At 41.9% G+C, this 69,759-nt stretch overlaps 7 protein-coding genes and 2 pseudogenes across 10 annotated transcripts in view; all 9 read right to left on the bottom strand.

Moving 5' to 3' along the window:
* The window catches only part of LOC115730230, a 7,228-nt pseudogene extending 1,771 nt beyond the window's left edge, over positions 1–5,457 (bottom strand).
* The window catches only part of LOC115725952 (cysteine-rich receptor-like protein kinase 25), a 22,484-nt gene extending 3,461 nt beyond the window's left edge, over positions 1–19,023 (bottom strand). Inside the window, exons 1-7 of one of the 4 annotated variants that reach the window (XM_048276958.1) lie at positions 18,094–19,023; positions 17,088–17,228; positions 16,850–16,971; positions 16,486–16,696; positions 16,129–16,366; positions 15,902–16,052; positions 15,534–15,805 (exon numbers count right to left, since the gene is read on the bottom strand). In XM_048276958.1, the coding sequence (XP_048132915.1) occupies positions 15,534–15,805; positions 15,902–16,052; positions 16,129–16,366; positions 16,486–16,696; positions 16,850–16,971; positions 17,088–17,228; positions 18,094–18,916 (1,958 nt within the window). In that variant the 5' untranslated portion in view covers positions 18,917–19,023. Of the gene's footprint in view, positions 1–7,316; positions 7,817–7,907; positions 8,059–8,182; positions 8,421–8,597; positions 8,809–8,889; positions 9,012–9,130; positions 9,269–11,013; positions 11,916–15,533; positions 15,806–15,901; positions 16,053–16,128; positions 16,367–16,485; positions 16,697–16,849; positions 16,972–17,087; positions 17,229–18,093 lie in introns of those variants that run through there. The other 3 variants (XM_030655627.2, XM_030655626.2, XM_048276957.1) reach the window with 3 other exon arrangements.
* Positions 19,024–23,803: 4,780 nt separating this feature from the next.
* On the bottom strand, positions 23,804–25,607 carry LOC115731109 (putative cysteine-rich receptor-like protein kinase 9). The gene is made up of 2 exons (XM_030661734.2): positions 24,726–25,607; positions 23,804–24,055 (listed from the first exon to the last, which is right to left on the bottom strand). Exons 1-2 carry the CDS (start codon positions 25,561–25,563, stop codon positions 23,835–23,837), a joined length of 1,059 nt encoding a protein of 352 aa, XP_030517594.2. The 5' UTR covers positions 25,564–25,607; the 3' UTR covers positions 23,804–23,834.
* An 8,406-nt stretch (positions 25,608–34,013) lies between these two features.
* LOC115731251 lies at positions 34,014–40,417 on the bottom strand (annotated as a pseudogene).
* A 532-nt stretch (positions 40,418–40,949) lies between these two features.
* LOC125314300 (cysteine-rich repeat secretory protein 38-like) lies at positions 40,950–41,686 on the bottom strand. Its single transcript, XM_048276258.1, has 2 exons — positions 41,052–41,686; positions 40,950–40,998 (listed from the first exon to the last, which is right to left on the bottom strand). The coding sequence occupies exons 1-2, from the start codon at positions 41,684–41,686 to the stop codon at positions 40,950–40,952; spliced, it is 684 nt and encodes a 227-aa protein (XP_048132215.1).
* Positions 41,687–45,106: 3,420 nt separating this feature from the next.
* On the bottom strand, positions 45,107–48,494 carry LOC115731249 (cysteine-rich receptor-like protein kinase 10). The gene is made up of 7 exons (XM_048276963.1): positions 47,594–48,494; positions 46,859–46,972; positions 46,565–46,752; positions 46,264–46,474; positions 45,930–46,167; positions 45,686–45,836; positions 45,107–45,575 (listed from the first exon to the last, which is right to left on the bottom strand). Exons 1-7 carry the CDS (start codon positions 48,339–48,341, stop codon positions 45,273–45,275), a joined length of 1,953 nt encoding a protein of 650 aa, XP_048132920.1. The 5' UTR covers positions 48,342–48,494; the 3' UTR covers positions 45,107–45,272.
* Positions 48,495–49,854: 1,360 nt separating this feature from the next.
* LOC115732549 (cysteine-rich receptor-like protein kinase 15) lies at positions 49,855–52,760 on the bottom strand. Its single transcript, XM_048276257.1, has 7 exons — positions 51,964–52,760; positions 51,788–51,844; positions 51,463–51,671; positions 51,149–51,359; positions 50,825–51,062; positions 50,524–50,674; positions 49,855–50,166 (listed from the first exon to the last, which is right to left on the bottom strand). Exons 1-7 carry the CDS (start codon positions 52,757–52,759, stop codon positions 49,861–49,863), a joined length of 1,968 nt encoding a protein of 655 aa, XP_048132214.1. The 5' UTR covers position 52,760; the 3' UTR covers positions 49,855–49,860.
* Positions 52,761–53,868: 1,108 nt separating this feature from the next.
* LOC115757324 (cysteine-rich receptor-like protein kinase 15) lies at positions 53,869–56,864 on the bottom strand. The gene is made up of 7 exons (XM_048276967.1): positions 55,828–56,864; positions 55,551–55,664; positions 55,290–55,480; positions 54,997–55,207; positions 54,644–54,881; positions 54,383–54,533; positions 53,869–54,267 (listed from the first exon to the last, which is right to left on the bottom strand). The coding sequence occupies exons 1-7, from the start codon at positions 56,624–56,626 to the stop codon at positions 53,965–53,967; spliced, it is 2,007 nt and encodes a 668-aa protein (XP_048132924.1). The 5' UTR covers positions 56,627–56,864; the 3' UTR covers positions 53,869–53,964.
* Positions 56,865–65,601: 8,737 nt separating this feature from the next.
* On the bottom strand, positions 65,602–66,027 carry LOC125314299 (cysteine-rich repeat secretory protein 38-like). Its single transcript, XM_048276256.1, has one exon. It carries the CDS (start codon positions 66,025–66,027, stop codon positions 65,602–65,604), a length of 426 nt encoding a protein of 141 aa, XP_048132213.1.
* Between the last annotated feature and the right edge of the window lie 3,732 nt (positions 66,028–69,759).

Below are 69,759 nucleotides of genomic sequence, written 5' to 3'. Positions count from 1 at the left end.
ATTATGTTCAATTCAATTCATATGTAATCTGGATTATTTGTAGCTCATACGCAATAGGTACCTGGAAAACTTCACCAAATCCACCTTCACCCAACTTTTTTTCATGAGAGAAATCATTCGTCGCGGCTTGTATTGTAGCCAATTCAAATTGCAAGGACTCCACAGTGGTAAGTTCGTTTGCACCTACATGACCAAACAAACTCAATTTGATCGTCAAATTACATCGACAGGGTCTCCTAGTGGCATTTGTAGGGTTGCCAGTGCAATCGCTTGGTCATGAAGGAAAACGAAACAAAATCATCAATAGTATGGTAAACAAAGTTATGAGAATGAGCCCTGTCTCGTCATCTCTTCTTCATGCTGAGGGTAGTGTTAAGTCTATTAATTGCGGTGCAAATTCTACCAAGCCTTCTTTGGAAGACCGAGATTCTTGCACTGCTGCTTCTAATGACATTCTTACCAATGCTTCAGCTTGAAAATTGTCAGGAGTAGACGCACAAGAGTTGAATGACATGGGGCTGATTTGGTTTTCACCTGATGTGCTGAGGTTTGGATTCATATTTCGGTTGGCAATAAAAGATAAGGGCACGCATGATAACAATACTAGAAATGAATTTCTGTCCCATAAGTGCTTCGGAGGAGAAATCCGTTTGGTAAGGCAACTTCTAAAGAAGAAATCAATTTGTTTACATAGCATGAAATATCTACTTCTAAAGTAAATTTCTACTTTGAAGTTATTTTTCAACTAATTCCAAAAGTTAACAAAAATTACTTCTCTTTCAGAAGTATAAATCTCTCAATATCAATATCTCTTTCACTTCAGCCGCTTTTCATTTTCAGCATCTCTCTCTTCCAACCACGCCTTCACCGTTGCCACCCACCGTCATCCACCGCAGGCCACCACCGCGAGCCACCGCCATGACCACCGTCGACCACATCCAACCGCCGCAACCACTGCCGCAACCACTGCCGCCACCCGCCGCCACTAACCGCCCGCCACTATTGAGTTGCTGTCTCCGACCGTCGGAGTAAAAAAAAAATAATAATTTTTTATCTTTAAAAAAATAATAAAAATTATTTTTTACAGAAATTTGAAGTATTACAAATTAAGTAGAAATTTTTCGGCCATCGATAATAATTTTTCGTAGAAGATTTGTGTTGATAATGTTCTAGAAGTGGAAATTTTCAACCGTTACTAAACGAATTTCTATTCTAGAAGGAGAAATGTTATCTTGTTATCAAACGGTTTTCTCTAATCAGAAATCAACTTCCCTAAGCTACCTACTTTTAGAGAAATTGAAAAATAGTCTGCAAACATTGGCCAAACTCTCTATTTCTTTTGACATGAAAGCATTGAAATTAGTTCCCATTTGTTCTTTGGATGCGGTTTCACGAAGCAAGTCGGGAAGAGTGCCCTTTGTTGGGAAAGGGTAGTAGAAGTCTGATACCTTCACCGAAAAGATTACCAATAAAGAGCCTAAGTCCGAACCTATCAATATATTCAATTGGACTCACATTTACTTAAAAGGCTAAGCCAGTGAGTTATGGTCTAACTATGATTTATTAACTGCTCTCCACCGCATTAATTATTTGATGTGGGACTTCTCTAACAGAATTCATGCATGCATCTTAAGAATCTCCTCCTCATGTGTGAGATCGGTGTTAGGTTTTTTTTTTTTTTTTTTTTGGTAAAATAAGTATATGTAGACTTTTCAATGCGCTAGGTACAAGGATGAGGCCAAACACAAAAACCTCGAACCCGGAGGGATGCCCGGGCGTGTCCAACGGGGTATGAAGGTGTAAGGCCAATACAAAATACACAATGAGATCGGTGTTAAGTTTATCCTCCTAAATTTAGGTATTATTCTGCATCCACTTATCTCAGCTTGAATCATCAACATCCACTTCATCCCTGGTTTCTTTCTCCAAACCAAATCAAACCGCATTGGCTACCAGATTCCTTCATTGAAATATCGGCTCTGATACGATTTGTTGGGAATACGCAGCAGAAGTCTAATACCTTCACTCGGAGAAATCGTCAAGAGGGAGCCTAAGTCCATGTCCATCTATATATCCAATTGGACCCGCATTTACTCAAAAGCGCCAATGAATTTTAGAACAACTAGGACATATTAATTGCTCTAAACCATGCTCCACAAGATCAATTATTCAATGTGGGACTTATTTAATACAATTCACACATGTATCTAAGCTTTGTTTTCTAGATAGCGATATTGGTGATTGGGAGTTTGAATTGTCCTTAGGCAGCAGGCTATGAAAGGGAGAGATCTCCACAGGTGTTTGGGGAAATTTTTGTGGAATTGCTGCAACTATTTCATCTAGAAGGCCAAAAATGAGCCGTTACATTCCCAAACTATTCCTTTTGTTGATGGCATTATATATGGTTGTACATAGCTTTGACGGTCGAAAGAGCATGAAGAATTGGATCTTTCCAATATCGAATTTTGTCTTTGACTCTTGATTGTTGTTGAGTTTTTTTTTTTTTTTTAATGGTGGGGGTTATTGTATACAGAGGTGATTAGTTCTAGGGTGAGTCGGTTCCCAATCTAGCATCGAGAACCAAATCGGTCATTTCTGAACCGGCTTGTTTCACTAGCTCATTTTTAAATTTTGGTTGAAATTATATTTGGCATAATAAAATGTAAAAGTTGCATTGTTTTATTACAAAATTGTACTTGGTCAAGTGGGTTATGTGATTCTTTTTCCATAGATTTGACATTTCTACAAAGTTCTTAAATATTTCTACCAACGTAAGTAAGATTTTCTCGCAAATATATTTAATGGAAAATCATGACAGCAACATTTTAGGATTCTATAATAACGACACGACTTTTTTGAGGTACATATAAGGAAACGGTAATATGTACCCGTGCATATCCCGAAGCTCATCATTTTTGTTTCGTATAGAGAAATCCTTAACTAATAGCCAACCGCTACTATTGCAAGTAACGGTGACATGTAGACCACAAGATGTAATATAAAAAGAGGCAACAAGTAGCCTACATATCACCACTGGTGTTATGCTAGCAGTCCAACTGGTGGCTCACATACCATCGTTACTCACGGTGACCGCTCATCTAGCAATGCCATTTCGTATATTACTAACAAAAATTGATATTGGTTATTCAATTAATTGTCAATGATATAAAATGTACGTTGGCTTTTAGTATAATTTTAAGGGTAGCATCTACAATTGAGTCCTTATGAACAATAAAGAAGTTTCGTGACACGTTCAATTATATGACATTAAGTAGTTTACGAAAAATAAGGGCAAAATAGTCAATTTACCGCTTTTATCGTTGACGACTTCGCACGTCTTCTTTCCTTTTCTTCGGAGCAAACCAAAAGTGAGAAGGAGAAGTGCCATAACACCTCCGACAGGAACGACGATGGCGATGGTTATCACGGCTGATTTGTTGCTTTTTCCTGCACACGCACCATTACGTGAATTGAGGCCTGAATTTTGATTTATTTGTTTGCTCCTCATCAAAGAAGTGGGATGGGATAATGAAAGGTTAATTTAGTTTCCATACGGTATTTCAATTTACCAAACTGTGACTCATGGCAAAATAATATTAAAAAAATCGTAAATGCCTCTTCCGGTCGCCTCTCTCACGTCCTTGCCGCCGGTTTCTGTCCACCCGTCACGGTCCACCGGCTGCCTCTCTCCAGTCCACCGATCGTCGTCCGAGGCCCAGTGGCCGGCAACCATAAAAGTTGTTATCTAACGAATTTTTGTTCGGGGAGCATAAATTTTGTGTCATTATCAAACACATATATTTGCTCAGAGCTCGTCCAGGAAACTTTCTATTTTTAGCTAGAAACAGAGCCCGGGAAGGGAATAGTTGTCATCCGCGTCCTAAATCCATCATATTTTCACTAAAGAGACATAATTGCTCTTAATCCTCAAATAGAAATTTAATAGGTGGATCCCGAGTTTATTTTCATTCCGTCTTTTTTTTTTTTTTGGTTCTTTCTTTTTTCTATTTCTATGTACGAACAAGGAAGTGAATCTATCCTTGCATTACCAAGTGAATTTTTAGTCTCATATCACATGTTTCCATCGTTTAGTTTCCAATAAGTGGGTATTACCATGAAAAAATCCGAGAAGAATTGGACATCATTAACTTTTCAATGACACAGGCAAAATGCTTATAAATATCTAGTTTTGTTGTGCATATCACCATTAAACTCTTTTATATTGGTTGTCCATTATACACATATAACGAGTTGACCGGATGAAACAATAGAAGTCCTAATTAAAGATTTGCCAAAAAAGAATTACAATTATATCACCGTATATACGAAATCTAAACGGTGAAATTTAATTAAATCGACCCATTGCATAAAATAAGAAGAGATTTTAATATGAAAGTTCAATTCTTTGTCATTGTATATTGACAAAAGTCAATAATATTCATGGAAAATTACATAATAATAATAATAATAATAATAATAATAATAATAATAATAATAAAGTATCCCAGCATGGAATAAAAACGGGAGGAGGAAGAGGGCCTTCAGATGTCCGTAACCGGAGGAGGAGGTGGGGCCAGCAGGGCGGAGACATTATAAAAGGGGTACAACTCGAACCTCACGGTGCAGCTTGGAGTGAATATCCTCCCTCCTTGCTTCCCCTCAGCAAGACCCGAAATCACCGACCGGAGGCACGTGTTACAGTCCCACTCCATCAAGTCCGGCGTGCACTGCGCGAGCGTGTACAGCTTCTGCAAGCTCGTGAAATTGGCCTCCCCGACCGCGAATTTCTTCCCGGAGTCGCCGACCGAAGCCCTCCAGGCGACGTCTTTGATGGCATCGCCGAGTACTTGCACGAACTTGGCCGGGTCAGTGATGTTCCCGGTGTTCCACATCATTAAAGAAGGCGATTCTTCCACGACCGAGAAGATGGACTGGTTCGAGTACCGCAACATGCACTCGTCGTACCAGATCGCGGAGACTCGCTGGTCGGGGCATCTCTGGAGGATGTCCTGTTTTGCGGTGGCGACGCAGTCGCTGCACGTGGAGGCGCTGACGTCGCCGCGGCAGAGGAAGAGCCCGTAGGCCTCGTCAGGAGGGTTTTGGCCGGCAGTGGTGTTGGCGAATCCGTCGGTGTTGTTGGCAGCAGCGGCGGCAGAGGAGAGGGAAGAGAGGAGGGCGTTGAGGTTGGATTGGTAGGTGGAGTTGGGAGCGAAGAGGGTGGCGTTGGGGCAGTTGTGCCATAGATAAGTTGGTGCTGATGATTCAGAACTCGGAGGATAAACGCTGAGAAGAATGAGGAGGAGGAAGGAAAGAGAGATGGAGAAGGCGAAGCAAGACTTCATGGTTGGATTCACGATTGTATTATCGGCTAAAAGCTTAGATCTGCAAGGAGTTAAAAGGAAACAACAATGTTTGAATTGTCGTCCCACAAAAGTTTTTTTTTTTTTCATTCTACAATTTCCACGCACTTGCACGCCATGACTCTCTCGTCGAAAAGTCTTGTGTAACTTTTTGACGGATGTGTAGTTTGTATTTTTTCACTTAATTAATTAAATAAATTCGAAAGCAAATATCTAAGACCACTTGTGGTGCGGAGGATCGGTCCCACCCGCTCCTGACTGAAATCTCCCCTCTGCGAACAAAATTTATCAAAAATAAATATTTCCTATTTCTATTCCTTGAACGACTTTCTAAGATAAGACACGCGTTTGACAACAGCATGAAATTCATGTTTCTGGAACATAAGTTCGTTCGATAACATCTTAGAGTTTCTACAGTTGGGTGACCGGTGGACGGCGGCCGGCGGCCGGAGATCGGTGATGGAGGGACATAGACCGACGGCCTGGCGAACGGTAATCGAGAACCAGTGAATGGCGATCAACCATTGTAATTTCTGTTCTAAATCTATTTTTGGACAAAAAATGTGTCCCAAAAAGGAAAAATAAAATTGTTTTACCAAACAGATTTATGTCCCAAAATTGTTACCCGAAACAGAAAAATAGAAAAACAGGGCAATAAAACTGTTGTCATGTGCGCCCTTTGCTCAATTGTGACGGAACCAACTAAGATGATATTAATTGCTCCACGCTCTCGTGGACGGAAACAATGTTAGAATAGGCTTAGAAATAATTCTTTACTCCGCTGAATTTAGGACACAAATATTTGAAATTTCAAAGATCGAGACAGGGGACCCTTGCCATGAGCGACAACCAACCAAACCAAACCCAACCAATTTTCAATTTCCCCAGTTTGTTTTTGCTTTTTTGCAGGGCGGACTCAACTGCACTGCGGTCCACAGACCTCAACCGTCTTGCCGTCGACCACACCTCGCTCGGCAAAACGAGGAAAATTAGATGAGCCGAGAGTCGTCGGTCGTCGATTGTTTTGAACTTTAGGTGGGGAAAAGAAACGAGCTTCGAAAATCCTTATTTGAAATAGGCACGACCACTTTATATCTTTATTTGAAAAAATAAAGGCTTTACACCCTTTATCTTAAATTTTTTACTAAATTTTTGCAGCTTTTATTTTGCCATTACAAATTTTAATTTTGTACAATATCATAATTTTAGTGAAAATTATGAAAAAATCATAAACCTATTACAATTGTACCAATTCGATCCTAAACTTTTTTTTTTTTGGGTTAGTTGAGTCTTAAACCTTTTTGCAATTATACCAATTCGAGTCATTTTGCCTGCCAACGTTGACGTGGAACTTTTAGTGATTTTTTTTTATTTTTTTTCCTCCTTTTTTTCTATTCTTTCATCCCTATTGCTATTGTGTGCCAGAGCTCACCGGCCATTGGGCAAGTAATAGGAAACCCTCACCAACTACCAGCGAGGGCTTCGCGGCTCCCCATAGGCCTCGATGGGCAGCTTCGCCCATCGCTGGCAAGGCCATGGGCGCCTTCACTTGCTATTGAATTGACCCCAGCAAGGCGGCCTTGCCAGTGGCCGCGCTTCACGGCGATTTCGTGAGGCATGGTCGCAGGGGAGGCCATGGCGAGGGGGCCTCGTCTAGCCTAGGCAAGGTTAGTCGGGGGTTGCGAAGCCCTCGGCAACCAAAGTAACAATGGGGATTGAAAAAAAAATGAAATAAAACAAAGTAAAAAAAATAAAAATACTATTAAAATTGTTCACATTAGTGTCAGCCGGCAATGTTGACTGAATTGACATAATTGTAAAACGTATAGGACTCAATTGGCAAAAAAAATGTTAGAATTATATTAGCACAATTACAATAATTTTAGGACTTTTTTGGTAATTTTCCCTAGAATTTTATCCAAATTAATGCTAGCGGACCCCAAAGTCACGCTGATCTAGAAATATGATCGTGCGAAGTGGAGATGACGGCTTTGTGCCCATGGAAAATCATGATTTTATATGAATAATCTTGTCTTTCGTAGGTGCTTGTTGATTGTTCATTAATGATCCTTGTGGAAGGCCAAGGATCTCAAGGTCTCTGTATGAAGGACTTCCCCTCGAGTCACAATTCACCGAGGGGACACCTCGGTGACCGACATTTCATTAATCGACCACGGCATAGACCCGCCGGTGGATTCGCCCGACTTGAGCTCCTTCAACTGTCTCTCCATGCTCTTCTGGAGGAAGAAGGCCGGTCGTCGGGGCTGTGGAAGCTTGACAGAGTGGCTGCTCAACATAAGGACTATGCTTGCCATGGTGGGTCTATCAGCTGGATCTTCCTGAACACCTAGTAAACCAATGTGGAGGCATCGAATCACTTCATCCATCGAACATGAGTCGCCAATGGATGGATCTAACACTTCGAGCGGTGTTCCAGCTCTCCAATGCTTCCACGCCTGAAAAAAAAAATTGTATCAGTGGAGGAATTTCAACTTAGTTAGATCAGTGCAGCGTAATATATGTCGTAATAGCACAGGTGGAACTCACATAACCGGTGAGATTTTCGCCCCCGTCTGATTGGAAAGAGCAGCTGTTCTTCTTGCCAGTAATGATCTCGAGGATTAGGACACCGAAGCTATAGACATCGGACTTCACTGAGATTTGCCCACGCATTGCATACTCAGGAGACAAGTAACCACTGCAAACGAAAATACACAGATGGCAGAGCATCCATTATGTAATTCTAATCTGCTAAAATGATCAACTTGCAAATGAACCGCATTCTAATGAATGAGTCATCCAAGAAAGAATTTGAGACTTACAAGGTCCCCACGATTTTATTAGTTTTTGCCCGAGTTTGATCAACTCCGAAAATCCTAGCCATGCCGAAATCTGAAATCTTCGGGTTCATTTCACTGTCCAACAGGATGTTGCTCGGTTTTAGATCACGATGAATGATCCGGAGCCTAGAATCTTCGTGCAGATAGAGCATTCCTCGAGCGATTCCAGATATTATCTTGTAACGCCTTGACCAATCCAACTGCCTTCTCTTATCAGGATCTGCATAGTTACACGATTATAAACCAAATATTCTGAGTTGATGAATCCTCAAAGAACTTTCATCAGGTTCCCCAGAAGCCAGGGAGAGTTTCAACTCTATGATCATGCTAATCGGGCATACAGTTTCTTCCACATAGAAAATGACATCTGAAGAGTCTATTGTAGTGTGCGACGTACCAAATAGAAAGTAGTCGAGACTTTTGTTCGGCACAAACTCGTAGACAAGTATCTTCTCTTCTCCCTCCAAGCAAAACCCAAGCAGCCGCACGAGGTTTCGATGTTGAAGCTTCGCGAGCAGGACAACCTCGTTCTTGAATTCTCCTACTCCCTGTCCTGAGCCTTCAGATAGCCTCTTCACAGCTATTTCTTGTCCATTCAGAAGCTGACCCTGAAAAGTTTTTCATTCGCTTGTTTGAGTACAAACGAATTGCTTCCGACCACAACTTCACACAACCAACATTAACAATACCCGGAAAACTTCACCAAATCCGCCCTGACCCAACTTGTTTTGATGAGAGAAATTGTTTGTGGCAGCTTGTATGGTAGCTAAATGGAATTGCAAGGACTCTGCAGTTGTAATTTCACTTCCGCCTACACGTCGAAACAGCAGGAGATAGTCAGTCACCAAAAGCATAGAACTGTGTATCACGCGCGCACTGTTTTGAAATCTTCTCAGACTACAACGCATAAACATGTGCGTAGTTATGTACCGCCTTCTGCTTCGACTACTTCATATGTCTTTGTTGTTATACTCCATGGTGAACAGCAAGCGACAAAGAGAAGTATGACAGCAATGCCAACCGGAACAGCCACGGCAACGATTATAGTGGTAGATTTATTGCTTTTGCCTGCATATGTGCAACCATATCACAGGGGAGCATGATATTTTAGTAATCTGAATTGCTAATTAGCTACCAAAGCTAGAAGCTAATTTGAAAAAACAGATATTACAGACGCATTCAAGTAAGTGATTCTACTATCTTTTTCCACTCAAATCATGCTCTTTAAGCTCTTCAGGCATGAGATTTCATTTTCTCACTATATCTTTTTCCCTTTTATAATTCTTATATTGTAGGAGTGCAACCATTATTAATTTCGTATTAGTGATTAATTAGACCAAACGCGAGCTTCAAAGGCTAAGGGCAAGCATGGCAACACTTCTATTCCGGACATCAACTCCTGGCCAAAATTTGATTTTTCTACTTCTGGAGTGAAGTGGCTCCAAAACTACTTTCGGAGCAAAAAAAAAAAAATTCAAAAGTAGAAAAATTGATATTTGCTCCAGAAGTTGCGTTACCAAACAAATTTCTACACCAGAAGTGTTTTCATGCGCGCCCTAAACATCTGAATCCAAGAGCCTACTATCAATGGTTTTCTTGTGAAAGTTCTCTAGATAATCTTAATCTCAGAAGTGATGTTAGAATCTTCCATGTGTAACTGGTTTGAGATTGAGACAACTGGCTGATCCACTTAGGAAAGTCTGCACCTAAAATTGCACCTCATCTTGACTTTCTGGGACGGAAGACTTTAACGAAGCATTAAAGGTCAAAAAAGCATAAATGAGAAATCACCACTCTTTGAAAAGAAAAAGAATGAGAGAATGTGAAATATGTACGAAACCATTTGAGACATCATTTGCTACTTGCTAGGCAAAAGCAACAAACCAACAAAAAGGAAAAATCTAGAAATCAACTATACAACACAAAAAGAACAGTGGCCCATACCTATGACTGGATATTCATAAAGATCTTAGTTGTTAAGTATACTTTATAAACAAAAATATTTTGACTTCCGAAACACTTATCACATAAAAGGGAATTTGCCACCATAAGAATTTTGGGGTCATTGTGAGAGTAATAGCATGTTACGAGCTACAAATTCTTGAAGAGTGGATCTCACTATAATGTATAATTATTCATTTTTTTATTTTTTTTATGGCCCATAATAGAGGGTTATTCTCATAGTAGATTAAGGACTGTCACTTAATCATTTCCCTACATAAAATATGGAAAAAAAAAAGTGCATTTAAAATTAAGAACTTTATGTGTTATTTGATTACTTAGAAAGTGCTTAGGGACATTTTTTTATTAAATGTTATACATGCTTCAATAAAGAAAACTCCCTCAAAGTTCATAACCACCAGATACACCCTTATTCGCCCCAAAAATATGGGATGTGATTATATAACAATTTTTTGGGTGACTGTTATGTTAACATCTATTTTGAGCCACAGAAAATAAATAATAATTATTTATAAATTATTGTGGGGCCCATTTTTTAAGAATTTGTGGTTCACAATATATTGTTATTTTCACAACCATACATATATTGTTATGCTAATAAAGTCCCGAAAAAATATTATAGAAAGCATACCCGGATAGATATTTATAGGCTAGGACATAAAAAAAAATAAAAAAGCCTAGATGGACATAATTCATCACCAGAATCAATGAGCAAAGATCAACAGATCAATTCCCAGAAGTTGCAAAAGGGAAAAACCAGTAATCCACAATCCTAAACTATCAAGGGGCAAACGTATCCAGGTTGAGCATTCATGGCTAAATCCATTTCCTTGATTCAATCAAGTGCGTACCTTTGGGTCTGTTCAACGGAGCAGGAGGAGGAGAAGGAAGCTGGGGCGCCGGAAGCACCACTGCCGCCACGGCCGAGGCATTATAAAAAGGGTAAAGCTCGAACCTCACCCCGCAGCTCGGAGTGAATGACCAGCCGCCTCCCTCCCCCTGAGGTAGACTCGCGATCGCCGCCCGGAGGCATGTGTTGCAGTCCGACCCCGTCAAGTCCGGCGTGCACTGCGCGAGCGTGTACAGCTTCTGCGAGCTCGTGAAGTTTGCCTCCACGACCGCAAACTTCTTCCCCGACTCGCTCCCCGAAGCCCTCTCCGCCGCGTAGTTCATGGTCTCACCTAGCAGCTGCACGAACCGATTTGGGTCGGCGACGTTCCCGGCGTCCGGCATCGCTTCGCCAGGTACGATCTCCAGCACCGAGAAAATAGACTGGTCCGAGTACTTCAACATGCACTCGTCGTACCAGATCTTGGAGACCCCCCTGCCGGGGCATCGCTTGACGACGTCTTTTATTCCGCTGGCCACGCACTCGCTGCACGAGGCGGTGCTGATGTCGCCGCGGCAGAGGAAGAGCCCGTAGACATGGCCAGGAGCGTCCTTTCCGGCGGTGGCGTCGGCGAAGCCGTCGGCGTTGTTGGCTGCGGCGTAGGAGAGGTTATAGAGGAGGGTGTTGAGGTTGGATTGGTAGGTGGAGTTGGGAGCGAAGAGCGTGGTGTTTGGGCAGTCGTGCCATAGATAATTAGGTGCGGCTTCTACAGTACGACTGTGATTGCTGAGAAGATTGAGAAAGAAGAAGAGGGCGAGGGAGAAGATGAAGCGAAAATTCATGATAGTCTGATGATCTTATTTTGCTTGCGGAACTGAGCACAGAATTATAAAAAGAAGATTATTATGTTCAGTTGTCTCGGGAAAGAGTTGGAAAAATGTTACAGGTAAGTAATAGTATTACCACCCCGACCCAAAAAATAAATAAAGTATTAGTGACGGGACCGTAAGGATGCGTTCATTTCGAAAAAATTAGCAATTTAAAAAATACTTTTCAAAAAATAATTACTTATATCGTTGAGAAAAATTAGTCAACAAAAAATATTTTCAGCATAGATAACAATCTATAAGTGCAAATGATAATCATTCTGTTTTTAGAATCAATTACGGGATAGAAATGAATTTTTATATTCCAAGTTTATGGACAAGTTTCTGAGCTACTAAATATGTATGATAACAATATAAAATTTATGTTCCCGAAATAGAACTTTGTTTGATAACAGCATCAAATTTCTAGGGTTGTCGGGGATCGTCGGATTGATGACTGGCAAATAGCGGACTAACAAACTAGTGATGGGTGACCGGCGGACAAGTGGAATGGTGAACGGCGGATGGGTAGGCAGACGGGACGGCGGATGGCGGATTGGCGGACAACGGACTAGTGGACGGGTGGATGGCCACCGGCGAACCAGAGATCGGTGGGTCGGCAAACAGGTCTACGACGATTGAGACGCAAGAGAGAAGGAGTGAGCAATGAGAAAGATTCTTATTTATCACATTTGTTCCAGAAACCCGAAAAGCTTAACTTATCATTTATGTTCCAAATTTATTTCTAGAACAAATTTATGTTCTAGAAATAGAAAAATAAAATTGCATTATGAAACAAATTTATATTCCAAACATGTTCTAGAAATAGATTTGGAACAGAAATAGAGAAATGGAATGGTTATCATTCACGCCCTAGCCAAGAAGTATAAGCATGCCTACCATCCACACCAGAATAAATGAAGTTTTCCGCAAAAACCTGCTAATTGAGGAAGACCTCCTAGGGATAAAAGACATAGGGCTAGGGAAAAAGCCAAAAAAGGATCTTTCATATATAATCATAGATAATCTCGAATGTTATCTATTTTGATACGTAGACCAAATAATACAATTCAAGAAAAAGTTCCTAAATTCATGGAGATATAGAACAACATACAAGTTATCATGCTCACACATCCATCATTTGAGTCTCTAATAATTATTCCAATAATTTCATACCCAATTTGACCTATGGACTAATATGCAAGCATAAGTAAAAGAATTTCATTCATCTATTTTTGTAATAAGTATAAGCGGCAATTTTTCTTATTTTTAGTGAAACGAACGCACCTAACATACTTGAAATCGTACTAAAGCTTTGTAGCTCGGTGAGATGACGAATTTGTGGCCCAAAAAATTCGTGAGATAAGGGTTTTAATTGCGAAGGGAAAGAAGTGACACTTGTATATTGAATAATTGACTTTTTTTAATTACTTAAATAGAAAATTATCTGAAAAATGTAAAAAGAAAATTTTAAACCTGTTGCTCTTTTTCCAATTCAGTTCTAAATATTTTAATTTTATCAATTCAGTAATAAGTTTTTAGTAATTGTATATTTAGTTCTAAATATTTTGCATTTGTGCGAATTCAATCCATTCGTCCAATTTTGATAGGCTAGCACTGTCATGGATAACTTTTAATAATATTTTAAAATTTATTTCAAATTAATTTGTTTTTTATTTTTTTTTTTTCTTTTTTTTCCTTTCTTCTGCCCCGAGCTTGTCGCTGGCAACTTGCCTACCTTAGACCAGGGTCGGCCCCACCGATCACTGACGGTCACGCCTCGCCCAATCGCTGAGATCAAACGTAGTTGGTTTGAATTAGTCCTAAGCTCCAATCACTGTCTGTCTGTTGATTCATCAACTTTAAAGCAAATACCTCAGCATTAATGGCCTACACGGAAAACTTTTGCCCTGGAAAACCTTTGAGTGAACAAGCCAAGAAATTTCCTGGCCTAAATCTGGCTCGGGTGAGGCTCAACCCCGCTGGCCACCAACAAAAGCGAGCCTTGCTGTTGCCGGACAATGACATTTGAGGAGGCCGACTCTCGCCAGTCGCTGCCCGCTGCTCTTCGATAATCGTAGAAATTTTATTCAAAAATATAAATTTTATATTATTATCAAATACGTTTCTTCATTCGTAAACTTGTCTAGAATACATATATATTTTTTTAAAAAGAATAATTATTATTCGCATCCTAAGACATATGGTCGCGTCTTTATCCTCGTACATGGGTCATTGACAAGGTCCATTGCGTGAGCTGCATTCTCTTGTTGAGTGGAGACGGAGACTTGACCCCGAACGGTGGAGATGCATGGGCCGCCGGGTTTGACCATTCGAACTCTGAACTTTCCGAGGCCGACACCCACCAATGACAAAGGTTGATGGACAGGCGTCGTGTATTTGCTGCCTGTAAGACGTTTTTTCAAACTTCCGTTGATTTGACACGAGAAAATTTGTCGAGTTGAATTGCACGATGTAAAAGCGAATTCCACTTGTGAGACTCGTATGATCTAATTATATATATAATGAAATAGTTTTCCATACGCTGAGTTTATGGAATCATACCTTACTTTGTACGTCAACCCCTTTATGGGCTATTAAAACATTAGGGCATGTTCATTCACTTTACACTTGTTCGAGTCATCGGCTTAATATCTCGCCCTCTCCCTCCCTCCCTCATAGTCCCATCTCGGTGCTCACTACTAGAATCGTTTCAGCACTTACCCCGTCCATAGAGGAGCTCGCCGGCTAGCCCAACTCCTTGGAGGCCATAGTTTTCCATACGCCGAGTTTATGGAGAGAGACATATGAGAGGATGGCGACGGAACGAGTTAATGATCCATGGAGTTTGGCTGAAGAGGGGCCGACATCGGTGGACTTGCGGCCATGCATAGATCGATCGATCAAGAGCGAGAGGTGTTTATTCTTTGATTTGAGAATACTGATTCGGAATATCACAATTAAGGAATTTTCTATGTGTTGCTCTATTTATAATAAAGAGTACGTCAGCCTCTTTGTAGGCTTTATGAGGTGACTATTGAAGATAACATACATCGATCAAGATATGAACAATCAAAGGAAGATGCATGCACAATCTTAAGACATGAATAGAATGAACAGAATTATCAAACGAAGCTCCTAATTACTTCTAACATATTGTGTAGATATATGAATGGAAGGATCCGTGCTAAGTTGCTTGCCTTTCCTTCATAATCTAACTTCCAGCCATTATAATCGAGTAAATAGGCAGGTGATGCAAAGGAACATATCTGGAGGTGAGATTTATGACTTCGACATGTAATAAATGTTGCGGAATTAAAGCGGTGCGAATTACATATAAACGGATGTATCTCCTCACACAAACAACCATCGTTGAAACCCTAGTCATTTCAGCTAATTATTTCTTTGGACAAGGAAGAACCTACATTTCTTAAACAGCCTACCATGCCTAGTGGATCAAAACATGATTGGCCTCAAAGGGCAGACGCTTTGTACCTTTACATGTACAGGACAAAGGTGTTTGCTCATTGTTCATTATCGATCTCAGTGGAATCCCAAGGACCTTATGATCGAGGTCTCTGTGAGACTATCCTGAAGAAAGATTTCCGATCACTTCACGGTTCACCGGGGGTAAACTTCGCTGACCGACATCTCATTGGTCGACAACGGCATAGACCTGGTGGCGGATTGGTCCGATTCGAGGTCTTTCATGGGTCCGTCGGTCCTGCTCCGGAGGAAGAAGGCCGGCTGCTGGGGCAGCGCGAGAGAAACGGAGTAGCTGTTTAACATAAGGACTATGTTTGCCATTGTGGGTCTATCCATTGGATCTTCCTGAACACATAGTAAACCAATGTGGAGGCATCTAAGAACTTCATTCCTCGAATACGAGTCGCTAATGGCTGGATCCAACACCTCCAACGGTGTGCCGTCTCTCCAATTTTTCCAGGCCCGAAAGACAGTTCATTCGGAGAAAATTTCTCAATATGTCGAATCTGCTTTGTTCAACAGTTTTCTCATCAATTATAGTCAACTTCTGCAACTTACATGGCTAGCGAGATCTTCGCCCCCATCTGTTTCGTAGAAGAAACTGTTCTTCTTACCACTAATGAGCTCAAGAAGTAGGACGCCAAAACTATAGACATCGGACTTCACAGAGAACTGCCCGTGCATCGCATACTCAGGTGACATGTAACCACTGCAAACCAAAGTAGATCAGCAATACAAGTATACATAAGCATAAGAAGTAGAGAACAAAGCATATCAATACTTACAAAGTCCCCACAATTTTGTTAGTGTTCGCCTGTGTTTGATCGACTCCAAAAATCCTTGCCATGCCGAAATCTGAAATCTTCGGGTTCATTTCACCATCCAACAAGATGTTGCTTGCTTTCAGATCGCGGTGAATAATCCGAAGCCGAGAGTCCTCATGTAGGTAGAGCATTCCTCGAGCAATCCCGTATATTATTTTGTAACGTATCGGCCAATCCAATTGCCTGCTCTTCTCAGGATCTGCATGTATGCACAATTCCAATGCCGGTACCTTTGCTTAACAAATCCTCTTCAATAGAATTTATGCAAGGAACTAGCTTTAGGTTCCAAAAGCTAGGATATATTGAAACACAATGTACCAAATAAAAAGGAGTCGAGGCTTTTGTTCGGCACAAACTCGTAGACAAGCAGTTTTTCTTCACCCTCCAAGCAGAACCCGAGCAGCCGGGCGAGGTTTCGATGCTGAAGCTTCGCCACCAGTGTGACTTCGTTCTTGAATTCTCTGGCACCTTGTCCCGAGCCTTGAGATAGTCTCTTCACGGCGATCTGTTGTCCATTAGGGAGCCTACCCTGGAAAGGTTAACATTTTGATGTCTAAGTACACATGAATAGCTCCTGATCAACTCTTCCAAGTTACCAAATCAGAGATCTTCAAATCTTTACACTTTGAGTTCTTTCAAGTACACTTAAGCCATTCTCAGTCTAGTTTCTAGCTAATCAAACCTGGAAAACTTCACCAAATCCGCCCTCGCCCAACTTGTTTTGATGAGAGAAGTTGTCCGTGGCGGCTTGTATGGTGGCCAAATCGTACTGCAAGGACTCGACGTCTGTAATGTCGCCTACCCCTGCACGACGAAACAACACAAGATGGTGATTTCAGCAAAAGCATAGTACAGTACATCCCGCGTATACGGTTTCTTTGCCCCATCCAAGTATATGGCACCAGGTACGTATTTCATACCACTTTCATCTCCTTGGGCGACTTCGTAAGTCTTGGCCGCTTTCCTCCGCCTGAAACAACAAGCGAGGAAGAGAAGCACCACGGCTACGCCAACAGGAACAGCGACGGCGATGATTATCACAGTAGTTTTATTGCTTTTGCCTACAGGGGACAACCATATCTCAATAGCATCAGTTCTATGTGTGGGTTACTGTGTATGAGATTAAAAACTGGAATTGCTACCATTAGCCAAGAGACGAACAAACAGGGTACGCTTAAAGAGCAAATATCCAGAAGAAATTCAGCTGTAATCCAAAACTGTCCATATCTCAAGATGATTCCATTCTTTCCTAATTCCTATGTGGGCAAATCACCAATTCAATCCTAAACCTATTGCGTGAATGTCAATTTAATCGTAAAATTTTTAATTTTGCCGATTTAGTCTCGAGCATTTGCACAAGATTTCAATATAATCCTTTCAACCAATTGCCGCCAGAAATCGCTAACACGGCAGCCCACGTTTTCAAGTAAAGTTGTCCACGTTAGCATGCTATGTAAGATGCCCGATGATGACCGGATGTAACATCAGCAATTGGCTGGAAGGACAATATTAAAATTTCGCATCAAAGGTTTACAATTACAATAGCAAAAAGTTGAATATCTATGACTAAAATTGGCTTTCATATAACAGGTTTGCTACCAATTTTAAGTAATTATCCTTCCCATGCGGGTGCACCAATTGACCATTAACTTGATGAAAAGCGACCTTTAACCAATTGTTATGTAAAGTCTAATCTCACGGGTGGATGTGGAACCCACCATGTTCAATTGGATGTGATTGCCTGTGATCCACCTAGGAAATATTTTTCACCTAAATTGTACCCCATCTTGGCTTTATAGGACGAAAGACATCGACGAAATATTTATTTCTACACCTTTTAGCAGTTATTAATAATATCTTCAACAAGGGCCCTCAAACAGTCTCTCTAACAAAAATTTGAAACAGCACCACTCAACAAATGCGTACCTTTAGGTCTGGTCACCGGAGCAGGAGGAGGAGGCGGGATCTGGGACGGCGGAGGGGGTGGGGCCGCCACGGCCGAGGCATTATAAAAGGGGTACAGCTCGAACCTCACGCTGCAGCTCGGCGAGAAGTCCCTCCCACCTTGCTTACCCGAGGGGAGGTTCGATTTAACCGACTGGAGGCACGTGTTGCAGTCCGACGCCGTCAAGTCCGGCGTGCACTGCGCGAGGGTGTACAGCTTCTGCAAGCTCGTGAAGTTCGCCTCAGCGGTCGCCGCTTTCTTGCCCGACTCGTCACCGGAGGCCCTCGCCACGATGTCGTCCATGGTGTCTCCCAGGATTTGCGCGAACCGAGTAGGATCGGAGATGTTCCCGGTGTTGTACATCATGAGGGAAGGCACTGTATCCATGACGGAGTAGATGGACTGGTTGGAGTACCGCAGCATGCACTCGTCGTACCAGATCACGGAGACTCGCTGGTTGGGGCATCTCTGGAGGATGTCCTGCGTTCCGGCGGCCACGCAGTCGCTGCACGTGGAGGCGCTGACGTCCGCGCGGCAGAGGAAGAGGCCGTAGGCCCGATCAGGAGGGTTTTGGCCGGCGGTGGCGTTGGCGAAGCCGTTGGTGTTGTTGGCAGCGGCGGCGGCGGAGGAGAGGGAAGAGAGGAGCTTGTTGAGGTTGGATTGGTAGGTGGAGTTGGGAGCGAAGCGGGTGGCGTTTGAGCAGTAGTTATATAGGTAAGTTGGTGCTGCTGATTCAGTGCTCCGTAAATTGATGAAGAAGAAGAGGAGGAGGAAGGAGAGGGAGATGGTGAAGAAAGAACTCATTTCTTCAGGTTGATGAATCCCAAGAGGGTCACGGAATTATAGGGAAGAAGAAGAAGAAGAAGACGAGCATAGTCTTTCCCCTAGATGTGATTGTCGTGGGAACTGTGGGGAGAATTTAGTCCGTCAGATTAAAATGAATCTAGACCGTGCCAGAAAATAATTTAAAATATGAGATTAGGCTATCACAATATCTTTAATATCTAAGGATAATATGACAAAAAAAATCCCAAACTCGTATCACATGGGACAAAATTACTTTAAATTTAATTTTTTATCACGAAAAATACCAAACCATACACATGTGATAAATTTATCCCAAACTAATTTTTTGACCAACAAAAATCCCAAACCGATACGCTTGTGAAAAATTTATTCCAAACTAATTTTTTGACCATAAAAAATCTCAAACCGTGACAAATTTACTCTCGGTTAGTGTCCACTAAATTGGGTTAATAACCTCAATTTGGTACACATGTGACAAACGGAGGGTAAAAATCTCAAATCGATACACTATTCAACTGTCATGTGTGATTCATCTTAGCAATTTAATGGTAAAATTTAATGAAAATTAATGGGAGATAAATTTGTCATAAGTGTACTACTTTGGAGTTTTTCGTGGTCAAAAAATTAGTTGGGAGTAAATTTATTATATGTGTATCAATTTGGGGTACTTTATAATTGAAAAATTAATTTTAGATATATTTGTCATAAGTGTATTGATTTAAGATTTTTCGTGATGTTAACGATAATGTTTATACCCATTGGATTTTTCCAATATATTACCATCGTTATTGATGTTCAAACGGTGGGACCCGTTGGGTACAAATGCCAGCAAAGTCCTGGTTAAGTGGAATCATGGTATTAAGCTAATCACTTGGACATTGTCATGTCACAATTTTGTTTGCCATAATGCATTGCTAAAATATATCATAGAAATTATCGGAATATATGGGTCATTCCGTTAATGACATGTGGTAAGAACTAACTAAGAACTTGTGTTTTTACGTTGAGGGCTCGTTGTTTCAATGTTTCTTAACACATGATTAATTTATTCTATCAGGCTAACCATACACAATAATTTTCTCATTTATCATGTCGTCTGTACAACGACATGCAAATGATGGATGATACGTTATATAGATGATTATGAGACTATAGTCACCGAGGCGAAATCCGATCAATTTTTTTATCGAGAAAAATGCAATCGAGATTAGGTTCAATAGCACCATTAAAAGCTTGGGAGGTGAAATATCAATTCTTTTTTTTTTTCCTTTCTGGCCAAAATTCAATGCAAGGCACACCATCGCAAATTGAATTCGAGGATCGAGTCGTGGACATCTACAATTTGGAATTTTCTCCCACGGGAAATACTTTGATGTTCTAAAAGAACATATAAAATTCACGTCTTTAGTCCAAAAGCGAATTTTTTGACCAAGTCAAGACAAACGGGCGTGTGAGATTTTCCTTAAAAGTCAAAAGGAACATTAAAGTCTTTTCCACAATGTTAAAGCGACAGGAGTTGGGGTTAGTTGAGCCATCAATATTCAGGGGCACAGAGGGGTAAGATGGACGGTGAGGATGGAAGGCAGCACTTGCCCCTCGTACGACGTCGTTGACCAAAGTCAATTGCGTGAGCTGCCCTCTTCTGTCGCTATGACGTGGAGAATGGTAGAAGAAAAGTCAATGCATGTATCCCGGCGGTGATGTCGCTGTAGAGAGAGAGAGAAGATGGGATGTGGGGCTTATAACTTTAAATTTTCCATCAAAACTATGGCACTAATATAGATAGTAATGCTTTGAAACATTAACATCGATGAGTACAATTCGAGTCAACCGTCGATCCGTGTAAGGAAAGATCAAAACCCTTCCGAGCTTCGAGTTATGTCTATTTATTCAGGAGAGGAAATGCAATTGATTTCTCTTTTAAATCGTACTCTAATACTATAACCTAATTCGCTCAAGATATTGCCATCTTTCATTCATCGTATACTGACCTCAAATCGATAGTGTTCTCAATCGGGCACGCTCGATGTTGCAGTTCCCGATGCTATCTTGAGCCTATTCGTTCTAGAAGCCTAGTGAAGAAATAATTACGTGAACATTTTATGTAATTCTAGTAACGCTTTCGTGGGTTCTCGAAAGCTGAATGATTGCGAGTGGGTTTTGGACTGTTTCGTCCTCAACCTCCGGCGGAGACTTTGAAAGATAAGGATGAAGGATGTAGACGTAACTGGCTGTTAGAGAGAGAGAGAGAGAGAAGACATTCATAGTCAATTTACATAAGTTTCCATCGACATAAAATAAGGATGCCCGAAGGAAATGGATTCTCTACATCGAGTTCCCTGTCGTCAGAAATTACTGCACTAAATTATCTAGAGCTGATTTGCAAACGAGGACAAATTGGACTTCAACAATCCGCTGAAAATATTTTGTTGAGTAGTTGGGCGAACTTCGAGGGAGAGTTGTTCGAATCTGAGCGAAGGCATCCAGCAAGCGTCGAGCGCGCGTCGGAAGAAGGCGTCAAACTCAGATCTGGGGCAAAAATTTTGAGATCAATTTGGGGAAGATCTCAATTTACGGTTCATCCAGTTGAGCGAAGACGATGTGGGCGAGAAATCTCCGGCTGTGCCCGACACCGTCTTGGACTTCGTGAATTACTTCTTTTCATAAAGCAAAAAGGCGTCATTTTGGTGTCCGGCGGCCATGTCGGCGCTGATTAGGATTCCACGTCAGACTTTTCTAATTATAAATGGCCCGATGAATTGAATTAACATAAAATCAAAAAGTTTAAGACTAAAAATTGATAAAGAAAAGGCTTAAATTGGCATAATTGTAGTAGGTTTAAATGAATAGATCGATAGGCCCCGTTATTATCTCATGACCTCGGTTATTTGTTGGTAAATCCATAAACGCTTAGCTATTTATAACAAGATCAGCGATTTTGAATTGAAAAATTCTAACATTATTGCATTTAATCTTTGTCCTTAAAACAAAAGGAAAACATCGGGAGAAATGTAAAAAAAAACTCCTAAACCTATTGCACTTTTGTCAACTCGGTACTAAACCTTTTAATTTTGTAAATTCAGCTTTAAAGCTTTTACATTAGTGCCAATTTAATTCTAAACTCTTCTTTTATGCCAATTTAGTCATAAATATCTAGCATTTATGCAAATTCAGTCCATTAGGCCCACTTTGGTCGGTTGATGCTAATTTGGATAGTTTTTCATAATATTTTAATCTTTTTGAATTATTTTTTTCTTTTTTCTTTTCTTCCTTTTTCCCTTTTTTTTTTTCTTTCTTCTACCTCTAGCCAATCATCGCTTGTGACTAACTAGAGGCTAAGACCAGCAAGGTCGACCTCACCCCTCCCCGACCACCGGTGAGGGGCAAGGCCAACCTTGCCCAGTGTTGGCGACCAGCTAAAGGCAAAAGAAAGAAAAAAAGGAAAGAGAAACCAAAAAAATAATAAATAATTTAATTTTTTTACAATATTATTAAAAATTATCCATGTCGACTTGGATGAATTAAATTGGCACAAATGTAAAAATTTTAGGATTGAATTGGCACAAAAAATTTTAGGACCGAATTGAAAAAATTAAATGATGTAAAACCGTATTGTCAAAAGTGCAATGGGTTTAAGACTTTTTTGGCGATTTTCTTAAAAACATTTGTTAAAAGTAGAAAGCCACATATAAAATAAGATAAAGGGATATGTCTACTAGAAGTGCTAAAACTTGTTACCAAAGTGTAATGGAGTCCTAAAACTTTCAAAAAGTACAATCAAGTACTAAAACTTATCGAGTTGGTCCAATTGAGTCATTAGTTAATTCGTCTAATTTGGCTAACAAAAAATGCTGACATAGTATTTTTTATTACTTTTTTTTTTCTTCTACATGGCGTTGATGTAGCTGAAACAAGAAAGGCAACTCCAAAATGACGCCGTTCTGACTAAACATTTGAGTCTTTTTATATAAATATTAGTTAAATGAAATAAAAGAAAAAATAAAAAGCAAAAGCAAGTGAGGGCCGTACTGCCACCCCCCACCGTGGCCAGAAGGGCGGGCGATGCTAGTGGAGAGAGGAATGAGTGGACGGTGGGGACGGAAGGCAGCACTCGCCCCCTCGTACGAGGTCGTTGACCAAAGTCAATTGCGTGCGTTGCGTTCTTCTGTCGCTCCGACGTGGAGACTGGGAGTAGAAAAGTCAATGCATGTATCCCAGTGATGTCGCTGTAGAGAGAGATTGGGATGTATGTGGGGCTTATAGCTTTGAATTTTCCATCAAAACTATGGTACTAATAGACATTAATGCTTTCGAAATATTAATATCAATTAGTACAATTCGATGCAAGCGTCGATCGGCGTAAGGAAGGATCGGACCCTTCTGAAGCGTTCCGCTCGGGGTACGTCTTTTTTTTTTTTGGAGAGGTAATGAGATTGATTTCTCTTTTTAGGTCGCCGGCATAATACTATGACCTAATTCGCTCGAGATATTGCCCTCTTTCATCCGTCGTATGCTGACCTAAAATTGGTAATGTTCTCAATAAGGCACCTACTTTTGTCTTTTCTGTTTGCAATTGTGTATTTGAAATATTTTAAAAATTATCCACATTAGCGTCACGTAAGAGAGAGAATTAAAGTAATAAAAAAAATGCTATGTCATTATTTTTCGTTTGCCAAATTGGACTAATTAATTGAAAGACTCGATTGCACCAATTTGACAAGTTTTAGGGCATGATTGTACTTTATGGAAATCTTAACTCAATTGCACTTTGGTGATTATTTTAAATTATTATCATATTCGGGGTCTATCCCAACCCCCTAGGTGGGATTTTTTTTTATCCTGGCTATATTCAGATTATTTCTAGACAAATCCGGATTTCGTGTTGAGTCAAACACCGAATACGATATAAGTTATCCTATCCGGAGTTGCATCCAGTCCATCGAAATAGCCATATCGAATTATTTGGTCCATTATTTAGCTTAGGTGCACTGACAAGATGGCCCAAAAAGCCATAAGGCCCATGACCATGTGGTCGAGGAATCCAAGCACAAGACCTTAGCTTGCCACTCCCCGGCGGCGACCATGGGGGCTCAAGCTTCGGCGATTTCGATGAGCGGCAAATGAGTTTATGGTAGGATAAAAGATCGAAAACCGATGGAGTGGACCTCGCTGGACTTTGGTGGTAAGCCACAAAGGCGGGCTGGCGACAACCATCAAGAGGTGATAGGGATGTACTAAAAGAACAAGCTAACCCAATGCAACAGTAATGTCCAAACTGAGTTTACTAGTTTTGATATGGGAAAATGCTTTTGTCAAGGACGATATAACCCCAACTCTAAATCCATACACTATCACCGCGTGTTTTGCATAAAACGCTGGTTGATTGGGAGATCGTGTGGTTATAAATAACAAACAGTACTTTCAAACCGTCATGTTAGCAATTTCCTTTTGACATAGTGAAAAGGGATTAACACAAGTATAAACTTGGTCACATATCTATAGTCTACTCTTTTTTCTGTTCTTCTTTTTTTTTTTGCAAAAAGGGAATGCTCTCCTAACATAAAGGATGGCATCTGCTCATCTTGTCCTTAAATGAGTCACATTCGAGAACTTTAGGTACTCGCAAACTTTTTCTCATTATTCCGTCGTTAGTTATTACATTGAAGGGAAAGTAACTCTGCTTCGACAACCCCAGCTTGTCGTCACCGTCAATCAAGGAAAACAAAAAACACTATCCCAGCAATACAAAGAACGCAAAATTCACATGAAAACCTAACTCTGACTCCTTTAGATCTCACTGTTGCAGGAGAAGGAGAAGCAGCTACAACCGCCGGAGGTGGCGGAGCAAGTGTTGGCGCCGGTGCCGGTGCTTCATGGAAGACGGTCTCATTATAGAACTTGTAAAGCTCGAACCTAACGTTGCAGCTCGGGGCCAACACTCTCCCTCCCGCCCTGTCGCTCGGCAGATAATTGATGGCCTTTCGCAAGCATGCCTTGCAATCCGCCGCCGTCAAGTCCGGCGTGCACTGCGCGAGCGTGTACAGCTGGTCCGAGCTCGTGATGTTGGTGTCCTTGACGGCAAACTTCTTCCCGGACCCATCGCTCGCCGCCCTCTCCGCCAATTCATTGGTCGTGTCCTTCAGCAACCGGCTGAAGCTGCTGGGGTTTGAAATGTTGTCCGTGTTCATGAATATGAAGCCCGGCGATTCTTGCTCGATGGAGAAAATGGATCGGTTCGAGTAACGCAGCATGCACTCGTCGTACCAAATGATGGAGTCTTTCTCTTTAGGGCAGTTGCGGAGTATTTCCTTGCTCGCGTTCGCTATGCAGTCGCCGCAAGTGGCGGGGGCGATGTCACCACGGCAGAGGAATAGCCCGTAGGTGCGTTCAAGTGGGTTTTTGCCGGCGGTGGCATTGGCGAAGCCGTCGGCATCCACGGCAGCAGCCGCGGAGGAGAGGGAAGAGAGGAGGGTGTTGAGATTTGTTTGGTAGGTGGAGTTGGGAGTGAAGAGGGTGGTGTTTGGGCAGGAATGCAATAAATAAGTTGGTGCAGCATCAGTAACGCGAGTGCAAATGCTGAGAAAATTGAAGAAGAAGAAGAAGATGACGATGAGAGAGAGGTGAATGGTGAAGGAAGAATTCATTTTTTGATGATCGGATGACTAAGGAGAGACAATCAGAATATATTTATCTAGGGTAGTGTCGAATTAGTACTTTGGCTATTTATAGACCACTTGTATCATTGGAGGAACGCAGAAAATCTACAGAAGCTGGAGGGCGAGCCCCTATTGCAACCCCATAGTGGTTAACTTTACATACTCGTCAAACGAGTGAATCGAGCCGAAAATAATTCAGAATAAATTAACTCATTTATTTCAATTTGATCTATTTTCATGCAATACGAATTTAGTGACACATATCCGATTTGACCTATACCCAACACTTATCAGACCTACCTTAGATTGTCAAAACACTCATGTAACTCGATTTAGGAAAACCCATATCCAAATTGAGGTGATAATACAGAGTGAACGAGTACGAGATCGAATGAGGGCAAGAAAGAGTGAAAAGAGAGCCAAATATGTCGGTTGGGTTTAAGTAAGTTATGAACCAATTAAATACTCATGTTGTTTGGGGTTTCATCATTCTAGATATATCTATGACTTATTTACTAAATATAAATAATCCATATAACAATTTAATCTCATCAAATATTAATAAAAAAAAATGGGTCTATGGCTCGTTTTGACATATATAACTTACTATACAAGCCACTTAGGTTGCTCGCACCATAAGTCAGTCAAGTCAACTGAGTTGGAGCTTTCCCTTCTTTTGTCCGCAAGCGAAGACTTGCAGAGAAAATTGAAGTCGGGGACACGTTGGTTCTCATTTAACGTTTCCGGAGGGATGGGCTGGGTCCTCCCATCCAAGGGTACGTTGCCAGATTGTTGATATGTTGAGCCTCTAGCTGTTGGCTGGAGATTAACTATTGTATATCCTGCTGTTCTTGATGATTAGTCGAAGTTTTAAAGCGGCATTGTGGTTTTCCCAGGCTTTCCACGTAAAATTTGTGGGTGTTGTCTTTTTGCTCCGGTTTTAATTTTCAGCAATGTTTTTAGGTTGCATTTGATCGTTTGGATAAAAGTTAGGATATGATATGTTTTATCATATCTTGTATTTGGTAGCTGTCTAGGACATGATAAAATCGGATAAAGAAGAGATATGGATAGGATAAAAAAAAAAAATCCTAGATGGATGAGATAGACCCGAATAAAATTTCCCTTATCGTGCGCTCTCATTTTCCTTCTCCTTTGTTCACACGCCACCTCTCTCACATTGAAGTTTCGCAAAAACATTTTATGAAAGTAGCGAGAGTCGAAACTTCTTCTTCTCCGCAGCAATAATCTGATGAATTCAAGCTCCATCTCTGGCAAAGAGCCACGGGCAATTTTGCTGCCTCGCGAGGTTTCCTCTCTCTCTCTCTCTCTCCCTTAGTCTGTGCATCGATATTCACAAGCTCTACAATGTCTGAGAGTTTCTTCCTCGATTTGTATTAGCTTTCATGGGTGCAATCATTTGTGGGTCTGCCTTTGTTTCTCTCTTTCTCGTCTCGTTTTTCTTTTCTTGCGAATTCTCGTTTCTGATGGAGTCTTTTGTCTGGTTCTTTGTGAATTGAAACAAGTCATGGCTTTTCCTTGAGGCTGCCCTGTCGATTGCGAAACCAGATTCACGACCCTAACACGTTTCGTCCCTCTTCTAACCCCAATCTCACTCTTGTCGCGATCCTCCCGAGTTTTTTTTCAGGCGGATACATCCCATTAAGGTAATTTTTCATGAGTACGAACATCGGCCAAATCGAGAAAACAACCTAAAAGATTGTTAAAGCGATTTAAAAGGCTCAGACTTCCCATGGGCAGGGGCACTGCTAAGGCCCCATACCTTGTGGCCAAGGATTGGGACATTCCATTTTGTTGTCAAAGAATTTTTTCACTATTTTATCTTTGTTATTGATGTTCAACCGGTGGGATCCAGTGGCCACCACAAATGCAATCAGGGTCCTGGTTTAGTGGAATCATAGTGTTAAGCTAATCACTCGGACATTGTCATATCACAAATTTTGTTTACCATAATGCATTGCTAAATATATCATGGAAATTATCCGAATACAGGGTCATTCTATTAACGACATGTGGTGAGAAATTGTGTTTTTTTCGTGGATGACCCATTGTTTCATTTTTTCTTAACTCGTGATTAATTTAATCTATCGGACTAAGCCTACACAATAATCGTCCCATGTATCATGTCGTCTATAAAACGTCATGCAAATGGTGGTTGATCAGTATAGATATTTATCAGACTAGGGTCTTCGAAGCGAAATATGAGCAACTTTATGATCACATACTCCATGTAATCGAGATTCGGTTAAACAGCACCATTGAAAGCTTGGAAGGTGAAATAGTCAATTTTTTTTTTCTTTTTGTAAAAAATTCAATACAAGGCACAATCATTGCGAATTGAAATTGGAGGATGGAGTTGTGGACATCTACAATGTGGAATTTTTCTCCCACTTAACATATTTTATAGTTCTAAAACATATAATAATAATAATGTATTATTCATATCTTAGTTTTTGACCAAGTCAAGACAAACCGGTGTGAGATTTTCCTTAAAGTCAAAAAGAACATTAAAAGTCTATTCCAAAATGTTAAAGCGACAGGTGTTGGGGTTCTTTGAGCCATCATTATTCGTGGGGACAGAGGAGTAAGATGGACGGCGAGGATGGAAGAAGCACTTGCCCTCGTACGAGGTAGTTGACCCAAGTCAATTGCGTGAGTTGCGCTCTTCTGTGGCTCTGACGTGGAGACTGGAAGAGGAAAAGTCAAAGTGAGGTCTTTGTAGAGAGAGAGAGAGAGAGAGAGTTAGGATGGAAGTGATGTTGGTGGCGCTTATTATGGCTTTGAACTTTCCATCGAAACTACGGCAACAATAGCAGTACTTTCGAAATACCAATATCGATTAGTACAATTTGAGGAAACCGATCGGTGCAAGGAAAGATGAAAAATGCGTTTGGTTCAGTTTTTCTAAGGGGTTTTGGCCTCTAAAACCCTGAGAAAATGTTGGGGGAGATTGGCAAACCTTTTCAAAGGGTATTGGGCTAATGCCCATTAGGATTTGACGCATAATTAAGTCGAAGTAAAACGTAAAACGAGAAAAAAAATTGAGAAACGAGATTTTATCATGATTCATCCTTAAAGTAGGGCCGTGCTAGCAAAATATTCTACTATAACTAGCACTTTACATCTCTCGTTATATCATTTAATTACAAGCAAAAAAGTATATATAACAATAGTTATTTATGAGTTTAAACCCAAACTACTAATGAAAAATTTTGGGTTTAAATCATAAAAGCCATTTTGTGTCCAGGGGCGCTGCCCTCTTGAGACCCCTGTTGGACGACTCCCTTGGATCCCCATTCGCTCAGCATAGAGTGAGACCTATGTGCTTTTATGTTGCAGGGAAGTATTAACCACACCTCAATAATGCCAGCCTTGAGAAGGCCAAAAGCCAAATGTTGATGGGGACCAACATTGGGCTTTTGGCATTTTTGGAATGTTGAAGATTCCATTAATGAAAATTATTCAGTTATCTATTTTGCCCTCAAAACCTTATTAAAAATCCATTTTTACCCCTCTTTTAAAAGTGAACCCCTTGTTCCTGTTCATCTTCTTCTTCGGGTGGGGCCGGTTAAGGGCCAATGAGGGCTAGCGAAAGTCGTCTAGGGTCACGCAACCCCCAGGCAATGGCTGCCTAGGTCGTGCGACCCCCGGCTACGAGGCCCGAGGTCGCGTGACCCAAGGCGGCCCTCGCCGGGAGTCAACCGACCCCAAGCGGCCTCGGCGGACAGCCGCATGTGCTCGATCTAGCTCGGTGGCGGCAAAAGCCCTTCATCGGGTAGCGAAGAGTTTTGATTTTATCGAAAAGAAAAATAAAAAGAAATAGAAAAAGAATTTTTTTTTTACCAAACATTACTTAATCCAAAGTTGCATTTCAAAGTTTTTTTACCAAATACCATTTTCATTTTTCCAAAGCCACATAGGCTAAAGACGTTTACATTTTGGTCAAGGCTCATTTTCAAAGCAGAACCGAACACCCTAAGCCCTTCCGAAAAGTTTCGCCCGCGTTACGTCTATTTATTTGGGAGAGCCAATGCAATAGATTTCTCTTTCTAGGTCACCGTGCAACAATGTAACCTAATTCGCTCAATTGTCCATGGTACATCTAATTCGATAGCGTTCTCAATCAAGCACATTTAATATTTGCAGTTCCCGATGCCAAATCGTATCATCTCTGCAAAAGGCGCCCCCTCCCAAGTCAGATTCATTCTTCCCTATCACGTCTGTGGTGGGCGAGTCCATTCATTCCCGTCTTCTTCGCCGTTCTATAAGCCTATCGAAAAAATTATCACGTGAACATAATTTATATATTCTAGTAACGTTTGATGTCGTGTGAGTTCGGACTTGTTTCGTCCTCAACCTCAAGCGGAGACTTGGAAACATAAGTCAAGGATAAGGATGTAGACATAACTGGATGTTAGAGAGAGAGAGAGAGAGAGAGAGAGATGGAAGACATTCATGCTACTTACAAACATCATAGTCAATTTACATAAAATTCTCATTGAAGTAAATAAGGATGCTCGAAGAAAATGAATTCTCCACATGGAGTTCCACGTCATAAGAAATTACTAAATCAAACTATTTAGAATTCATTTGCAAACTCGGACAAATTGGACTCCAATCCACATAAATGTTTTATTTAACTACCAATTTCTGTTGGTAATTCACTTCTTCGTATAATAGTTTTTCAATTGATGATTAATTTAATTAACATTTTCATAATCAAAGTGCAATGTGTATATAGTTTAATTTTTTCTCTAATAAAAAATAAGAACCCCTTTCTTTTTATTACGTAATAGATAAATAGATCGATAAGCTCCTTTATTATTTTGGTGACCTCGGTTATTTGTTGGTTAATCCATAATTGTTTAGCTATTTATAACGAGATCAGCGATTTTGCATTGAAAAATTCAGACATTATTGGATGTAATCTCTGTCTTAGAGTGAAAGGAAAATATTTCTTAAATGTAGAAAGCAAGAGAAAAGACATTCCTAAAATCTAGAGGTGTCAATGTGGGTTTTTGACCAACTTTTTAATCCACTTTTATTCATTTTGGTCATATATAGGTTCAATAAATTTTAAAAAATAAGTCAAATATAAGTTTAAGCTTATAAATCCTGCTCAAATATGGGTTTTAATGGGTTTTGACCCAACCTATTTTCGACCAATTTTCGGGCTATGGCCTGCACCTTCCCAAGCATCACTTGTAAGTGGGCATCAAGTAGATTTGTTTATGTTTTGTATTTTATATAAGTAAAGAAATTAAAAAATAAAATAAAAATTCTTCTCCATAAAATAAATAATATTTTTTTAAAAATTAATCATATAAATATTTTTATAATAAAAAATAATTTATTTAAAAAAATTAAAATTTTAAAAATTTTAAACAATTTTAAGAACAATAAAAAATTTTTAAGAGCGTGAAAGTGTTTTAGCAATATCATTTTTCTTAATAAATCATAAGACACAAATATTTCATAATTTGGTTAAATGTAGAAGTATTTAAATAATACATGCGACTCAAGTACGTGTTGAGTATGGGTTGGATTAGATATAGGTCGTTAAATTTAGACGGTATAAAAATGGGTCAAAACGGGTTAAACATGTCAATATGGATTGGACCATATTCAAACCGATTCAAATACGATCCGATTCACCTGTTTGACACCTCTAATAAAACCTTAGTTTTTAATGAAATCAACCTAGTAGTTTCATTAGTTAATGATAAGTAGTTAGACTTATATTGAGGACCTAATTGCCAGGATAATGATGGTCCACAATCGCCTTTTGCAAGTGCGTGTATGTATTCCTGGGGAGGAAAAGATGAGAAGATGGACCGACCGGACAGGTAACAATAATTAAAGTTGATCTTTCAATGAGAATGGATGTCTATGTGATATCGGACCTACCTGGTCAAATTAAGGTTCTCTAGAAAAGGGTTGTGAGAAATTTTTTCTGGTATATGTATTGTCGGCCGCCGCCAGTTACAGACTTATAGTTACCGTTTGGTAAAACTTGATGGTTTATTGTATGCATGGTGAATTATTTTGCTGGATCCAATTTATTGAGCTTAGGTACAGCAATAGAAGGGCCCAAAAAGCAACAAGGCCAACGACCGCGGTGTCGAGGAATCCAAGAAGGAGGGCTTCGCTTGCCATTTCCCCGGCGGCGACCATGGCAGCTCGAGCTCCGGCGAGTTCGGCGAGTCCGACGAGTGACATGATACGACAAATAATCTAAGGCGAGGGTTACCGCTGCATAAAAGATCCGCAATCAATAGCACTTACCAACTTTTCGAGCAATTTATTTTATTAATTCTTTATTAATATTCTGGATTGTTTACCTTCGGTTCATAGTATAGCCATTCTGATTGTTTCCTGTCCGAGCCATCAAGTAACCAATTCAATTCTAAAAACCAAAGATCTTTCGTCAAAGATATTTTCGGCGAAACGGTTTCGAAATCCACTGCCAAGCTACCGGAGTTAGTTCCGGAGATGACAAAGATCGAAAACCAGCAGTGGACGTCGGCGGTAAGCCGCAAAGGCAGCAAACATCAGGAGGTGATAGGGAGATGCTATAAAAAAAAAAAACAAGCGAACCCCATGAAAAAATAATATCCAAACTGAGTCTACTAGTACATAGTGAAAAAGGATTAACACGAAGTATAAATCCGGAAACATGTCCATAGGCACACATCGCAAAGAAGTGCAAAGGAGAACGCAAAATTCACAAGGGAACAAAACTCTTGACTCCTTTGGATCGCACTGTTGAAGAGGGAGGAGAAGCAGCTACAACCGCCGCAGATGGCGGAGCAAGGGTTGGCGCCGGTGCCGGTGCTTCGTGAAAGACGGTCTCATTATAGAACTTGTAAAGCTCAAACCTAACATTGCGGCTCGGGGCCAACCCTCTCCCTCCCGCCTTATGGCTAGGCAGATTATCGATGGCCACTTGCAAGCACGCCTTTGCAATCCGCTGCCGTCAAGTCCGACGTGCACTGCAGGAGCATGGACAGCCGGGCCAAGGGCGTGATGTTGGCGTGCTCGACGGCAAAACTCTTCCGGGACCCATTGGTCGCCGCCTTCTCCGCCAATTCATTGGTCGTGTCCTTCAGCAAATCGGTGAAGCTGCTAGGGCTTGAAATGTTGACGACGTCCATCAATATGAAGGCTGGCGATTCTTGCTCGATAGAGAAAATGGAATTGGCTCGAGTTACGCAGCATGCGGGTTACCAAATGACGGAGCCTTTCTCTTTAGTGCATTTGCGGCGTATTTCCTTCCTCGCCTTCACTACATAGTCGCCACAAGACATGGCCAAATGGAACCGTGGGCCCAGAACGGACCCGTTGACCGGGCCCACGGTTCCAACCTGGACCGGCTCGGAACAGCCGGTTCTGACCTTTTTTTTTTTTTAAAAAAATGAGGCCCCGGGAAAAAAACCGTTGGGCTCGAAAATCGGCGGTTCGAACTAGAACCGGAACCGTCGGTTCGGCCGAACCGACCATATCTAGTCGCCACATTGTGGTGGCGGGGATGTTGTCTCGGTAGAGGAATAGGCCGTAGGTGCGGTCAAGTGGGTTTTGTGCTGGTGGTGGCGTTGGCAATGCTGTTGGCATCGGCAGCGGTGATTTAGGTTAAACAGTGAAGTGAGAATTCATGTTTTGATGACTAAATGGCGAAGAAGAGATATTCCAAAGATATTTTCTATAAAGTAGTATCAGATTAGAACTTCGGTTATGTATGGACCACACATCTAAATATTCATGATAACTTTACAATATTTTGAATTTACAAGCGGTCGATACCGATTTTTAGTAATTTTAATTTTAGAAAAATGACCAAAAATAAAAATAAATTCATAAAATTCAAAAATCAATATTGGAAGCCTTGTCACACTTAGGGAACCAATTTTGACAAAAAATATATTTTGTTTTTTTTTTGACATTTTTGGATTTTCTTTTCATTTAAAAATAGCTAAAAATTGAGAAAAATATTAAATGTGGCCAGAAAAATCTGAAAAAATAGTCAGTAATTTTATTTTAATTTCAATTTCACTTTGGCCGCTTTATTTTCAAAAAATTCAATTGGGATCACAATTTTCCCGATTTGCAAGATTTTGATTTTACAAGCCATTTAGGTTGCTCGTCACTTGTTTGGCCAAGAGATCTTGTCAAGTAAAAATCAAATTTTCTGAGTGTTATGGCCCGTTTGTCTCGACTAATCAAAAGTAAAAAGAAAAAGGAAAATACTTTTCGGTCAATATGTTAAATATTTGCGCAAATTTCATTAAAAACTTTCAAGAATATTGGGTATGAATGTATGTCTTGACACCTATATATTACGACCAAGCCTATACACATGAAGGTAGCCGTTCATCTAGTTACGGCCATCATCATTCTTTCTGAGATCCAATCTGTATACATGGTTGCTTTAAAACCTATTTATGCTCTATCTACCTAGTATCAGACAACTAAGACAGATCATGGACTTTAATTTCATGCATGGACCAGCAGCACATGTTACACCTAGTTCCCATGAAACCGAGAATCGCGTCGATGTCGAATGTTCGGATGTCAATAGCCTCTATTCACCGTGGCAACATTGTAGAAGCAGTAACATTGTCGGTACAAGAGCTTTCTGGCTCCAAGAGCCTACCCAAGGGGATGTCTCAGCCCGACCGAAAACGCAGGTTGTTTCGGCTGAGAGAGCACGTCAGGTCCACTCTCGAGAAGAACCACCACATCCGCCATGAGAGGTCAGTCTGCCGGATCTTCTTGCACGCATAAAAGCCCAATTTGAATGGTTCTACGCACATTGGCCGGGGGGAACGATTTCAGCAGGAAAGGGTCCACGAATTCAAGCTCTTTCCCTTCGTTCCACAAAAGCCATGCCTGCGCATAGTTCATAAGTGTCACGTTGATATGTCATCCAGGTGATTTCAAAACTCTTGCTCGATTCGGTTAAAATCGTGATGCAAGCATGCAAGGAGAAAGAAGTTTACATATTTTAGCAGCGATGATGCGCGCTTGGTGAGGTAGAAGCCACTATTTTTCTTCCCACTGATGATTTCGAGCAGGATGACTCCGAAGCTGAACACATCGGACTTTGCAGAGAATTGTCCCTCCATTGCATATTCTGGGGCCATGTAACCGCTGAGGAGAACGGAAACTCAACAGTAATGCAAACGACAATAACCGAATGCCCAAAGATTAGGAATTGTACGAGGCAGGGGAGGCATAACTTACAAAGTCCCGACAACTCTTCTGGTGTTTGCTACATTCTGCTTCTCTGAGAAAATCCTTGCCATGCCGAAATCCGATATCTTGGCAACCATGTTGGTGTCCAGCAACACGTTGCTTGGCTTTAGATCTCTGTGGATGATCTTCGGCACGGAATCCTCATGAAGATAAAGCAGTCCTCTGGCAATCCCATCAATTATGTTGTAGCGTGCTCTCCAATCGAGCTGTGAACTCTTCGTTGGATCTGAAAGTAGTAGCTGACACAATTGTCATTGAATGCGTAAAGGTAATAGGAGTTCGGTCCACTTGAGAGAGAAAAAAAGACTATGCGGGAGCTAACCGGAGAGGAAGACATCGAGGCTTTTGTTGGCCATGTATTCATATATGAGTAGATTCTCATGTCCGTCCATGCCCCACCCCAAAAGCCTCACAAGATTTTTGTGTTTGAGTTCTGCAATCAGCGTGATTTCGTTTCTGAACTCTTCTATGCCCTGCCACGACTTCCTCGACAGCCTCTTAACTGCTATTTCGTTTCCATCTGGTAGAATTCCCTGGAACGACATAAAAGAATAGTCATCAGTTTATGCTTTTCAGGGAAATTCTCCAACCCAGTTGATTATGATCCCATCGAGGTGCTTAACCTTGTAAACAATGCCGAACCCGCCTTGTCCAAGCTTGTTTGTAAGGCTAAAGTTGGCTGTGGCAGCCCTCAGAGTTTCCAAATCCATGACAAGCATATCATCACAATATTCTAGATCCCCTTTCGAAACCGATAGTTCATCGGGCTTCGCCAATTCCTGTAGCAAGACGTTCTCGTCTTTGTCTTCATCTGGGAAACCATAAAACGTAAAAAAAAAAAAAAAAAGATCCAAATTCTTGTGAGTAACAGTGTCCAAGATATCAGTTTAGTGACTGAAGCTAACTTGTTCAATATACCTCCGGTTGTTATCCTTTTCTGTCTTTGACGGGCAACACAAACCCCAAGGGAAAGTAGCAATGCCCCTGCCAGGATCCATGTGACCAACAAAATCATCCTTGCCTTCCCCAAGCCTACAATGTCACGATCAAATAACTAAGAAATGTTCAACATCCAATTTCCAACTCCCACAGAGAGGACTCAAGTAGTCAGCAAGGCATTTTTGCTGACCACAGAAATAATAAAAACAGTTAGGATCAGCTCAAGAATCAAGATGTCCAACAAGACCGCTCATCAATTGGATTAATAAAGAAACTACTGAATGTTTTGGAATCCCATCGGGTCAATAAAATGCTTTATGACAGCTGGTAGATCATCAGGTCGATCCAATCCCTCTGTTGTCATAAGAAACTTTGTTGTAAAAATTTTCTGCGCAAAAAAATATTGCATCTTGCAGATTTTGTACTTAATCTATTATCCCCAGATGAATTCTGATACATCCTTCATATCGATAAAACTCAGTTCGAGAACTTTCATCTGAAAAGTTATCAGTTAGAATGAATCACATGGACACAAAAGGATTTCTTTGTGCATAGATGATTTTACCATCCTCACTTGGATGACTTGAGCTTCAGGACTGCTCATTCCTCGCAAACAGTTTTTGTTTTTATCACCAGGTCTCATTTCTAATTTCTACAGGCATCGATAATCCGCGACCAATAATAACACTGTCTAAGCAAAGAATCCGAATAAATTACCTTTAGAATGCAGATTATAGAAGCGGTCAAGCTCGAACCTCACGTTGCAATATCTGCTGACGACGATTCCACCTTGCTTAGGAGAGCAACATGTTGCCAGATCCCCCGAGGCCGACTCCAAACATGTATTACAATCATCCCCAGAGATCCCTCTCGTACACTGCACAAGGCCATAAACATGTTCTCGGCTCGACAATTTAGACCTGCCCCCCGCAAACACTGACGGAACCGATGTGGCCTCACTTATGAGACCGATCATCAACTTTTTCAGGACAGTGTTCATCTCGTCCGGATTCGATACGTTCTTCTCCTGATTATTACTATCTGGGTACTTTCCAAGGTAAGTCATCGTGGAGGAGAAATTACTATCCGAATAAGATATCTGGCAATAATCATACCAAATATCAGCATCTGTCATATTACACTTGCTCATGATCTCTTGGCTCGCAATCCCGATGCAATCCCCACAAGCACTCCCACCCACATCAGGCCTGCAAAGTGCTTGACCAAACACTTGACCATTGCCATCCCCAGCAGAACTGCTGCTGTAGCCTGTCTTTGCAGTGCTAGAAGCCAAATTGCCCAGAAGCTGTTCGAGGTTATTCCTGAACGGACTGCCAAAAGTGGAATTGCCATTTTTGAGTGGGCAAAGCACATACAGAGGATCGTTTCCATCAATGGGTGGTACAAAAAACAAAATTGACACTAGGAATAGGAAAAAGGCGACGAGAGTCGAATCTCTTGCCATCTTTCTGGGTCGAAGCAGCAATTCTAGACAAGCGAAAAGGCGCTAACTTGGAATGATTTCCATAAACAGTGAGGGAAGAAATTTTCTCCGAAGTTGAAAGGTCCATCACATGGAGACAATTCAAAATAGTGAAAGCGAGCAGAGAATCTTCAAGTTGGTCAAGATTGGAATTATCGTAAAATTTCAGAGAAAGAGAAAGTTCTTTTTGGCATGAAGGCAAAGAGAAACTTCACCGTTGCATCTTGAGGTTGACTTAAGATGAAAGACTCAGGGGACCAAGAATATTTCATTTTCCTGAAAGGGAATCGGACCAACAGGATGGGACCTTGTATTTATTTCTAATTGTTTTAGCTAACTTCCAACGTGAAAGAATATTGCCCAAATTCAACTGAATACACGTCAAAATCAAATCAACGTAAGAATCTAGGATTAGACAGAGACCCAGCATTGGTTTTTTTCCTTTACGTGTGGTCCCACATCTGGATTTAGTGGAGGCAGCATGTGAAGCCAATGAAATGGCCATGTTTCCTTAAAATGGGAGTTAGAGGAGATGATTTTTCAAAGATGACGGCTGGAATCCAATACCGCAAGAAGTCATTGTATTTGAATTTGTCTATTCAAGCGTCATGGGTCAAGTCCATAGATAGGAGTGCTTCATTGTTCGGCTTGGATATATGGGTCAACCACAGATATGAGGCTGCCGGGACGGGGGCTGCAGGGGACGCTAGCCCCTCGAACTTCGACCGGAAGTTGCTGTTGCCGGTAACAGTGAAAAAGGGTCGGGCAGTAATTAAATACAGCAAAGTGAAGTGCTGTGAGCGACTCTTTTGTCTACTTTGGTTTAATTACTTGGAATTCAAGCGATCTATCATTGTTTTGAACCATGTCTTCTGTGAAGTTTGGTTATATGTACAATTTTGCTTATATAAAGTATATAACGACTGGCCTGTGGCCTGTTGGCTGTTGAGTACCTTGCAATAGTTTGAGCTAGTGTACATCAAATCCTCCATTCACAACCAAACAACCTCTGAATCTTATCAGTAAAAGTATCCCTCTAGCTTTACTTATGGTTTACCACAGAGAGTGAGTTGTCAGGAGATGCTATCTCAACTGACATCTTGCTTGCAATGCGACAATGTCGTCGATTTACATATGTAACGAGCGACAGAGCGACTAAATATCTTAATACCAATATTGACTTAACAGATAGAGGGAATAGAAAGACTATACAAAGACTGGACATAGTTCAGAGAGAACTCAGAGTGCTATGAGATGATCTTCTCTAGGACATACACTGTACTCTTTTGTGCCGAGATGGACATCACACAAAATTAGACAGCTTATGGTTGAGAATCGATTTTCTAGTGAATAACTAGCACACGCGTTACCTTGTCCAAGCAGTATACTTGTGCGGAGAACCGTGTTTATATCCTAGGGCAGACTTTTCTCACCGAGGCGCCACAGTGGAAACCGTCAAGCCATTAACGGAACAGTCATCATCATCAACACCTCCTTTGGACTGATGAGTGAATCTGCCTGCCGAGAAGGCGGGTTTGAGAGGTTGACGGAGAATTACAGCATCCCTTTTGAGCATCACATTGACAGCCGACATGGTGGGCCTGTCGAACGCGTCTTCTTGAACGCACAAAAGTCCAACATGGACACATTTCATCAATTCTTCAGGACAACACTTGTTGTGCAGCAATGGATCCATCATCTCCATTGCTCTTCCTTCATTCCATAGTTGCCATGCCTGCAATAAAGTTGTGTCATCCCATCATTTCTAACGCTAAACGCCAACCAGGAATTCCCAGAGAAAAAAGATGTAACGGACCAACAAATTGCGTAACGCAGCTAGTAATATTCGTCAATGTGCACAAAAGGAGCCAATGATGCCATGACCCAGGTCCGACAGAAGAAGCATAAGCAAGAATTAAAGCTTTACAAGTCTAATGCCAAAGTGCATCTGTTGTATTTTTGCTGTCTGATATTCCAAATTTTCTGTTATTGCGACCTCAAAACATCTCTCATTTAGATTGTTTTTGAATTTATCAACTCTTAATTAGGTGAATAGCGTGAAAACCGGAGGTGTAATCAAGTCATAACTTACATAGGCTAGGAGACTCGGGGCACGTCTCGACTGCCAAAAGCCGGCATTTCTCTCCCCCGTTATTATCTCAAGCAAGAGAACTCCAAAGCTGTAGACATCCGATTTTATGGAATATAACCCCTCCATCGCATACTCCGGCGCCATGTAACCGCTAGGTAGAGAATAAAATGTCAGCTCGTGGCAAAATGACGCAAACATAGAGTCTGAACCAAAAGTGCCGAGATTTATATGACTTGAAAGAATTCTAGAACATCATTTTAGTCCTGTGAAGGAAACTGAAATGCCTCAAAAGTTTACTAACTAGGTTACAACTAATGTGGCAGTATTTGCTTCATTTTCTGTTCCTGCAAAGATCCTTGCCAGTCCAAAGTCCGAGATTTTTGGGTTCATGAAGCGATCCAACAGCACATTGCTTGCTTTGAGGTCCCTGAAGATGATTCTTTGACGAGAATCCTCGTGAAGATAGAGCATACCTCGAGCGATGCCGATGATAATGTTCAGACGTCTGCTCCAACTCAGCTCAATCCTTCTCTGAGCATCTATACCAAAAAACAGAAGTTACCAAATGTCGGATGAATATGATATTTCGCATGTTATGCAAGACACACAGCAGGACTGGTATATACCGAAGAGAAAGACATCAAGACTTCTATTTGGCATGTACTCATAGACAAGCAACTTCTCCTCTCGCTCTGCGCAAAATCCCAGAAGCCTGACCAGATTCTTATGTTGAAGTTTCATTATGAGCAGGACTTCATTTCTGAATTCTTCGGAACCCTTCTCTGACCAGCTCTCTAGCCTCTTCACCGCAACTACTCTCCCATCCGATAGAATACCCTGTCAATCAAAAATGCGAAACTACTCAAGAAAATCCAGAAAAGCAAGACTATCTATTTAAAATTCGGCAACCAACATTGTCTTATGATCAAACTATTGCCACCTTGTAAACTGGACCGAATCCACCTTGTCCTAGTTTTAGTGTCTCTGAGAAGTTGTCGGTGGCCGCAAGTATGCATCTCATGTCAAAATACGGATGATCTTGAATTTCAGTCAGAGTATTTCCCCGGGTGTATTGAAGATATCACCGCCTACTCTAGAATTCAATAACGTGACTCTTCGATAGATTTTTCGGTTTCCGATGGACATCTATCGACGCGCGTGTTTAGTGTTATTATTGTTTTGTTTTTTAGAGTCACCAGTAAGCAGAGGTCGACCCTGTCTATCTGCGAGGTCTTTCTTCCCTGGAATAAAAAATGATGAGTCTCTAGTATATTGGAATTCGGGGAGGGTACAAAGATCACCATTAGGATAAAGATTGTTACTTTTGACGATGACGAAGAAAAGCCAGGAGCACAAACTGATTGCCGCCAAGCAGAGCGATAAAATTGCGAGAACTTCGATCAGCCACTGTTTCCCTGCTTTTGACAAGAAATAGTTGCAGCCTCTTCACAGATTCAATAATTTCCGATAGTAACAACTGCAGAATTATGAGTTGAAGAATAATAATAGGTAGAAAGTTTTGGCATAACCTTACCAGACTTCTTTTTTTGGTCGGCTTTACCGGACGTCTTCCCCAGCCCCGTGAATTCATATAACTCGTATCGCAAGTAGCAACTCGGACTTAGAACTCTTGCTCCTTTGGAAAAATAGCAGCAATCTCTTACATTTCTTATTGCTTCTTGGAGGCACTTGCGACAATCATCTGCTGTTAAGTCCTTAGCGCACTGAGCAAGAGCATATAAAGTCATGTTCGTGCCCAGCTCGAAATCCTTTTCCTTAGTAGCATAGTGAGTCCCTGGAGACTCGAAAGCTGCTTTCCAGGCGAGAAAACCTAAAGTTTCATTTACCACCAACCCGAACTTGCCAGGATCGGATATATTCTCTGGATTGAACTGATTTTTGTTTCCTTCGGTCAGGCGGCCGAAAAATTCTTGGCCGGATATCCGCAACTGGCAAGATCCCTCCCAAACGACCGCTTCCGTCTTGTTTGGACAAAGCTTCAGGAGGTCTTCCGATCCCTTGGCTATGCAAGTCTGGCATGTTGAGTTGGGGACATAGTCGAGGCACATGTACTGACCGTAAACTTTATTCGGGTAGTTCCCGGACGAGTCCTCGAAGAACTTGGAGGCATTCTTTTGCATCGAAGAAGTGAGCTCATTGAGGTTGTCCTGATATGCACTGTTGGTGGCATGTGAACCATTGTCAGGGCAGAGCGTTTCGGGGATGTCGGCCAGGACCGGGCCGCAAAATCCAGGAAGAAGGCAATGAAAAAGAAGCAGCAGGATGGTTCTGGAGACCGCCCGAGGACGGAACAAGGTGATCATTTCTCAAGTGTAACTCCAGTTCTGTGGAATCAGCTCCCTACAGAGTCATTGATTCAAGCCACCCACCAGAGTTTTCACTTGCCTCCTTGCTATCAGTGACTCGGTCCGTCGCGAATCGGGCCAACGCAGGTACTTTACAATGGAGCCTGATAAGAAGACCAAGACTTTCCATTCTTGTCTTGAGTGGGAATGGTATGGAAATTTCCCTTTTCCAAAATCACGTGGTTTCCATGTCTATATATGTCAAAAGCAGGGCAATCGGAGGAACATTAGTGGAGGTGAGCAACACAGATTTTATTAAAATTAAGATTGCATTTACGAAACGAGAAAATAACCGGTGAATAATTAGGTTTACATTTAAGTAGTAAAAAAATAAAAAATAAAATCAGTCTAGTCCAGGGGAAACCGGACCGAAAATCACACGTTCCAATTTGACGGAATTGGGGACCGGGTTCGGTCCGGTCCGGGCGGTTCCCAATCATTCGGCCTGTCTTGCTCAACGAATTGGAGAGATGGGCTCCAAAACAGTTTGCGTGGGATTTGATGCTAGACTTGGTTCTCATGTGTGACCCTTCATTTGCATGATCCGGTGGTTAATTGGGATTAGAAAATTGGCACATGGGAAGACTCAGAAGAAAACAAAAGTGTAGAGGGGTATAAACAAAGAATTAGTTTTAGGAATTCAAAGTCAAGTAGCATATGTAAATTGCTAGGAAGCAGTTTCCCCTAAAGGAAAATTCATTTTTATACTGTCAATATAAGACCAGTCTTCTTCTCTATAGTCTACTAATAGAAGGTTCTGTCAAGTAAAAACCTGCATTAGTTGAGGGAAAATGTTAATACACAAGTCAATCCAAGGAAGGAACTAGTTGAGCAAATCGGTGATTGTGATGCGATTCCGACTTGGCAACCCCGGACCTAGCGATTTGAGAAGCGAGACGCCCTGGGTTCAATTCCGGTTTGGCATAGCCTCTTGATGCCAAGCCGAGAGTCTTGTAGTTGTGACTTTCGCATACCAAATCGGACATTCTCTGTGTGCGATAATCCTGATTGTTTATGCAGTGATTTTCATGAGCAGAGTAATTCTTCCAAAACACTGACAAGTTCCTTTTTACAAGGCAGAAACTTTACAACCGTAGGCAAATGAAACCTTAATCAGCTAATGCCTGTGGTCTTCACCTTTGAGGCGAAGATTATGCCGAATTGATACTGACGACTCTACCAAACAGTCATTTGATTGACAGAAAGATTAGTTGCCGATGATTGATCGACTTCTTGTACGACTCTACCGACCGAGAAGAGCGAACGGCTTGGTTCGGTCTCCGTTCGGGAAAGAGTTCCTGTTTGACCTCCCAGAAGCGTCACTACTTCCGACATTGTCGGTCTATCTCCAGGATCTTCCTGGACGCACAAGAGGCCGATGTGAATGCACCTGAATATTTCAGCTGTCGAGCCTGATTCTGCTAGAGAAGGATCCACGAGTTCCAACTCTCTTCCTTCAGTCCATAGTTTCCATGCCTGCAAGAATAAATTGATTTTGGTGCAGAATGAGTGATTAGCAGACACCCAGTATTTTCAGCTCAAAACATGACTAAAAGGAAAGATTTTGATTCCGGTGAACCGTAGAACATACATATGCAAGAAGCGTCTGAGCATGTCCTGTAACAACTTCAAAATCGACCACCAAGTGACCAGAGTTAGTTCCCAAGATGATAAAGATCGAAAACCGGCGGAGTGGACCTCGCTGGATGTCGGCGGTAAGCCGCAAAGGCGGCAAACATCAGGAGGTGATAGGGAGATGCTAAAAAAACAAGCCAACCCAATGGAAAAATAATGTCCAAACCGAGGCTACTAGTACATTGTGAAAACGGATTAGCACGGAAGTATAAACCCGGAAACATGTCCATAGGCACACATCACAAAGAAGTGCAACGGAGACCGCAAAATTTACATGGAAACATAACGCCGACTCCTTTGGATCTCACTGTTGCAGAGGGAGGAGAAGCAGCTACAACCGCCGGAGGTGCGGAGCAAGAGTTGGCGCGGTGCTGGTGCTTTGTAAAAAACGGTCTCATCATAGAACTTGTGAAGCTCGAACCCAACATTGCGGCTTGGGGCCAACGCTCTCCCGCCTGCCTTATGGCTCGGCAGATGATCGATGGCCATTCGCAAGATTGCCTTTGGCAATCTACTTCCGTCGAGTCCGGCGTGCACTGCGCGAGCGTGGACAGCCGGTCCGAGGTTGTGATGCCAGCGTCCTCGACCTCAAAACTCTCCCTGGACCCATTGCTCCCTACCTTCTCCTTCATTCACTGGTCGTGTCCTTCAGCAAACTCGGTGAAGCTGCTAGGGGTTGAAGGCTGGCGATTCTTGTTCGACGAAGAAAATGGAATTGGTTCGAGCAATGCAGCATTCGGCGGTCTTACCAAATGACGGTGTCTTTCTCTTTAGTGCATTTGTGGAGCATTTCCTTCCTCGCGTTCGCTACACAGTAGCCACATTGCGGCGGTGGGGATGTTGCCACGGCAGAGGAATAGCCCGTAGGCGCGGTCAAGTGGGTTTTGTGCCGGCGGTGGCATTGGCAAAGCCGCCGGCATCAGAGGCGGTGATTTAGGTTGAACGGGGAAGCGAGAATTCATGTTTTGTCGATTAGATGGCAAAAAAGAGACATTCAGAAGATATTTTCTATAAAGTAGTGTAAGATTAGAACTTCGGTTATGTGTGGACCACAAGTCTAACGCAAATTAACTAAATATTCATGATAACTTTACAATATTTTGAATTTACGAGCGGTCGATACCTGATTTTTAGTAATTTTAATTTTAGAAAAATGACCAAAAATAAAAATAAATTCGTAAAATTCAAAAATCAATATTGGAAGCCTTGTCGCACTTAGGGAACCAATTTTGACAAAAAAAATATTTTTCGTATTTTTTTTTACTTTTTGGATTTTCTTTTCATTTAAAAATAGCTAAAAATTGAGAAAAATACGAAATGTGGCCAGAAAAATCTGAAAAAATAGTCAGTAATTTTATTTTAATTTCAATTTCACTTTGGCCGCTTTATTTTTGTAAAATTCAATTGGGATCACAATCTTCCCCGATTTGCAAGATTTTGATTTTACAAGCCATTTAGGTTGCTCGCCACATGTTTGGCCAAGAGATCATGTCGAGTAAAAATCAAATTTTCGAGTGCTACGGCCCGTTTGTCCCGACTAATCAAAAGTAAAAAAGAAAAAAGGAAAATACTTTTCGGTCAATATGTTAAATATTTGCGCAAATTTCATTAAAAACTTTCAAGAATATTGCGTGTGAATGTATGCCTTGACACCTATATATTACGACCAAGCCTATACACATGAAGGTAGCCGTTCATCTAGTTACTGCCATCATTATTCTTTCTGAGATCCAATCTATATACATGGTTGCTTTAAAACCTATTTATGCTCTATCTACCTAGTATCAGACAACTAAGACAGATCATGGACTTTAATTTCATGCATGGACCAGCAGCACATGTTACACCTAGTTCCCATGAACCTGAGAGTCGTGTTGATATCGAATGTTCGGATGTCAATAGCCTCTATTCACCGTGGCGACATTGTAGAAGCAGTAACATTGTCGGTACAAGAACTTTCTGGCTCCAAGAGCCTACCCAAGGGGATGTCTCGCCCGACCGAAAACGCAGGTTGTTTCGGCTGAGAGAGCACGGCAGGTCCATCCTCGAGAAGAACCACCACATCCGTCATGAGAGGTCGGTCTGCCGGATCTTCTTGCACGCATAAAAGCCCAATTTGAACGGTTCTACGCACATCGGCCGGGGGGAACGATTTCAGCAGGAAAGGGTCCAGGAATTCAAGCTCTTTCCCTTCGTTCCACAAAAGCCATGCCTGCGCATAGTTCATAAGTGTCACGTTGATATGTCATCTAGGTGATTTCAAAACTCTTGCTCGATTCGGTTAAAATCGTGATGCAAGCATGCGAGGAGAAAGAAGTTTACATATTTTAGCAGCGATGATGCGCGCTTGGTGAGGTAGAAACCACTATTTTTCTTCCCACTGATGATTTCGAGCAGGATGACTCCGAAGCTGAACACATCGGACTTTGCAGAGAATTGTCCCTCCATTGCATATTCTGGGGCCATGTAACCGCTGAGGAGAACGGAAACTCAACAGTAATGCAAACGACAATAACCGAATGCCCAAAGATTAGGAATTGTACGAGGCAGGGGAGGCATAACTTACAAAGTCCCGACAACTCTTCTGGTGTTTGCTACATTTTGCCTCTCTGAGAAAATCCTTGCCATGCCGAAATCCGATATCTTGGCAACCATGTCGGTGTCCAGCAACACGTTGCTTGGCTTTAGATCTCTGTGGATGATCTTCGGCACGGAATCCTCATGAAGATAAAGCAGTCCTCTGGCAATCCCATCAATTATGTTGTAGCGTGCTCTCCAATCGAGCTGTGAACTTTTCGTTGGATCTGAAAGTAGTAGCTGACACAATTGTCATTGAAGGCGTAAAGGTAATAGGAGTTCGGTTCACTTGAGAGAGAAAAAAGACTATACGGGGAGCTAACCGGAGAGGAAGACATCGAGGCTTTTGTTGGCCATGTATTCATATATGAGTAACTTCTCATGTCCGTCCATGCCCCACCCCAAAAGCCTCACGAGATTTTTGTGTTTGAGTTCTGCAATCAGCGTGATTTCGTTTCTGAACTCTTCTACTCCCTGCCACGACTTCCTCGACAGCCTCTTAACTGCTATTTCGTTTCCATCTGGTAGAATTCCCTGGAACAACATAAAAGAATAGTCATCAGTTTATGCTTTTCAGGGAAATTCTCCAACCGAGTTGATTATGATCCCATCGAGGTGCTTAACCTTGTAAACAATGCCGAACCCGCCTTGTCCGAGCTTGTTTGTAAGGCTAAAGTTGGCTGTGGCAGCCCTCAGAGTTTCCAAATCCATGACAAGCATATCATCACAATATTCTAGATCCCCTTTTGAAACCGATAGTTCATTGGGCTTCGCCAATTCCTGTAGCAAGACGTTCTCGTCTTTGTCTTCATCTGGGAAACCATAAAACGTAAAAAAAAAAAAAAAAGATCCAAATTCTTGTGAGTAACAGTGTCCAAGATATCAGTTTAGTGACTGAAGCTAACTTGTTCAATATACCTCCGGTTGTTATCCTTTTCTGTCTTCGACGGGCAACACAAACCCCAAGGGAAAGTAGCAATGCCCCTGCCAGGATCCATGTGACCAACAAAATCATCCTTGCCTTCCCCAAGCCTACAATGTCACGATCAAATAACTAAGAAATGTTCAACATCCAATTTCCAACTCCCACAGAGAGGACTCAAGTAGTCAGCAAGGCAATTTTGCTGACCACAGAAATAATAAAAACAGTTAGGATCAGCTCAAGAATCAAGATGTCCAACAAGACCGCTCATCAAGCGGATTAATAAAGAAACTACCGAATGTTTTGGAATCCAATCGGGTCAATAAAATGCTTTATGACAGCTGGTAGATCATCGGGTCGATCCAATCCCTCTGTTGTCATACGAAACTTTGTTGTAAAAATTTTCTGCTCGAAAAAATATTGCATCTTGCAGATTTTGCACTTAATCTATTATCCCCAGATGAATTCTGATACATCCTTCATATCGATAAAACTCAGTTCGAGAACTTTCATCTGAAAAGTTATCACTTAGAATGAATCACATGGACACAAAAGGATTTCTTTGTGCATAGCTGATTTTACCATCCTCACTTAGGTGACTTGAGCTTCAGGACTGCTCTTTCCTCTCAAACAGTTTCTGTTTTTATCACCAGGTCTCATTTCTAATTTCTACAGGCATCGATAATCCGCGACCAATAACACTGTCTAAGCAAAGAATCCGAATAAATTACCTTTAGAATGCAGATTATAGAAGCGGTCAAGCTCGAACCTCACGTTGCAATATCTGCTGACGACGATTCCACCTTGCTTAGCAGAGCAACATGTTGCCAGATCCCCAGAGGCCGACTCCAAACATGTATTACAATCATCCCCAGAGATCCCTCTCGTACACTGCACAAGGCCATAAACATGTTCTTGGCTCGACAATTTCGACCTGCCCGCCGCAAACACCGACGAAGCCGATGTGGCCTCACTTCTGAGACGATCCATCAACTTTTTCAGGACAGTGTTCATCTCGTCCGGATTCGATACGTTCTTCTCCTGATTATTACTAACTGGGTACTTTCCAAGGTAAGTCATCGCGGAGGAGAAATTACTATACGAATAAGATATCTGGCAATAATCATACCAAATATCAGCATCTGTCTTATTGCACTTGCTCATGATCTCTTGGCTCGCAATCCTGATGCAATCCCCACAAGCACTCCCACCCACATCAGGCCTGCAAAGTGCTTGACCAAACACTTGACCATTGCCATCCCCAGCAGAGCTGCTGCTGTAGCCTGTCTTTGCAGTGCTAGAAGCCAAATTGCCCAGAAGCTGTTCGAGGTTATTCCTGAACGGACTGCCAAAAGTGGAAGTGTTATTTTGGAGTGGGCAAAGCACATACAGAGGATCGTTTCCATCAATGGGTGGTACAAAAAACAAAATTGACGCTAGGAATAGGAAAAAGGCGACGAGAGTCGAATCTCTTGCCATCTTTCTGGGTCGAAGCAGCAATTCTAGACAAGCGAAAAGGCGCTAACTTGGAATGATTTCCATAAACAGTGAGGGAAGAAATTTTCTCCGAAGTTGAAAGGTCCATCGCATGGAGACAATTCAAAATAGTGAAAGCGAGCAGAGAATCTTCAAGTTGGTCAAGATTGGAATTATTATAAAATTTCAGAGAACGAGAAAGTTCTTGTTGGCATGAAGGCAGAGAGAAACTTCACCGTTGCATCTTGAGGTTGACATAAGATGAAAGACTCAGGGGACGAAGAATATTTCATTTTCCTGAAAGGGAATCGGACCAACAGGATGGGACCTTGTATTTATTTCTAATTGTTTTAGCTAACTTCCAACGTGCAAGAATATTGCCCAAATTCAACTGAACGCACGTCAAAATCAAATCAATGTAAGAATTTAGGATTAGACAGAGACCCAGCATTGGTTTTTTTCCTTTACGTGAGGTCCCACATCTGGATTTAGTGGAGGCAGCATGTGAAGCCAATGAAATGGCCATGTTTCCTTGGGAGTTAGAGAAGATGCTTTTCAAAGATGACGGCTGGAATCCAATACTGAGAGAAGTCATTGTATTTGAATTTGTCTATTCGAGGGTCATGGGTCAAGTCCATAGATAGGAGTGCTTCATTGTTCGGCTTGGATATATGGGTCAACCACGGATAGGAGGCCGCCGGGACGGGGGCTGCAGGGGACGCTAGCCCCTCGAACTTCAACCGGAAGCTGCTGTTGCCGGTAACAGTGAAAAAGGGTCGGGCAGTAATTAAATACAACAAAGTGAAGCGCTGTGAGCGACTCTTTTGTCGACTTTGGTTTAATTACTTGGAATTCAAGCGATCTATCGTTGTTTCAAACCATGTCTTCTGTGAAGTTTGGTTATATGTACAATTTTGCTTATATAAAGTATATAACGAGTGGCCTGTGGCCTGTTGGCTGTTGAGTACCTTGCAATAGTTTAAGCTAGTGTACAGCTAGAAAGAGAGTGTGGAGCATCTAGTTTAGAAAGAGAGAATTCACAGCAAGGTAGCATCACTTGAAGTAACAACATCAAATCCTCCATTCACAACCAAACAACCTCTGAATCTTATCAGTAAAAGTATCCCTCTAGCTTCACTTATGGTTTACCACAGAGAGTGAGTTGTCAAGAGATGCTATCTCAACTGACATCTTGCTTGAAATTCGACAATGTCGTCGATTTACTTATGTATCGAGCGACAGAACGACTAAACATCTTAATACAAATATTGACTTAACAGATAGAGAGAATAGAAAGACTGTACAAAGACTGGACAAAGTTCAGAGAGAACTCAGAGTGCTATGAGATGATCTTCTCTAAGACATACACTGTACTCTTTTTGTGCCGAGATGGACATCACACAAAATTAGACAGCTTATGGTTGAGAATCGGTTTTCTAGTGAATAACTAGCACACGCGTTACCCTGTCCAAGCAGTACACTTGTGCGGAGAACCGTGTTTATCTCCTAGGGCAAACTTTTCTCACCGAGGCGCCACAGTGGAAACCGTCAAGCCATTAACGGAACAGTCATCATCGTCAACACCTCCTTTGGACTGATGAGTGAATCTGCCGGCCGAGAAGGCGGGTTTGAGAGGTTGACGGAGAATTGCAGCATCCCTTTTGAGCATCACATTGACAGCCGACATGGTGGGCCTGTCGAACGCGTCTTCTTGAACGCACAAAAGTCCGACATGGACGCATTTCATCAATTCTTCAGGACAACACTTGTTGTGCAGCAATGGATCCATCAACTCCATTGCTCTACCTTCATTCCATAGTTGCCATGCCTGCAATAAAGTTGTGTCATCCCATCATTTCTAACGCTAAACGCCAACCAGGAATTCCCAGAGAAAAAAGATGTAACGGACCAGCAAATTGTGTAACGCAGCTAGTAATATTCGTCAATGTGCACAAAAGGAGCCAATGATGCCGTGACCGAGGTCCGACAGAAGAAGCATAAGCAATAATTAAAGCTTTACAAGTCTAATGCCAAAGTGCATCTGTTGTATTTTTGCTGTCTGATCTTCCAAATTTTCTGTTATTGCGACCTCAAAACATCTCTCATTTAGATTGTTTTTGAATTTATCAACTCTTAATTAGGTGAATAGCGTGAAAACCGGAGGTGTAATCAAGTCATAACTTACATAGGATAGGAGACTCGGGGCACGTCTTGACTGCCAAAAGCCGGCATTTCTCTCCCCCGTTATTATCTCAAGCAAGAGAACTCCAAAGCTGTAGACATCCGATTTTATGGAATATAACCCCTCCATCGCATACTCCGGCGCCATGTAACCGCTAGGTAGAGAATAAAATGTCAGCTCGTGGCAAAATGACGCAAACAAAGAGTCTGAACCAAAAGTGCCGAGATTTATATGACTTGAAAGAATTCTAGAACATCATTTTAGTCCTGTGAAGGAAACTGAAATGCCTCAGAAGTTTACTTACTAGGTTCCAACTAATGTGGCAGTATTTGCTTCATTTTCTGTTCCTGCAAAGATCCTTGCCAGTCCGAAGTCTGAGATTTTTGGGTTCATGAAGCGATCCAACAGCACATTGCTTGCTTTGAGGTCTCTGAAGATGATTCTTTGACGAGAATCCTCGTGAAGATAGAGCATACCTCGAGCGATGCCGATGATAATGTTCAGACGTCTGCTCCAACTCAGCTCGATCCTTCTCTGAGCATCTATACCAAAAATATAAGTTACCAAATGTCGGATGAATATGATATTTCGTATGTTATGCAAGACACACAGCAGGACTGGTATATACCGAAGAGAAAGACATCAAGACTTCTATTTGGCATGTACTCATAGACAAGCAACTTCTCCTCTCGCTCTGCGCAAAATCCCAGAAGCCTGACCAGATTCTTATGTTGAAGTTTCATTATGAGCAGGACTTCATTTCTGAATTCTTCAGAACCCTTCTCTGACCAGCTCTCTAGCCTCTTCACCGCAACTACTCTCCCATCCGGTAGAATACCCTGCCAATCAAAAATGCGAAACTACTCAAGAAAATCCAGAAAAGCATGACTATCTATTTAAAATTCGGCAACCAACATTGTCTTATGATCAAACTATTGCCACCTTGTAAACTGGACCGAATCCACCTTGTCCTAGTTTTAGTGTATCTGAGAAGTTGTCGGTGGCCACAAGTATGCATCTCATGTCAAAATACGGATGATCTTGAATTTCAGTCAGAGTATTTCCCCGGGTGTATCGGAAGGGAAGAATACCGTGAGCGGAGTCACCGGTAAGCAGAGGTCGACCCTGTCTATCTGCGAGGTCTTTCTTCCCTGGAATAAAAAATGATGAGTCTCTAGTATATTGGAATTCGGGAGGGTACAAAGGTCACCATTAGGATAAAGATTGTTACTTTTGACGATGACGAAGAAAAGCCAGGAGCACAAACTGATTGCCGCCAAGCAGAGCGATAAAATTGCGAGAACTTCGATCAGCCACTGTTTCCCTGCTTTTGACAAGAAATAGTTGCAGCCTCTTCACAGATTCAATAATTTCCGATAGTAACAATTGCAGAATTATGAGTTGAAGAATAATAATAGGTAGAAAGTTTTGGCATAACCTTACCAGACTTCTTTTTTTGGTCAGCTTTACCGGACATCTCCACCGGCTGCGTGAAGTTATATAACTCGTATCGCAAGTAGCAACTCGGACTTAGAACTCTTGCTCCTTTGGAAAAATAGCAGCAATCTCTTACATTTCTTATTGCTTCTTGGAGGCACTTGCGACAATCATCTGCTGTTAAGTCCTTAGCGCACTGAGCAAGAGCATATAAAGTCATGTTCGTGCCCAGCTCGAAATCCTTTTCCTTAGTAGCATAGTGAGTCCCTGGAGACTCGAAAGCTGCTTTCCGGGCGAGAAAACTTAAAGTTTCATTCACCACCAACCCGAACTTGCCGGGATCGGGTATATTCTCTGGATTGGACTGATTTTTGTTTCCTTCGGTCAGGCGGCCGAAAAATTCTTGGCTGGATATCCGCAACTGGCAAAATTCCTCCCAAACGACCGCTTCCGTCTTGTTTGGACAAAGCTTCAGGAGGTCTTCCGATCCCTTGGCTATGCAAGTCTGGCATGTTGAGTTGGAGACATAGTCGAGGCACATGTACTGACCGTAAATTTTATTTGGGTAGTTCCCGGACGAGTCCTCGAAGAACTTGGAGAAAGAAGCATTCTTTTGCATCGAAGAAGTGAGCTCATTGAGGTTGTCCTGATATGCACTGTTGGTGGCATGTGAACCATTGTCGGGGCAGAGCGTTTCAGGGATGTCGGCCAGGACCGGGCCGCGAAATCCAGGAAGAAGGCAATGAAAAAGAAGCAGCAGGATGGTTCTGGAGACCGCCCGAGGACGGAACATGGTGATCATTTCTCAAGTGTAACTCCAGTTCCGGAATCAGCTCTCTACAGAGTCATTGATTCAAGCCACCCACCAGAGTTTTCACTTGCCTCCTTGCTATCAGTGACTCGGTCCGTCGCGAATCGGGCCAACGCAGGTACTTTACAATGGAGCCTGATAAGAAGACCAAGACTTTCCATCTAGTCTTGAGTGGGAATGGTATGGAAATTTCCCTTTTCCTAAATCACGTGGTTTCCATGTCTGTATATGTCAAAAGCAGGGCAATCGGTTCCTGGTCCAGTCTTGTCCCACTCTGAAACCGGAGGAACATTAGTGGAGGTGAGCAACACAGATTTTATTAAAATTGAAGTTGCATTTACGAAACGAGAAAATAACCGGTGAATAATTAGGTTTACATTTAAGTAGTAAAAAAATAAAAAATAAAATCAGTCTAGTCCAGGGGAAACCAGACCGAAAATCACACGTTCCAATTTGACGGAATTGGGGACCGGGTTCGGTCCGGTCCGGGCGGTTCCCAATCATTCGGCCTGTCTTGCTCAACGAATTGGAGAGATGGGCTCCAAAACAGTTTGCGTGGGATTTGATGCTAGACTTGGTTCTCATGTGTGACCCTTCATTTGCATGATCCGGTGGTTAATTGGGATTAGAAAATTGGCACATGGGAAGACTCAGAAGAAAACAAAAGTGTAGAGGGGTATAAACAAAGAATTAGTTTTAGGAATTCAAAGTCAAGTAGCATATGTAAATTGCTAGGAAGCAGTTTCCCCTAAAGGAAAATTCATTTTTATACTGTCAATATAAGACCAGTCTTCTTCTCTATAGTCTACTAATAGAAGGTTCTGTCAAGTAAAAACCTGCATTAGTTGAGGGAAAATGTTAATACACAAGTCAATCCAAGGAAGGAACTAGTCGAGCAAATCGGTGATTGTGATGCGATTCCGACTTGGCAACCCCGGACCTAGCGATTTGAGAAGCGAGACGTCCCGGGTTCAATTCCGGTTTGGCATAGCCTCTTGATGCCAAGCCAAGAGTCTTGTAGTTGTGACTTTCGCATACCAAATTGGACATTCTCTGTGTGCGATAATCCTGATTGTTTATGCAGTGATTTTCATGAGCAGAGTAATTCTTCCAAAACACTGACAAGTTCCTTTTTACAGGGCAGAACTTTACAACTGTAGGCAAATTAAACCTTAATCAACTAATGCATGTGGTCTTCACCTAGGCGAGATACTGGAAACAGTCATTTGATTGACAGAAAGATTAGTTGCCGATGATTGATCGACTTCTTGTACGACTCTACTGACCGAGAAGGCCAGCTTGTTAGGTTCTGGAAGAGTTCCTGTTTGACCTCCCAGAAGCGTCACTACTTCCGACATTGTTGGTCTATCTCCGGGATCTTCCTGGACGCACAAGAGGCTGATGTGAATGCACCTGAATATTTCAGCTGTTGAGCCTGATTCTGCCAGAGAAGGATCCACGAGTTCCAACTCTCTTCCTTCAGTCCATAGTTTCCATGCCTGCAAGAATAAATTGATTTTGGTGCAGAATGAATGATTAGCAGGCACCTAGTATTTTCAGCTCAAAACATGACTAAAAGGAAAAATTTTGATTCCGGTGAACCGTAGAACATACATATGCAAGAAGCGTCTGAGCATGTCCTGTAAGATAAAATCTGCTATTTCGTTTTCCGCTGATGATCTCGAGCAAAATGACACCAAAGCTGAACACATCTGATTTCACAGAGAATAGTCCCCCCATTGCATACTCTGGGGCCATATAACCACTGTCACAAGTATCAAAGTTGACATTAGTTTTTCCTAGAGTGTTTTCCTTGGCAAGAGCAAAAAATTCCTAGATTTTTCAGCTGAACCAAATCAGAAGAAGGAGACTCACTATGTTCCTACGACTCTTCTTGTATTAGCTGAACTTTGGTTTTCACAAAATATTCTGGCCATCCCGAAATCTGATATCTTGGCAACCATTTCATGATCCAGTAGAACATTGCTAGGCTTCAGATCCCTATGACTAATCCTGAGTCTCGAGTCCTCGTGCAGGTAAACTAGTCCTCTAGCAATTCCATCAATAATGGAAATGCAAGTGCACCAGTCGAGCTGAGCACGTTTCTCTGAATCTGAAGATAAGAGCATCATGCAAAAAACGTTGGTGAATGATGACAATTTACAACATGCGCAACGTTCTAAGTAAATGAGTTCTTTCTAAAAGTTGGAGGATGTGAGAAAATGAACCAAAGATGTAGGTATCGAGGCTTTTGTTAGGCATGAACTCATAGACAAGCAGCTTCTCGTCTCCCTCTATGCCGCATCCAAGAAGCCTTACAAGATTTCTGTGCTGGAGCTTTGCAATCAAGATGACCTCGTTCTTGAACTCCTCGAGACCTTGCCAAGACTTTCTCGACAACCTTTTAACTGCTACTTCTTTGCCATCAGAAAGCACACCCTGAAAACTAATTTGGTTAAGCCCTCCACTTACTGGACGTCAACAGCAAACAATCCCAAACTGGCAGCAACAGATAAATTACCTTGTAGACAATACCAAACCCCCCTTGCGCGAGCTTATTTGAACTTGAGAAGTCATCTGTAGCGGCCTTTAGTGTGGCTAGATCCATGAAAGGAAGTTCTTCAGAGCTAACCAGGTTGCCATCTTCGGTAATTTCCACTCTGACTGGATTTATTAAATCAAGGACCAAAGCACGCGGGCTTCTTTCCAGGTCTGAAGGAACCCGAGTCTGGATTAACTCTCTTAAAAATATGAATTAGAACGTCCATTTTCTCATATATACCTTGTTTTGCTTTCTTCCGGTTGAAGTAGAAGGTGCAAGATCCGGCCAGAACAGCTAACAGGAGTCCCACGATACCCACAACTAGGCCAATCATCCCTTTCTTCCATTTATCCCCTGCAGCATTCAAAGTCAAAAAATAACCATCATGCTGATGAACTTCATACACATTTTCGATTTTGTTCTAACCATATAGAAGCATAGATGTCAAGTTAGCAGCGGTAACTATAGCTTTCTTCTCCTACTAATCTTAACTTTCCGATAGATTTCACGTTCTTACCTCCGGAGGCCAGATAAGACAACATTGAAGTTGTCGAGCCATTGAAAAAGCGGTACAGCTCGTACCTCACATTGCAAGTTCTGCTAACAACCGTTCCCCCCTCCAGTTTATGGCAGCATGCTTTTAGATCTCCCAAGGCAGAGTTCAAGCAATTGTTACAGTTCGTGTCCGACATATCCCTAGTACACTGCACTAGCCCGTATATTGTTTGGCTCACAGAGTACTTTATTTGCCCCGTCACGAACATTTGAGTAGAGTTACCATACGCAGCCTCATTGGTTATGTTCTTCATTAGATACATCAAGTAGGTATACAAGCTGGCTGGGTCTGATGCAAGTTTCTCCTGATGATTGGAATGCGGGTATTTACCAGTATAATCCCAATTCAAGGAGAAATTTTGGAAGGAATAGCGCACTTGGCATAATTCATACCAAATTAGTGCATCTTCAGCAATGCACAGCTTCATGATCTCTTGGCTTGCGTTGCCGACACAACTCTCGCACGCTGCGGAACTGGCATCTCCTCGGCAAAGAGCTTGTCCATAAATTCGGTCACGGCCTTCTCCAACAGTATTATTGTAGAATCCCGTTTTCGCGGTGCCGTGTGACAGTAAATCAAGAAGGAGCTTCAGATTCGTTTTGAAAGGGCCATTGCTCGAGTAATTTCCAAGTTCAGACTGACAGGAAAGTTCAAGATAATCTGCTTCGACACTAATGTGAAGGCCAAGCATTGACAGCAATATGACTGAGAGCCGCAAGTAAAGATGTGGACCTCTCCCCATTTTCCACTTCTGGCACATCGAATCTTAGCATTCACCCGCATAACTCATGCTATAAAAGCACGGAAGTCACGAGGAACGAACACAATTTTCTGGAAAGACGATTTAAACATCTATCGCAGGCATTGGCATTGCATAAAGAATAGAGACCAAATGAACCCAGACAAGAAACATCGTAATGAACCTGGAAAAGTCTCAGGAAAATGCTAGAGCAGTCATATGTGCTGTCTGCTGATGGAGACTGGCATGAACTTATGAGGCCACCAAATTTCAGAGACCCTGAAAAGTCAAGCCTTTCTAGGAAAAATGAGATGCTACTAGGGCCCCAAGAATTCAAAGATCCACAGGAGACAAAATTTCATAATTGATGTCACGACCCGACTCTCTCGAGTACGCGGCATCCCTACCAAAACGCCTCCGGTCATAAAAGATAACGTTCCGTGTACGTTATTGACCGTCCATACTATAGCGCACATGTGGAAACGCGAATTCTCCCAAATCAAGAAAAACAGTAGGGATAGAAATAAAGTCAACAACATCAGTCATATACTATAACAACCGTCAATACAGTACTAAAAGCAGATGATCATTAACCCTATAGAGCTATAGTCACATACAACCCCATTCTTCGGGGCGGCTCTCTAAGACCAAGAAGACCAAGACTTTCCATTCTAGTCTTGAGTGGGATTGGTATGAAAATTTCCTTTTCCTAAATCACGTGGTTTCCATGTCCGTACATGTCAAAAGCTGGGCAATCGGTTCCTAGTCCAGTCTTGTCCCACTCTGAAACTGGAGGAACATTAGTGGATGTGAGCAACACAGATTTTATTAAAATTAAGATTGCATTTACGAAACGAGAAAATAACCGGTGAATAATTAGGTTTACATTTAAGTAATAAAAAAATAAAAAATAAAATCAGTCTAGTCCGGGGGAAACCAGACCGAAAATCACACGTTCCAATTTGACGGAATCGGGGACCGGGTTCGGTCCGGTCCGGGCGGTTACCAATCATTCGACCTGTCTTGCTCAACGAATTGGAGAGATGGGCTCCAAAACAGTTTGCGTGGGATTTGATGCTAGACTTGGTTCTCATGTGTGACCCTTCATTTGCATGAGCCGGTGGTTAATTGGGATTAGAAAATTGGCACATGGGAAGACTCAGAAGAAAACAAAAGTAGAGGTGTATAAACAAAGAATATTTTTAGGGCTTCAAAGTCAAGTAGCATATGTAAATTGCTAGGAAGCTGCTTCCCCTAAAGGAAAATTCATTTTTGTACTGTCAATATAAGACCAGTCTTCTTCTCTATAGTCTGCCAATAGAAGGTTCTGTCAAGTAAAAACCTGCATTAGTTGAGGGAAAATATTAATACATAGCTTTCCCTTGGATATCATGCGTATGGGATGAAATTCATTAAATTTGAAGAGATGGGTGTGCCCCACTTTTGGTCAATTCAACCCAACCACCAGTCAAACCCCAGTCAACTCAGCCCACTCTCTCTCCTCCCTCTTCTCTCTCACGCTGATCAGCTCCCCCCTTTTCCCCTATTCACGAGCGACCCCCCCCCCACCGAACACTCACTTCCTCTTCCTCCGACCTCTTTGTGCGACGCCACCTCACCACCTTCGACCACCACCTTCAGCCGCACCTCGCCGCCACCACCGACCCCTCCGGCGCCGTCGCCAGTCACCGGACGGCCATGAAAGCCGTCGCGGAAGCCCTGCTCTGTTTCAGCGTCCCTAAAGCCGAGACTTCCAGCTCCTCCTCCGGTTGTTCAAGACACCGTCGAAGCCAACCACCACCTCAACAACGTCCACCAGCCTCCTCACCACCATCCCGACCTAACCCCGCTGCTCGTCGTCCACCGGAACCACTGCAAACCGCCCTGGAAACCGACAACCCCGATTTTCGGGTTTTGCTGTTTTTACTTCTGTTCCAGCTCAAACCGCCACCTTCCGCCGCTCACCACCGACGACCTCCTTAGAGTCCTATCTTGTCCCTCGGAGCTTGTGGTGGTCGGTCGCCACTCGTAGAGCCCGATTTGAGCCCCGATCAGACCTCCCTTGTTCTGCCGTTTCCTCTATTTTCTGCACTGCGGTTCTGTATAGCTGCTGTTCGGCCGCCTCCGGCCGCCGTCCGCCGCCCCTAGCTGGTCCCGAAGGTCGTCCTCGACCTGTAGGTAAGTCCCCCAGCCTTCCCCAGCCTCGCCTCAGTCCGTGAGATCGTTTTCCCCTCAATTTAGCCCCGATTTTCCTATTTTTACCTCCGCCGGTTCTGTTTTTCAGCCTCCGTCGCTCGCCGGACCTCCAGTCGCCGAACTGCTGTCGTTTGCAGCGATTTCACCGCCGAACTCATCACTGTTTCGGCCGTGAACAGTGTCGCCAGAACAGTGCCGCCGGTGAACAATGTTTTCGCGTGAACAGTGTTTTCCGACGTGAATAGTGATTTTCGGCCCTGGGCTCGAAAATCGTGCCCGACCCGACCTCGACCACCGTTTTTGGTGAGTTGACCCTAATCCTTGATTAGGGCGCTAATTGCGCTTAAGATTAATTAGCTAGTCGGTAGGGCCTTTAGGTAGAATTGATTATGGTCGAATTAGTTAGAAATCCGGTTTAGGGTAAATGGCCATAATCGATTAAATTAAAATTGTTTGTGGCTAATTGATGTTAGACAAATTTGACTGTTTGTTGTGATTTGATCGCGAGCGAGTGATAGGTTAAGGACGAGCGATTGATTGGCGATTTTTAAATCAAATTGGCTAGTCAATGACTTTGGCACGAAATTGAGCATTTATGTGGCCTAATCGAATTGGTTAATTCGTATTGAATTGATGACTTTGTTTGGGCGGATCGCCACGTTGAAATATTGATTTGAATACCTTGAATGCTCGTTGAGTGAATTGGCATTCGCTTGGGAATTAATCATCTTGTGTGTCTTTACAGTGTTTATTTGGTAGTCTGCATATGCATATGACCGTGTGCAAGATCAAAGACGTATTTTAGCATGAAAATGGCCTTGGGCTGAGTTTTTGAGCACGTTTGTGTGAGCATCCGGCCTAAATCAAAGAGAATAAATTGATTGATGTGTCGGGTGTGCCGTATGGTCATATGAAGGAACGATGATGGGTTTTCCTGGCAAGTTCGTTCTGTACACGTAGTACACACCGTACCATTTTTATGAAACCACACGACTTGCCAGAAGCACGATAATTCATGTCCCGTATGGTACGTACGATTTTAAGGGATTATCGGATGCCGGTCGCAACTTGTGATGGACCGAATGTCGCGACCTAAAAATCGGTTTTTTCAGGTTAACGGATTATTAGGTTAATTAGATTAACTAACCTAATTCGGACTCTCCCAAGTCCTACCGAATCGCAACTTAGGTTCAATTACATGCCAAGATTTTAAATTGGAGCCGCCACTAATCTTTTATGGTAGGTAGATTAGAAACCTAAATAAAGTATTCGGGAGAAAATACTTTATTTCATACGAACTAGAGATTAAATGGATTCGGGGATTTGGTTACATTAACTTTTCAATTAATGCCCTTTCGATACCCGATTTTCATGAAAAATCTTTAGTTTGATGATTTGAATTAATTTTTTTTGGAGGTTTTCTTTTATTAAATGCAATGCTAATGCAATCTACCTATATGACATGTGAGATGTAATGACATAGCAAAAATACGTGACATGGCATAATGACGTGGCAAATATGCATGACAAAGAAAATATAATAATGCAAACTAAACTATAATGCTATGCAACATGGATGGTATTTTTTTGGTATTTTTTTGTGTATTTTCGGATTCATGAAAAAATAAAGGTAAAAACTACCCTAACATGAAGTAACATCTAATTTAACTTAAGAAATTGATTTCTCAAAGTCCTAATTTTATTAGAATTATTTTCATGCAAAAAGAGAAATGTGATTTAGCTTAAGAAAACGCGACATCTTTTTTGGGATTTTTTAGGAATTTATTTAAACCATGAAAACAATGAGATTTGAACAAAAATAAACAATATTGCCCATAAAACACCTTCAAATCCGAAATTCCGATTTTTATTCACAACATCCCCCGAGATTAGGGTTAGCAAGTGAATATATTATAGAATTACCGTCGTCCCTATATACATAGGGCAAACCTTGAAATTCTATTTAGGAATTAGCGATCCGCTCCTCGAGATCGAGGATTTGATATCTAATTCACACGTACGGGCACGATCGTACTTCGAGATCGAAGTCATATGTTGTCTTTAATGTACGTTTTCTGAGGGACAAGGCACAATTGGGGAGCATGTGTTATGGGCAGTTTTGTTTAAAGATGTGCAAATATTTATTGAATTTTTAAAATCCTTAAGGGATTCTGAAATTTTCAAGGGCATATGGCTCTATCCGCAAGGGATTGCGTATCTTTTAAAATTAGGAAAGATTATCTCTTGAGATTTGGAATGAATTTTTTTAGATAATTTCCCAGATTTTAAAGATATGTTCGAAATTTTCAATCGGGATACAATCTTATCCAAAATATTCGGATTTTCGAAAAAAAAAAAAAACTCGAATTTGACCACCGGATTATACACAATCATTTAAGATAAAGATTGGAATTCAAGTTATCTCGAGTTCGAACTACAAGATACATCAAATATTCGAGACCTATCACAAATCCGAAAAAATAATATTCAAGATATGCACAATTATCCACAAAACCATAAGACAAGACCAACTAGGGAAGTTATCTCAAAGATTTCGAAAGACCAGGATAAATCCATAATTTAATTCGTGATCCCATCAAATCCAATCGAGATTAGTCCAATTAAGCAACCCACTCAAGATTTTTTATTCGAAAAGAAAAACGTGGCATCTTGGCTTGGTCGGGTGTTATTTCGCCCAAGTGCACAATTATTCAATCACCAGTTGACTACAATTCAAGGATTCCATGATGAAAACGACAAGTAAAAAGTCACATTCCTACCAGGATGTATTCGAACCTTCAAGAACTACAAGAACATGACAAAAAATAATAATGATAATAATCTGGGTGCTAAACCTCCAATTCGGTTGGCCTTTTGCAAAGTAATCAAGCAAGACATTGAAACTAAAAGATTTTTCCTCTTTATAGCAAAAACAAACGATCCGGAATAAGCAATCACCTCATGACATATCAATATACGCAAGAATGCTCGTGAGAAGTATGCGAGTCAATCAATTAAGCACGTAAATATTCAACGATAGAAAAAAAAATTACCTTGAACCAAATATCGCCTTTTGCTAATCGGACTTGCACGGTAGAATGAATCGCACCGAAACATTTGTTTGATCCAGCATTTACAGCCAAAAGTATCCCCAAATCCACTGGAATTCTAACATAGATAAGCAACCTTGTTAGACTTCAAATAATAAAAAGAAACGGGGCTGATTTGCTATTGGGACAAAGTTGAACAGCAGCTTGGCAATGGCGATAGGCTCGATCGGGGCGAGCTTCAAGTGGACAAACGGCTAGACACGTCGAATTAGATGGCGAGCAATCGGGCATCGGGGCCAACAAGCAGCAGCCGTTGAGCAAGCGAGAGAAGATTTGATCAACACGCCTCAAGGTAATGCACGTTGGAGTAAAAGGAAGACCTCGACCCGGTGGGGAGATCCTTCAACTTTTTCTTTTTCAAAACAATCTTACGTGAATTTTTTGTGCAAAATTTTTGCCGATCCCTCTTCATGTGACCTAGCCATGTTTATATAGAGAAACCCTAGGTCAAAATCTGATAATGCGGGCTTAAGTTTTGGCCTTATTTTGTTTAGTAAACTTTAATTAAAAGGCCTTTTTTGAAATCAAAATTTAGTGGACTGAAAATTAGACCCCGAGGCCTTGTGATTTTCGACACTTGCTCCCTTATGACGGCCGAATTATGGAATATGGGCTCTGGTCTTCCGCATGTCAATTGGGATCCAAATCCCGTTATTGGCGCAAAATAACACAAATGCAATGCATGCTTAAGTTATATATGCTATGCATGAAAACTAATTTAATTTTTTTTGTGAGAATCAAGGCTAATTCTCATTTTTGTGAAAATAAATAATTTAAGAAAAATGAAAATTTAGGTGTCAACACCGAAGCCCCGTATAGGGATGCCTACTTGCCGTGACGTGCAAGGTGCACTGGATACACTGCTTGTAGTAGCCGTTGCCGAGAGGGAAAAGGAACGTAGCTCGGTCCCGCCGGAAGAGTGTGGGATTGCATTAATTGTGAGAGTCGATCATGCCGATCGCGGGGATCCTCATCATTGTGGCGCTAAGAGCGCGATCATCGTTAATAAATGGACTTGTGTGGTGTCCAAGGCATACTTGTGAGTGTGATGTGTGTTCGATGTGACTGTTGAGTTGAGTTAAGCATTGCATTATGTGTGGTTGAAGGTTGGTAAGTATGCATGTGGATGATTATTGCCTTGTGGTATAATTGCTGGATATATGTTTATATTGTGGTTTTATAATCCTTGTGTTTAGGATGTTATCGGCGAATCGGTGTCCTAACCGAGCTTAGGCTTGATTCATTGAGATTTATATCTCACCCTGTTGTGGGAACCATTTTCGGATCCCAAATGATGGAGCTTTGCGGATACCAAGGCCAAGTTATGAGGGTAGTCTTTTGGAGTAGATGAGAAGTTAATCTTATTGACATGGTAACCTTTTGAGGTTTTAGTGAGTCACCCCGAAGTATGGGTTGTATACATTTACGTAGCTCAAGAGGGTTAAGACTCATATGCTGTCTTGTAACTACATATGCTACTTTTGATTATCCGCCTTGGTATGTATCTCATGCTATGCTATCCCCGTTTGTTTATATGTTGTTTGGGGGCTTAAGTACACTCCAAGTGCCATAAGTTGTGTACGGCGCTCACTTTAGTGTCAAAACTTTCAAATTGATCACTTTAGTGCTAAGTTTTTGTAACTTCAATCACTTGGTTGCCAAAACTTTCAAAACGATCACTTTAGTGCTAAGTTTTTGTAACTTCGATCACTTAAGTGCCAACTTCTTTTAAAAACGATCACTTTAGTGTCAAATTCACCAAGCCACGTCATCTCAAATATTAATAAAAAATACCACGTGTCGAATTTTCGGCAAGCCACGTCAGATCCGGCACTAAAGTGATCGTTTTTAAAAGAAGTTGGCACTTAAGTGATCGAAGTTATAAAAACTTAACACTAAAGTTATCGATTTGAAAGTTTTGGCACTAAAGTGAGCGCCGTACACAACTTATGGCACTTGGGGTGTACTTAAGCCGTTGTTTGGGAGTAAACCGTTTCCGCCTGCGTATATAGTTGATAGGTCGATAACGCGCCCGAGACGTTATCCTTCGTGACCTCGTGGCGATTTGGTAGGGATGTCGCGAGCTCGAGAGTCGGGGCGTGACGGTTGTGGGTGATTGGCCGGTCTCGAAGGTTCTTTGATTGGGGTCCGCCAATCAATCTGCAAAGAAAAAAACCTCAACCGCAACAAGGACAACAAGCGATAAGAAAGCATGTGGGTTCTCCATGCTGAGCGAGCAAGGGTTCGGGGGAGCTATCCTCGGTAGTGGTATCAAGGAGACACCACCTCCTGGACACTAAAGGACTTTTACGATTTAAGTCCATAATTTTTCATTTGTGGTTTGGGCTTGGGCTCATGAATAACTACTATATATATTATTTTTCATTTGTAATTGAGTGATGTAACGAGAGGTGCGAAATACTAATTATAATGGAATTCTTTCCTGGACGTAGCCCTAATTTAAGGGTGAACCAACATAAAATCTCGTGTCTTAATTTCTCTTTCTCGCTTTTACGTTTTACTTCATTGCAATTGTGCACCAAATCCTAACATCTAGTATCCGAGTTTTTCCTGCCACGAACAAAAGAAATCCTATCCACCTTTATTCTACCTCTCCCATGGGATAATAATATCCCGACTATATCCTCTTTAAATCTCATTGTATCCTATCATAAGCAGGAATTAAATACGGGATATGATAAAATTTATTTTATTTGGACTTTTATCCCGACTTTCAAACGTAGTCTAAAATCGCCCATTGTAATCGGACGATGATTTCCAAATTCCAATTCGGTCTGTCCAACTTTTAGTCCGGCTTGCTCGCTCTTGGATTTAAGTTTTAACAACAAAAAACAGGAGTTCTCGTCCAGCAGTCGTCACTGGACACTGAAGGAATTGGGCCAAGAGAGAGTGAAAGCGCGAAATCTTTGCTTTAGAGCCGCAAAGCCCATACACTTAGCTCAACTCTCAAAGCCCATCCAGTGCAATTCGGCATACTTTTTGGGTCGAAAGAGACCTTTGCGCAAATCAATGGAAGACATCAAAATTGGAGTTAAAAGATTGTCGGACCGAAATAGGCCATTTTATGTCGCGAGGATGAGAACATTTCTTACAACCGGTAGATCATCGTGTCAATCCAATCCCTCTGTTGTCATAAGAAACTTTGTTGTAAAAATTTTCAACGGGAAAAAATATTGCATCTTGCGCATTTTGTACTTAATCTATTATCCCCGGATGAATTCTGATACATCCTTCATATCGATAAAACTCGGTTTGAGAACTTTCATCCGAAAAGTTATCACTTAGAATGAATCACATGTACACAAAAGGATTTCTTTGGGCATAGCTGATTTTATCATCCTCACTTAGATAACTTGAGCTTCAGATCTGCTCATTCCTCGCAAACAATTTTTCTTTTTATCACCGGGTCTCATTTCCAATTTCTAAGGCATCGATAATCCGCAACCAATAATAACACTGTCTAACCAAAGAATCCGAATAAATTACCTTTAGAATGCGGATTATAGAAGCGGTCAAGCTCGATCCTCACGTTGCAATATCTCGCGACGACGATTCCACCATGCTTAGGAGAGCAACATGTTGCCAGATCCCCCGAGGCCGACTCCAAACATCTATTACAATCATCCCCAGAGATCCCTCCCGTGCATTGCACAAGGCCATAACATGTTCTCAGCTCGACAATTTCGACTCGCCCCCCGCAAACATCGACGGAACCGATGTGGCCTCACTTATGAGACCGATCATCAACTTTTTCAGGATAGTGTTCATCTCATTCGGATTCGATACGTTCTTCTCCCGATTATTACTATCGTGGTACTTTCCAAAGTAAGTCATCGTGGAGGAGAAATTACTATACGAATAAGATATTTGGCAATAATCATACCAAATATCAACATCCGCCTTATTGCACTTGCTAATGATCTCTTGGCTCGCAATCCCGATGTAATCCCCACAAGCACTCCCATCCGGATCAGGCCCGCAAAGTGCTTGACCAAACACTTGACCTTTGCCATCCCCAAAGGAACTACTGCCGAAGCCCTGTTTTTTGGTGCTAGAAGCCAAATTGTCATGCCCCGACTCTTGAGCTCGCGACATCCCTATCAATTCGCCACAAGTCATAGATGATAGCGCCCCGGGTAGGCTATCGACCTACGTACTTAAAACGCATGCAGAACGTGCTACACTCCCAAATAATTACAAACAAAGGGGATAGTATAATAGGACAACTCAACAATCGTTCATTTAAAGGACCTCTTCTTTCATTAACCAAAAGTAGATGAACTTTGTCCATACAGAGCTACAGTAGTCACATACAACCCCACATTTCGGGGCGGCTCTCGAGGATCTCAAAATAAAGGTACTAAAGTTAAACCTTTATCTACTTCAAAAGACTAATCCAACAACCAAATCTTAACATTCGTGGGGTTCCATCACTCTGGACCTGAAAATGTTAGCCCACGACGGGATGAGAAATAAATCTCGGCGAAGTCAACGCCTAAGCCCGGCTATGACGTTGATTCGCCCAGGGCGTCCTATCAAATAGATATAACATCACAGAGTAGATAATCCAACCACATGCAAGTTTACCCTCTGAAGCCACACATAATGCGATGCAAACTTGACATAACAATCAACCAATCAATTAATTGGCAAAGTATCACACAACTTACATGCACAAGACACCACACGCGGTCCATTTATTATCACATTCGATCCGTAGGTTTAGCACACTAGTCGGTTGGTGCTCTTCTAGCCGGACCGGACATCGTTTTATTCCTTCAATAAGGACAACCGATAGTCCCCTTGGTACTCCCGGGACGGACATATCTAGAATATTAAGTATCGTCCCCTGGTATCCCCTGGCCGACGATATTAATCTTCCCGGTACCCCCGGGACGGATATATTAGGTAACTCATGAATCGTCCCTTGGTACCCCCGGGCCGACGATAATAATCCCCCCGGTACAACCGGGTCAGATATATTATGCAACTCATGAACCGTCCCCTAGTACCCCCGGACCGACGATATTTCTCATGTGACCACCCAAGCAATTCGACATTCAACTAGTTCATTTCTTAAATTTAGTCGAATACTCATACACGTATGCTCAAAGACTTGGCCCAAGGCCGTTTTCATGCTAAAATATGCAATTTGATCTCATATGTGGTCACATGAATGCACAACTTCATCAACCGATATTTCACGCAAAACGAGACGAGCGGTCTTCGAATCAAGCATCCACAAGATTCAACAATCGATTCAAGCACTCAATTCAATCAATTAATGAGTCGATCAAACAATTGAAGTCATTCAATCTCTCCATAATCTCCAATTTCCAATTGACACTCAATTGCGCCCTCGTTCCTAACTTGTCACTCGCTCGCGATCAATCAATCACAATCAATCAATTATAATTCCCAATTAACCACATATAACTTAGCTAATCCGACTAACTTAACTAATTACGGTCCTTTAGCCTAATCCATGCTTCTAACTAAACCAACCATAATTAAATCTACCTAAACACCATAATTAACTAATTAACTAACCATAAGTGCAATTAGCACCATAATCGGGGTTTAGAGGTCGACTCACTACAACGGCGGTTGATGTCGGGTCGGGCACGAACTTCGAGGTCGGTGTCGAAAATCACCGTTCATCGTCGGAATTATTGTTCACGACCGACGGCGGTAGATCTGTTCACGTGCGGATCGTTCACGAATACATTTCACCGACATTGTTCATGCGCATCGTTCACTGTGCATCGTTCACCGAATAGTAATTTCGGCGAAACGGCTCGGATCCGAGTCGGATAGGCGTCGGGGACCCGAGCTCACTACCGAGAAGGTTGAGGGTGGCGTCGAGACTCGACCGAGGTGCCGAATCTGGGGGTTTCGGGTTAGTGGAGAGGCTAAGAAGGCGGCCGAGACGAGGTGGAGGGGCCAACGGTGCTGGCCGGGCTCTGGACGTTGGGGTGAGGGGGAACCGAGAGTCAAGGGTGAAGGTTAGGGCGGTGGTGGTGCTCGACCGGGCTGCTCACCGGCGGAGCGACAACGACGAAGGGTGGCGGTGGAGGGCGTGTAACCGAGAAGGAGGGAGGACGAGAGTCGCGGGTCCTCAGTGGAGGGTCTTTCGGGTGGCGACCGGCGAGCTCGGCGGCGCGACGACGGGGACGACGCGGTTACAGGCGGATGAAGGCGGTTGGTGTGGGTGGAGGTGGTGTAGCAGCAGCTTCGCTTAAGGGGAGAGGCTTCACGTAAGACTAGTAGGAAGAAGAAGAGGAAAAAGAAGAAGAAGAAAAGAAAGGAGAGAGAGAAGTCAGCAGGAGAGGGAGTCACGTGGGGGAAGAGGGGAAGAAGAGAGAGAGAAAAAGAGAGATGATGTGAGGGGGAGATGATGGGTTGGTGGGAGAATTTATGGCAAGTGGGGCCCACTATGGGAGGTTTGAATATTTTTGTCTCTAGTGCATTATTGGGGGCAAAAAGCTAAATTGATAAATCAGGGCTGAATGAATTTTTGGCTTGACTGATGAAGAATAAATTTTGAATTTTCACGGGCTAGGCTCGGTCCGAAAAGGGCTTAGGCACGATGTTTAAAAAAAATCCTAAGTCGCGGTGACTACGATTTTGAGACCTAATCTAAACCGAACAACATTTCGGGAATCGTCCAAAAATTCGTCCTTTTCGTCCTTGCGATTCGAATTTTTATACCAACTCAACTTCAATAATAATCCTTTTTATTGAATTTGGGCCCTTTCCGTATGTCGGATTTTCTAGGGAGTCACAACTCTCCCCACCTTAGGAAATTTCGTCCCCGAAATTCAACCATTGCAACTTCTCAAAAGGATGGAGATACTGACACTTCATAACATCCTCATTGCTCGTCATGATATGTTCGTTTCACACCAATCCTTCTCTCAATTCAGCGCAATAAAACCACAATTCGACCGTCAATACACAAGTCAAATTAAAATCTATGATCCTTGATTACCAACTTGTCACAATTCCCTATCCATAATTCATCTAGACAAGCTAAATCATCTAACTCCAAAAATCCAAAACTAAATTGTAACCACACGAACTTGCTTCCTAATCGAGCTGTCAACTGCCGCCCTATGTTAACAATTAACCATAGAAATCAGTCATCCCTACTCAACGATCGACAATATCTTAGCTAACAACAAATAGAAGCTATTACCATTTCCCCGTACTTGACGAAATCACATCCCACCACATATCGTCTAGCATCTGTCTTATCCTTTTAGACAAGCCACCCGTCCGTAGATGGTAGTCCGTACCGACTGCAGCCTTTGTTCTCATAGCGGTTGTAGACTTTTTTCAAAATGTGGCGGTGAACTTGGGATCCCAATGCGGAGTGATCGTCACCGGCACTCCATAAAGGCATACTATCTGTAGTACATGCGATTCGATAAATATTTCTAAGGTAAAATCCTTTCTTACAGCTATAAAAGGAGCAGGTTTCGCCAATCCGCCCACTACGACCTAAATCGAAACACTGCTCTTCCGACTTCTTAGCACTCCATCACAAAGTCCATCGTGACTAGGTCCCATTTCCATTCCGAAATTTCCAATTGTTGCAACAATCCATTAAGCTCACAAGATCGTGTCTTGACTTGTTGGCATGTCAAACACTTCGCCACCTATTTACTCATGTCAACGTCCATACCAATACACTAAAAATGCTGCATTAATTTCTGATACATCCGCGTGCTAACTGGACTATATTGCCATAGCTACTACAATAGGTTTCTTACAAAACTCCCTTCTTAACTAAAGTAGGACTCTTAAGTTCGCCATCTCAGCAAT

The sequence above is a fragment of the Rhodamnia argentea genome, chromosome 3 (genome assembly GCF_020921035.1).
Source record: "Rhodamnia argentea isolate NSW1041297 chromosome 3, ASM2092103v1, whole genome shotgun sequence".
NCBI lineage: Eukaryota > Viridiplantae > Streptophyta > Magnoliopsida > Myrtales > Myrtaceae > Rhodamnia > Rhodamnia argentea.
The sequence above is the reverse complement of the archived record's forward strand: the minus strand, read 5'-3'. Positions and strand labels throughout refer to the sequence as shown.

What these genes read in the sequence shown, in the direction of transcription:
- LOC115731109 (XM_030661734.2), bottom strand. Translation starts at nt 25,563, where the DNA reads ATGAATTCTTCCTTCACCATTCACCTCTCTCTCATCGTCATCTTCTTC. An exon ending in TGTAGCTGCTTCTCCTTCTC is followed by an intron (nt 24,056 to 24,725) that starts CTGCAACAGTGA and finishes TCGATCTTTTAT; the next exon opens with CCTACCATAAACTCATTTGC.
- LOC125314300 (XM_048276258.1), bottom strand. Translation starts at nt 41,686, where the DNA reads ATGATCACCTTGTTCCGTCCTCGGGCGGTCTCCAGAACCATCCTGCTG. An exon ending in ACAGCAGATGATTGTCGCAA is followed by an intron (nt 40,999 to 41,051) that starts GTGCCTCCAAGA and finishes ATTTTTCCAAAG; the next exon opens with GAGCAAGAGTTCTAAGTCCG.
- LOC115731249 (XM_048276963.1), bottom strand. Translation starts at nt 48,341, where the DNA reads ATGGCAAGAGATTCGACTCTCGTCGCCTTTTTCCTATTCCTAGCGTCA. An exon ending in CTATAATCTGCATTCTAAAG is followed by an intron (nt 46,973 to 47,593) that starts GTAATTTATTCG and finishes GTGACATTGTAG; the next exon opens with GCTTGGGGAAGGCAAGGATG. An exon ending in GGTTCGGCATTGTTTACAAG is followed by an intron (nt 46,475 to 46,564) that starts GTTAAGCACCTC and finishes ATGTTGTTCCAG; the next exon opens with GGAATTCTACCAGATGGAAA.
- LOC115732549 (XM_048276257.1), bottom strand. Translation starts at nt 52,759, where the DNA reads ATGATCACCATGTTCCGTCCTCGGGCGGTCTCCAGAACCATCCTGCTG. An exon ending in GATTCGGTCCAGTTTACAAG is followed by an intron (nt 51,360 to 51,462) that starts GTGGCAATAGTT and finishes TTTGATTGGCAG; the next exon opens with GGTATTCTACCGGATGGGAG. An exon ending in CCCCGAGTCTCCTATCCTAT is followed by an intron (nt 50,167 to 50,523) that starts GTAAGTTATGAC and finishes ACTTTATTGCAG; the next exon opens with GCATGGCAACTATGGAATGA.
- LOC115757324 (XM_048276967.1), bottom strand. Translation starts at nt 56,626, where the DNA reads ATGTGCCAGAAGTGGAAAATGGGGAGAGGTCCACATCTTTACTTGCGG. An exon ending in GTCTTATCTGGCCTCCGGAG is followed by an intron (nt 55,665 to 55,827) that starts GTAAGAACGTGA and finishes TGAATGCTGCAG; the next exon opens with GGGATAAATGGAAGAAAGGG. An exon ending in CTCAGACGCTTCTTGCATAT is followed by an intron (nt 54,268 to 54,382) that starts GTATGTTCTACG and finishes TTATTCTTGCAG; the next exon opens with GCATGGAAACTATGGACTGA.
- LOC125314299 (XM_048276256.1), bottom strand. Translation starts at nt 66,027, where the DNA reads ATGTCGCGAGCTCAAGAGTCGGGGCATGACAATTTGGCTTCTAGCACC.